Raw genomic sequence first — 72,089 nt, 5'->3', positions numbered from 1 at the left:
TACTCTACAATACATAATTTACATATGCATATATAATACTAAAATCCCATAAGTTACGGAGGAATCTACGGAAGCTGTCAGGTAAAGGTAACAATAACAAATACACTAAGATATGAATTTATCTATACACTGTCTATGCAATAGAGGCAGTAAGACGTGTTTAGACTTTAAGGATGATAAGCAAATAATTTTTCGACACTAAATGATAAGCAAAACTTTTGACATGCAGACACAATCGAAGTCCAGACTCACTAATGAATATAAACAACTATCAGTTAGACACACTAATGCAAGACCTGGTTCACTAACACCACCGTTCTGATACCAACTGTAGAGACCCGTCCTAATCCATCCGGACGAAGTCCATATCGATTATAAACGATTCATAACAGTTGATTACATCGCGAGGTAATTGACCTCTATATGATACATTTTACAAACATTGCATTCGTTTTTAAAAGACAAACTTTCTTTACATCGAAAGTTGACGGCAAACATACTATTTCATAATACCTCCAACTATAATGGACTTAATAATAATCTTGATGAACTCAACGACTCGAATGCAACGTCTTTTGAAATATGTCATGAATGACTCCAAGTAATATCTCTAATATGAGCAAATGCACAGCGAAAGATTTCTTTCATACCTGAGAATAAACATGCTTTCAAGTGTCAACCAAAAGGTTGGTGAGTTCATAGGTTTATCATAAAAAAAATTCATCATTTTGGTGGACCACAAGATTTAAATCCTGCATGGTACAAATGGGCCCGAATCCTATACCCACCTGTAATGTACATGCGATATCTTTTAAATATGGTACACATTTCTCGTGTACGAAATCATCTTTCATAAATCTTAGTAACCGTACACATATCTTGTGCACAAAAATAACATACACATAATCTGTGTATAAAATCATTCTCTCGATACATAACATTCAATTTTCATTGCTCTCATAGCTTGGCTTGGTAACCGACCTTAACATATAATGCGCATAATAATATCCCCAAAACAGAACATCTCGTCTGTATAATAATCATATAAACTTCTAACTAAACACCACGCCCACTAGCCCTTCCGTCTAGTGAACATTCTGGGTGGGGTTGTTATGTGAAGACCCGTCCTAATCCATCCGGACGAAGTCTATATCGATTATAAATGATTCACAACAGTTGATTACATTGCGAGGTACTTGACCTCTATATGATACATTTTACAAACATTGCATTAGTTTTTGAAAAGACAATCTTTCATTACATCGCAAGTTGACGGCATGCATACTATTTCATAATATATCTATCTATAACTGACTTAATAATAATCTTGATGAACTCAACAACTTGAATGCAACGTCTTTTGAAATATGTCACGAATGACTCCAAGTAATATCTCTAAAAATGAACAAATGCACAGTGGAAGATTTCTTTCGTACCTGAGAATAAACATGCTTTCAAGTGTCAACCAAAAGGTTGGTGAGTTCATTAGTTTATCATAAATAATCATTTCATAACTTTTAATAGACCACAAGATTTCATATTTCCATTTCTCATAAACATACGTCCCATACATAGAGACAAAAATATCATTCATATGGATTGAACACCTGGTAAGCGACATTCACAATTTGTATATAAGAATATCCCCATCATTCCGGGATCCTCCTTCGGACATGATATAAATTTCGAAGTACTAAAGCATCCGGTACTTTGGATGGGGCTTGTTGGGCCCGATATGTAGTGACCCGAACTTTTCCATGTTTATATATATTAACTGAGATTGATATTTACATAATTAAATGTTTCCAACATGTTAAGCAATCAAACTTGTTAAGACTTGATTAATTGAAATATGTTTCATATAGACAATTGACCACCCAAGTTGACCGGTGATTCACGAACGTTAAAACTTGTAAAAACTATATGATGACATATATATGGATATATATATAGTTAACATGATACTATGATAAGTAAACATATCATTAAGTATATTAACAATGAACTACATATGTAAAAACAAGACTACTAACTTAATGATTTTTAAACGAGACATATATGTAACGATTATCGTTGTAAAGACATTTAATGTATATATATCATATTAAGAGATATTCATACATGATAATATCATGATAATATAATAATTTAAAATCTCATTTGATATTATAAACATTGGGTTAACAACATTTAACAAGATCGTTAACCTAAAGGTTTCAAAACAACACTTACATGTAACGACTAACGATGACTTAACGACTCAGTTAAAATGTATATGCATGTAGTGTTTTAATATGTATTTATACACTTTTGAAAGACTTCAATACACTTATCAAAATACTTCTACTTAACAAAAATGCTTACAATTACATCCTCGTTCAGTTTCATCAACAATTCTACTCGTATGCAACCGTATTCGTACTCGTACAATACACAGCTTTTAGATGTATGTACTATTGGTATATACACTCCAATGATCAGCTCTTAGCAGCCCATGTGAGTCACCTAACACATGTGGGAACCATCATTTGGCAACTAGCATGAAATATCTCATAAAATTACAAAAATATGAGTAATCATTCATGACTTATTTACATGAAAACAAAATAACATATCCTTTATATCTAATCCATACACCAACGACCAAAAACACCTACAAAAACTTTCATTCTTCAATTTTCTTCATCTAATTGATCTCTCTCAAGTTCTATCTTCAAGTTCTAAGTGTTCTTCATAAATTCCAAAAGTTTTAGTTTCATAAAATCAAGAATACTTTCAAGTTTGCTAGCTCACTTCCAATCTTGTAAGGTGATCATCCAACCTCAAGAAATCTTTGTTTCTTACAGTAGGTTATCATTCTAATACAAGGTAATAATCATATTCAAACTTTGGTTCAATTTCTATAACTATAACAATCTTATTTCAAGTGATTATCTTACTTGAACTTGTTTTCGTGTCATGATTCTGCTTCAAGAACTTCGAGCCATCCAAGGATCCATTGAAGCTAGATCCATTTTTCTCTTTTACAGTAGGTTTATCCAAGGAACTTAAGGTAGTAATGATGTTCCTAACATCATTCAATTCATACATATAAAGCTATCTTATTCGAAGGTTTAAACTTGTAATCACTAGAACATAGTTTAGTTAATTCTAAACTTGTTCGCAAACAAAAATTAATCCTTCTAACTTGACTTTTAAAATCAACTAAACACATGTTCTATATCTATATGATATGCTAACTTAATGATTTAAAACCTGGAAACACGAAAAACACCGTAAATCTGGATTTACGCCGTCGTAGTAACACCGCGGGCTGTTTTGGGTTAGTTAATTAAAAACTATGATAAACTTTGATTTAAAAGTTGTTATTCTAAGAAAATGATTTTTATTATGAACATGAAACTATATCCAAAAATTATGGTTAAACTCAAAGTGGAAGTATGTTTTCTAAAATGGTCATCTAGACGTCGTTCTTTCGACTGAAATGACTACCTTTACAAAAACGACTTGTAACTTATTTTTCCGACTATAAACCTATACTTTTTCTGTTTAGATTCATAAAATATAGTTCAATATGAAATCATATCAATTTGATTCACTCAAAACGGATTTAAAATGAAGAAGTTATGGGTAAAACAAGATTGGATAATTTTTCTCATTTTAGCTACGTGAAAATTGGTAACAAATCTATTCCAACCATAACTTAATCAACTTGTATTGTATATTATGTAATCTTGAGATACCATAGACACGTATACAATGTTTCGACCTATCATGTCGACACATCTATATATATTTCGGAACAACCATAGACACTCTATATGTGAATGTTGGAGTTAGCTATACAGGGTTGAGGTTGATTCCAAAATATATATAGTTTGAGTTGTGATCAATACTGAGATACGTATACACTGGGTCGTGGATTGATTCAAGATAATATTTATCGATTTATTTCTGTACATCTAACTGTGGACAACTAGTTGTAGGTTACTAACGAGGACAACTGACTTAATAAACTTAAAACATTAAAATATATTAAAAGTGTTGTAAATATATTTTGAACATACTTTGATATATATGTATATATTGTTATAGGTTCGTGAATCAACCAGTGGCCAAGTCTTACTTCCCGACGAAGTAAAAATCTGTGAAAGTGAGTTATAGTCCCACTTTTAAAATCTAATATTTTTGGGATGAGAATACATGCAGGTTTTATAACTGATTTACAAAATAGACACAAGTACGTGAAATTACATTCTATGGTTGAATTATCAAAATCGAATATGCCCCTTTTTATTAAGTCTGGTAATCTAAGAATTAGGGAACAGACACCCTAATTGACGCGAATCCTAAAGATAGATCTATTGGGCCTAACAAACCCCATCCAAAGTACCGGATGCTTTAGTACTTCGAAATTTATATCATATCCGAAGGGTGTCCCGGAAATGATGGGGATATTCTTATATATGCATCTTGTTATTGTCGGTTACCAGGTATTCACCATATGAATGATTTTTATCTCTATGTATGGGATGTGTATTGAAATATGAAATCTTGTGGTCTATTATTATGATTTGATATATATAGGTTAAACCTATAACTCACCAACATTTTTGTTGACGTTTTAAGCATGTTTATTCTCAGGTGATTATTAAGAGCTTCCGCTGTCGCATACTTAAATAAGGACGAGATTTGGAGTCCATGCTTGTATGATATTGTGTAAAAACTGCATTCAAGAAACTTATTTTGTTGTAACATATTTGTATTGTAAACCATTATGTAATGGTCGTGTGTAAACAGGATATTTTAGATTATCATTATTTGATAATCTACGTAAAGCTTTTTAAACCTTTATTGATGAAATAAAGGTTATGGTTTGTTTTAAAATGAATGCAGTCTTTGAAAAACGTCTCATATAGAGGTCAAAACCTCGCAACGAAATCAATTAATATGGAACGTTTTTAATCAATAAGAACGGGACATTTCAGTTGTTATCCGTGCGTTGGTCTTAAAGAACCAGAATTTTTCATTAGTGTGTCTTATCGAGTTTGTTAGGATGCATTAGTGAGTCTGGACTTCGACCGTGTTTACTTGAAAAATGATTGCTTAACAAATTTTGTTGGAAACTATATATTTTTAACATGTGAATATTATGTGATATATTAATCTCTTAACGCGTTTGATATTATGTGATAGATGTCTACCTCTAGAACAAGTCCCATTGACTCACCTAATAATAATGAAGAGTCAAATGTAAATTGGAATGATTCGTGGACTGATTCACAAGTTCCCGAAGAGGAACCGGAAGAAGAGTCGGAACCGGAAGAAGAATCGGAACCGGAAGAAGAATCGGAACCGGATGAAGAAATAGAACCGGTGGGGGAAATAATAAAACGGTTAAGTAAAAGAAAATCCTCAACCAACCGACCAAGGTTAATTATGGTCAATGGTGTTTCCGCCAAGGAAGCAAAATATTGGGAGGATTACCAATTCTCCGATGAATCGGATTCCGACGAGAATTCCGATGATGTTATAGAAATTACCCCAACTGAATTTAAAAAGGCAAAAGAAAATAATAAGGGAAAGGGCATAAAAATAGAGAAATCTAATTCCAACCCCAATGAACTTTATATGTATCGTCAACCCCCGAAGTCCTTAAGTTGTAACAATGACCCGGGAACCTCTAAACCACCAGGTTTTTCTAAACCAATGTGGATAACGACGGCTCGTATTAGGGGAACATCATATATCCCTAGAAACTTGGCAAAATGAACCAAAACCGAAGAAGAAGAAACGAGCGAGTCGGAATAAGATAGTTGTATTCGTGTGGTGTAATATATGTAATATAGTGTTCTTATGCTTTATGATATATGTAAAAATTGCTTGTATTAATAAGTATTTTTTTATGAAACTAACTCTTGTCTATTTTACAGTTTAAAAACACAAAATGGATAGACAACCCAATATTTTAAGAGACCTACCCGGAGACATGATTGATGAAATCTTGTCTAGAGTCGGCCAGAATTCTTCGGCACAACTATTTAAGGCGAGATCAGTTTGTAAGACATTCGAAGAACGTTCCAAGAATGTCTTGGTTTATAAGAGACTTTCGTTTGAAATATGGGGGATATCACATTGGGAAACCCATAAGTTACGATGTGTTTACTTTGACGCATATATTGCGGGGAACCCAAATGCTATTTTACGCAACGGGTTAAGAAATTATTTTGACTCAATATATCCGAATATTGGACTTCGTGATTTAGAAAAAGCGGCTAACATGCAACATAAAGAAGCATGTTATGCTTACGGATTAGTAATGTTCGCTTCTCACCAAAGTGAGAACAAGAACATCGGGCTACAACTATTAAACAAAACGTTTCCACAAGTGACGGAGTCGGTAATACGGGTAAGAAATGAGGTTTTTAGATTATTACGGGACTGTTGGACATTAGGTAACCCTCGTCCCTTTGATGACGTTACAACACGCTGTCTTATCAACGGCCATAACGGTTATGTTGCACAAGACCAAGGATGGGAAGTAGTCCTAGTAAAACCAGAATGCATGACTTGTTTCTGGACGTATGAATTACGTGTCTTTATTGCCTTTGCCGAACGACTTGTGTACTAGCTAGAATTGTCTTCACAACTATCTTGTATCAAAGTTATTGTGTGCTATATTTCATGCTTTATGTAAAATAAGCGGTATTGTAAGTTTGTAAAATATTGTATAAAAGTTTGAACGCGAAATATTATTATAATCAGTTTTTCATATAGAATTGTAGTAGTTGAATTGTATATTAGCTACTAAGTATGAACTTAACGGGTAGGTACTACCCGAATTTAAACTTATAAAACGCTAATATGAAGAAAAAGCTTTTATAAATGAGTTCATATTATGCTACGAAATACTATTAACTACTCTTAATATTCTGTATGATTAACTTGTTCCATTTGACTATTTTGAAGGAAATGGCACCGACTACTCGACACACCGTGAATATGAATGAAGAGGAATTCCGTACTTTTCTAGCTTCAAACATAGCCGCAGTACAGGCTGCGCTACATACCAACAATAACCTTGGATCTAGCAGTACAGGAAATCGTGTAGGATGCACCTACAAAGAATTCACTGCCTGCAAACCTTTGGAATTTGATGGAACCGAAGGACCGATCGGATTGAAACGGTGGACAGAGAAGGTCGAATCGGTGTTTGCCATAAGTAAGTGTACTGAAGAGGACAAAGTAAAGTACGCTACGCATACCTTCACAGGTTCTGCGTTAACATGGTGGAATACCTATCTAGAGCAAGTGGGACAAGACGATGCGTACGCACTACCGTGGTCCGCATTCAAGCACTTGATGAACGAGAAGTACCGTCCCAGAACCGAGGTCAATAAGCTCAAGATAGAACTTAGAGGGTTACGAACCCAAGGATTTGATATTACCACGTACGAAAGACGATTCACAGAATTGTGCCTATTGTGTCCGGGAGCATTCGAAGATGAGGAAGAGAAGATCGACGCATTTGTGAAAGGATTGCCGGAAAGAATCCAAGAAGATATAAGTTCACACGAGCCCGCCTCTATACAACAGGCATGTAGAATGGCTCACAAACTCGTGAACCAAATTGAAGAAAGAATTAAAGAACAGACTGCTGAAGAGGCCAATGTGAAGCAAGTCAAAAGAAAGTGGGAGGAAAACGGTGATAAGAATCACCAATACAACAACAACAGCAATTACAACAATAATCGCAACAATTATCCCAACAATCGCAACATCAATCGCAACTACAACAAACGGCCCAACAACAATAACAACAACAACAGCAACAGCAACTACAACAATCATCCCAACAACAATAATAACCGCAACAACAACAACAATCAGAAGCAGCTATGCCAAAGGTGTGAAAAGTATCACTCGGGGTTCTGCACCAAATTTTGCAACAAGTGTAAAAGAAATGGTCATAGCGCGGCGAAGTGTGAGGTCTACGGACCAGGGGTTAATAGAACGAAAGGAACAAATGGTGTCGGAACGAGTAATGGCGGAGCAAGTAGTGTCGGAGCAAGTTATGCCAATGTAGTTTGTTATAAATGTGGAAAACCAGGCCACATTATTAGAAATTGCCCGAACTAGGAGAACACGAACGGACAAGGCCGTGGAAGAGTTTTCAATATTAATGCGATAGAGGCACAGGAAGACCCGGAGCTTGTTACGGGTACGTTTCTTATTGACAATAAATCTGCTTACGTTTTATTTGATTCGGGTGCGGATAGAAGCTATATGAGTAGAGATTTTTGTGCTAAATTAAGTTGTCCATTGACGCCTTTGGATAGTAAATTTTTACTCGAATTAGCAAATGGTAAATTAATTTCAGCAGATAATATATGTCGGAATCGAGAAATTAAACTGGTTAGCGAAACATTTAAGATTGATTTGATACCAGTAGAGTTAGGGAGTTTTGATGTGATAATCGGTATGGACTGGTTGAAAGAAGTGAAAGCGGAGATCGTTTGTTACAAAAATGCAATTCGCATTATACGAGAAAAAGGAAAACCCTTAATGGTGTACGGAGAAAAGGGCAACACGAAGCTACATCTTATTAGTAATTTGAAGGCACAAAAACTAATAAGAAAAGGTTGCTATGCTGTTCTAGCACACGTCGAGAAAGTACAAACTGAAGAAAAGAGCATCAATGATGTTCCCATTGCAAAAGAATTTCCAGATGTATTTCCGAAAGAATTACCGGGATTACCCCCACATCGATCCGTTGAATTTCAAATAGATCTTGTACCAGGAGCTGCACCAATAGCTCGTGCTCCTTACAGACTCGCACCCAGCGAGATGAAAGAACTGCAAAGCCAATTACAAGAACTTTTAGAGCGTGGTTTCATTCGACCAAGCACATCACCGTGGGGAGCTCCTGTTTTGTTTGTCAAGAAGAAAGATGGTACATTCAGGTTGTGTATCGACTACCGAGAGTTGAACAAACTTACCATCAAGAACCGCTACCCACTACCGAGAATCGATGACTTATTTGATCAACTACAAGGCTCGTCTGTTTATTCAAAGATTGACTTACGTTCCGGGTATCATCAAATGCGGGTGAAAGAAGATGATATTCCAAAGACTGCTTTCAGAACACGTTACGGTCATTACGAGTTTATGGTCATGCCGTTTGGTTTAACTAATGCACCAGCTGTGTTCATGGACCTTATGAACCGAGTGTGTGGACCATACCTTGACAAGTTTGTCATTGTTTTCATTGATGACATACTTATTTACTCAAAGAATGACCAAGAACACGGTGAACATTTGAGAAAGGTGTTAGAAGTATTGAGGAAGGAAGAATTGTACGCTAAGTTTTCAAAGTGTGCATTTTGGTTGGAAGAAGTTCAATTCCTCGGTCACATAGTGAACAAAGAAGGTATTAAGGTGGATCCGGCAAAGATAGAAACTGTTGAAAAGTGGGAAACCCCAAAAACTCCGAAACACATACGCCAGTTTTTAGGACTAGCTGGTTACTACAGAAGGTTCATCCAAGACTTTTCCAGAATAGCAAAACCCTTGACTGCATTAACGCATAAAGGGAAGAAATTTGAATGGAATGATGAACAAGAGAAAGCGTTTCAGTTATTGAAGAAAAAGCTAACTACGGCACCTATATTGTCATTGCCTGAAGGGAATGATGATTTTGTGATTTATTGTGATGCATCAAAGCAAGGTCTCGGTTGTGTATTAATGCAACGAACAAAGGTGATTGCTTATGCGTCTAGACAATTGAAGATTCACGAACAAAATTATACGACGCATGATTTGGAATTAGGCGCGGTTGTTTTTGCATTAAAGACTTGGAGGCACTACTTATATGGGGTCAAAAGTATTATATATACCGACCACAAAAGTCTTCAACACATATTTAATCAGAAACAACTGAATATGAGGCAGCGTAGGTGGATTGAATTATTGAATGATTACGACTTTGAGATTCGTTACCACCCGGGGAAGGCAAATGTGGTAGCCGATGCCTTGAGCAGGAAGGACAGAGAACCCATTCGAGTAAAATCTATGAATATAATGATTCATAATAACATTACTACTCAAATAAATGAGGCGCAACAAGGAGTTTTAAAAGAGGGAAATTTAAAGGATGAAATACCCAAAGGATCGGAGAAGCATCTTAATATTCGGGAAGACGGAACCCGGTATAGGGCTGAAAGGATTTGGGTACCAAAATTTGGAGATATGAGAGAAATGGTACTTAGAGAAGCTCATAAAACCAGATACTCAATACATCCTGGAACGGGGAAGATGTACAAGGATCTCAAGAAACATTTTTGGTGGCCGGGTATGAAAGCCGATGTTGCTAAATACGTAGGAGAATGTTTGACGTGTTCTAAGGTCAAAGCTGAGCATCAGAAACCATCAGGTCTACTTCAACAACCCGAAATCCCGGAATGGAAATGGGAAAATATTACCATGGATTTCATCACTAAATTGCCAAGGACTGCAAGTGGTTTTGATACTATTTGGGTAATAGTTGACCGTCTCAACAAATCAGCACACTTCTTGCCAATAAGAGAAGATGACAAGATGGAGAAGTTAGCACGACTGTATTTGAAGGAAGTCATCTCCAGACATGGAATACCAATCTCTATTATCTCTGATAGGGATGGCAGATTTATTTCAAGATTCTGGCAGACATTACAGCAAGCATTAGGAACTCGTCTAGACATGAGTACTGCCTATCATCCATAAACTGATGGGCAGAGCTAAAGGACGATACAAATGCTTGAAGACATGCTACGAGCATGTGTTATTGATTTCGGAAACAGTTGGGATCGACATCTACCGTTAGCAGAATTTTCCTACAACAACAGCTACCATTCAAGCATTGAGATGGCGCCGTTTGAAGCACTTTATGGTAGAAAGTGCAGGTCTCCGATTTGTTGGAGTGAAGTGGGGGATAGACAGATTACGGGTCCGGAGATTATACAAGAAACTACCGAGAAGATCATCCAAATTCAACAACGGTTGAAAACCGCCCAAAGTCGACAAAAGAGCTACGCTGACATTAAAAGAAAAGATATAGAATTTGAAATTGGAGAGATGGTCATGCTTAAAGTTGCACCTTGGAAAGGCGTTGTTCGATTTGGTAAACGAGGGAAATTAAATCCAAGGTATATTGGACCATTCAAGATTATTGATCGTGTCGGACCAGTAGCTTACCGACTTGAGTTACCTCAACAACTCGCGGCTGTACATAACACTTTCCACGTCTCGAATTTGAAGAAATGTTTTGCTAAAGAAGATCTCACTATTCCGTTAGATGAAATCTAAATCAACGAAAAACTTCAATTCATCGAAGAACCCGTCGAAATAATGGATCGTGAGGTTAAAAGACTTAAGCAAAACAAGATACCAATTGTTAAGGTTCGATGGAATGCTCGTAGAGGACCCGAGTTCACCTGGGAGCGTGAAGATCAGATGAAGAAGAAATACCCGCATCTATTTCCAGAAGATTCGTCAACACCTTCAACAGCTTAAAATTTCGGGACGAAATTTATTTAACGGGTAGGTACTGTAGTGACCCGAACTTTTCCATGTTTATATATATTAACTGAGATTGATATTTACATAATTAAATGTTTCCAACATATTAAGCAATCAAACTTGTTAAGACTTGATTAATTGAAATATGTTTCATATAGACAATTGACCACCCAAGTTGACCGGTGATTCACGAACGTTAAAACTTGTAAAAACTATATGATGACATATATATGGATATATATATAGTTAACATGATACTATGATAAGTAAACATATCATTAAGTATATTAACAATGAACTACATATGTAAAAACAAGACTACTAACTTAATGATTTTTAAACGAGACATGTATGTAACGATTATCGTTGTAAAGACATTTAATATATATATATCATATTAAGAGATATTCATACATGATAATATCATGATAATATAATAATTTAAAATCTCATTTGATATTATAAACATTGGGTTAACAACATTTAACAAGATCGTTAACGTAAAGGTTTCAAAACAACACTTACATGTAACGACTAACGATGACTTAACGACTCAGTTAAAATGTATATACATGTAGTGTTTTAATATGTATTTATACACTTTTGAAAGACTTCAATACACTTATCAAAATACTTCTACTTAACAAAAATGCTTACAATTACATCCTCGTTCAGTTTCATCAACAATTCTACTCGTATGCAACCGTATTCGTACTCGTACAATACACAGCTTTTAGATGTATGTACTATTGGTATATACACTCCAATGATCAGCTCTTAGCAGCCCATGTGAGTCACCTAACACATGTGGGAACCATCATTTGGCAACTAGCATGAAATATCTCATAAAATTACAAAAATATGAGTAATCATTCATGACTTATTTACATGAAAACAAAATAACATATCCTTTATATCTAATCCATACACCAACGACCAAAAACACCTACAAACACTTTCATTCTTCAATTTTCTTCATCTAATTGATCTCTCTCAAGTTCTATCTTCAAGTTCTAAGTGTTCTTCATAAATTCCAAAAGTTCTAGTTTCATAAAATCAAGAATACTTTCAAGTTTGCTAGCTCACTTCCAATCTTGTAAGGTGATCATCCAACCTCAAGAAATCTTTGTTTATTACAGTAGGTTATCATTCTAATACAAGGTAATAATCATATTCAAACTTTGGTTCAATTTCTATAACTATAACAATCTTATTTCAAGTGATGATCTTACTTGAACTTGTTTTCGTGTCATGATTCTGCTTCAAGAACTTCGAGCCATCCAAGGATCCATTGAAGCTAGATCCATTTTTCTCTTTTCCAGTAGGTTTATCCAAGGAACTTAAGGTAGTAATGATGTTCCTAACATCATTCAATTCATACATATAAAGCTATCTTATTCGAAGGTTTAAACTTGTAATCACTAGAACATAGTTTAGTTAATTCTAAACTTGTTCGCAAACAAAAATTAATCCTTCTAACTTGACTTTTAAAATCAACTAAACACATGTTCTATATCTATATGATATGCTAACTTAATGATTTAAAACCTGGAAACACGAAAAACACCGTAAAACCGGATTTACGCCGTCGTAGTAACACCGCGGGCTGTTTTGGGTTAGTTAATTAAAAACTATGATAAACTTTGATTTAAAAGTTGTTATTCTGAGAAAATGATTTTTATTATGAACATGAAACTATATGAAAAAATTATGGTTAAACTCAAAGTGGAAGTATGTTTTCTAAAATGGTCATCTAGACGTCGTTCTTTCGACTGAAATGACTACCTTTACAAAAACGACTTGTAACTTATTTTTCCGACTATAAACCTATACTTTTTCTGTTTAGATTCATAAAATAGAGTTCAATATGAAATCATATCAATTTGATTCACTCAAAACGGATTTAAAATGAAGAAGTTATGGGTAAAACAAGATTGGATAATTTTTCTCATTTTAGCTACGTGAAAATTGGTAACAAATCTATTCCAACCATAACTTAATCAACTTGTATTGTATATTATGTAATCTTGAGATACCATAGACACGTATACAATGTTTCGACCTATCATGTCGACACATCTATATATATTTCGGAACAACCATAGACACTCTATATGTGAATGTTGGAGTTAGCTATACAGGGTTGAGGTTGATTCCAAAATATATATAGTTTGAGTTGTGATCAATACTGAGATACGTATACACTGGGTCGTGGATTGATTCAAGATAATATTTATCGATTTATTTCTGTACATCTAACTGTGGACAACTAGTTGTAGGTTACTAACGAGGACAGCTGACTTAATAAACTTAAAACATCAAAATATATTAAAAGTGTTGTAAATATATTTTGAACATACTTTGATATATATGTATATATTGTTATAGGTTCGTGAATCAACCAGTGGCCAAGTCTTACTTCCCGACGAAGTAAATATCTGTGAAAGTGAGTTATTGTCCCACTTTTAAAATCTAATATTTTTGGGATGAGAATACATGCAGGTTTCATAACTGATTTACAAAATAGACACAAGTACGTGAAATTACATTCTATGGTTGAATTATCAAAATCGAATATGCCCCTTTTTATTAAGTCTGGTAATCTAAGAATTAGGGAACAGACACCCTAATTGACGCGAATCCTAAAGATAGATCTATTGGGCCTAACAAACCCCATCCAAAGTACCGGATGCTTTAGTACTTCGAAATTTATATCATATCCGAAGGGTGTCCCGGAAATGATGGGGATATTCTTATATATGCATCTTGTTATTGTCGGTTACCAGGTGTTCACCATATGAATGATTTTTATCTCTATGTATGGGATGTGTATTGAAATATGAAATCTTGTGGTCTATTATTATGATTTGATATATATAGGTTAAACCTATAACTCACCAACATTTTTGTTGACGTTTTAAGCATGTTTATTCTCAGGTGATTATTAAGAGCTTCCACTGTCGCATACTTAAATAAGGACGAGATTTGGAGTCCATGCTTGTATGATATTGTGTAAAAACTGCATTCAAGAAACTTATTTTGTTGTAACATATTTGTATTGTAAACCATTATGTAATGGTCGTGTGTAAACAGGATATTTTAGATTATCATTATTTGATAATCTACGTAAAGCTTTTTAAACCTTTATTGATGAAATAAAGGTTATGGTTTGTTTTAAAATGAATGCAGTCTTTGAAAAACGTCTCATATAGAGGTCAAAACCTCGCAACGAAATCAATTAATATGGAACGTTTTTAATCAATAAGAACGGGACATTTCACGATAGATCTATCTTTAGAGTTCGCGTCAATTAGGGTGTCTGTTCCCTAATTCTTAGATTACCAGACTTAATAAAAAGGGGCATATTTGATTTTGATAATTCAACCATATAATGTAGTTTCGATTACTTGTGTTTATTTAGTAAAACATTTATAAAAATTGCGCATGTATTCTCAGCCCAAAAATATAAAGGGTAAAAAGGCAAATAAAACTCACCTAATGTATTTTGTAGTAAAAATACATATGACGATATTGAACGAATGTAGGGTTGGCCTCGGATTCACGAACCTATATCAAGTATATATATTAACATATAATAACAACTAGCAAGTTTATATATTAATAATTTACATATCGTATTACTAAATAAGTTATATTTATCCTATATACTTTTAATAGTAAATTTTTATCTCTTAATACATTTATTAATAGTAATATAGTAAACTTATTAGAGTAGTTTAATAATATAATATTTATCATAATGTATTAGAAATAGAAATTTATTTCAAGGTTTATATGTGATAAGAATATATATGTTAATATATTTTATATATATAGCTTACTTAATGTCATTTTACTAATAACAATTTAGTAATATGTAATATTAATATAGTTGTAATGTACTTTTATAAAATGATATTTATTTGTAATAATAACAATAATAATAATAATAATAATAATAATAATAATAATAATAATAATAATAATAATAATAATAATAATAATACTAATAATAATAATAATAATAATAATAATAATAATAATAATAATAATAGTAATAATAAAGATAATAATAATGATAAGTATCTTCCTCAAAATAGGCTTAAAAAAAAATAAACTGCCCGCAACGAGACTCGAACCCGCAACCTCTCCTTTCCCAACGTAACCCCAAACCATCTGAGCTGTTGGTTACTTTCTAATTATTCTCGCGTTTTTATTTCTATATTATGTATCAAACTGTTACCCTCTTCCTCATTCATTATCATGAGCCCAATCAGTAATTTCGGCCCAACAGTTCTTTTCGGCCCAACAGTTCTTTTTATTAAAAAAATACTGTAGTGGCCTGGGTTCGAACCCAGGACCTTCTGTATACCCCTCACCACATGAAACCAGTTGGGCTGATGCCCGTTTTCTGAAATATTACTGAAAACATATGCATATAACTAGTACGTTCCTGTGTTCATTTATCTTCTTCTTTTTCTGTAATGATTCGACCAGCTGTAATTCCTCAAGGACTTTCGGTTTATCTTTTTTTTTTTTTATAACGTCCCCTCCATCATTCATTGCCCACCGAAAAAAAAATTATAATAAAATAAAGTATAACTCGTATGAGATATAGTGGAGTGGTTACTTTTACTTTTGCTTTTAAAAAAAACATACGATGATTACAAACAAAAAAAAATGGACGTCAAATTTTTATGGCCCATCTTGGTCGATCATGTATTGCCATTGTCCCACTGATGACATCGATATCCATTTGCTTTAGTGGGATAATAAAAAGAAATATATAGGGTGCCTTGGATACTCTTAAAGTATCATGGTGTGTTACACCTTTCTCTTATTGTTAAGTGTCGATCGAAAGAATATATATATATATATATATATATATATATATATATATATATATATATATATATATATATATATATATATATATATATATATATATATATATATATATATATATATATATTCGTTCCTATCCTTGCCCTCTTCCTTTTCGTTAGAAAACAGAATTATGCAGCAGTAATGATACAAATATATATATTAATGGGTTTCGATCATAAAGTTGGTGAAAATGGTTGTTGATTCAATATAAAGTAGTGGTCGATGATGTTTGGTTGGTTGGGTTGTAACCGACGTTGAATTCAAAAAAAAAAAATAAGATGGTTGATCAAGAGGTGATGGTGGTGGTGAGGATCACGGTGGTGATAACTCACTTAAGGTGGTGATGGCGGTTTAAGTTGTGGAACTGGATGGTGGTCCGTTATCTTTGTCGTGGGTTTGGTGTTGATAGTCGAACATAATAGTAGTAGTAACATCATGGTGCTCGGATTTGGGTCTAATCGATGATAATGGTTGTAGAGTTGGTCACATGGGGTTTGGTTTTGAGATGACAACCGATGAAGATAGTTTTCATGATAGTGAGGGTTCGAGGTGTTTGTTGATGGTTGAGTGGTGGTTGTAGTTCATCAGAGGTGGTGGAGACTTGTACTCAAGAAAACAGTAATTAAAATGGTTTAATTGATATTCATGTTGCAAGTTGAATGATCATAGATGGAAGTAGTGATGACTTGAGTTGATCGAGCAAGTGTTAATAATAAGGTGGATAAAATGGTGAAACTCAAATGGGTGTTAATCAATATAGGCCAGAGAAATCAATCAACAATAGAAGTTAGATAGCGATTTGGAAACAGAAAGGAATTCGAATATAATGGAGTGGTGGGGTTTCTTTGATTCTCACATAGAAGGACAAGGAGCAAGAAAATAAAAATACAAAAAGTTGAAATTAAAAGATAACAAATTCGTACCAACTTTTGACTTCTTAATTTATATTCAATTACTATTTAATTAATATTCATAATTAATAATAATTATTTAAATAATAATATTGATAATGATAGTGTAATAATCGAATGGGTTTTTATCTAACATCATATATTAATCGGTTATAATATATGAGGGAAGTGGTTGACTGAATTCTCACTCAGGAACATAAAACAATTAAAATGAAATATAAAGTAATCTGTGGAAATATTATACTCGTACCATTTGACAGAGATAGATAACAAATCTGAGACCAAAACAAAAAATAAATAAATAAAAATAAATAAATAAAGTTGATTGTTACGTGACACGGGTTTCCAATTATTTCACCTGTTCCCCTATCTGTAATTCGGTGTCCAGTATTATATAAAATAAGTAGCTTATTAATAATAATAATTATATACATCACATAATAAGATATCTTGTTTATCAATATTTATACATTTTAATTTAAAATGAAATAGTCAGTAATCATATACATGTATATATACATGTATATATATATATATATATATATATATATATATATATATATATATATATATATATATATATAACTAAACCAATATAGATTTATAATTATGTTTTAAATATCGAATAGTTTAAATATATTAATCATGTATTGATACAATTATTTCATAGTATATCAATTAATACTTTGTAATTGTTTTTGCAAATTGTTATACGTATATATGGTTATCTAATCGTAAACTAATGTTCGTGAATCGTCGGGATTAGTCAAAGCTCAAATACAGGAATCCATCTAAATAGTTCGAAATTTTTGTGACTCAACATTACAGAATTTGTTTATCGGGTCGAAATCATATAAAAATTAAGTTTAAATTTGGTTGAAAATTTCCGGGTCATCACAGTACCTACCCATTAAAGAAATTTCGTCCCGAAATTTGAGTGAGGTGTTCATGGCTAACAATAAAAATGTTTTCATGATAAATACAAGTTGATAAATAGAGTTTTATCATCATTGAAAATATGGATAAAATGATTTGATTAATCGAAGCGTATGAATGAAGCTATCACAAAAGATCGAGATGAAGAAATGGATTTTTCCATAACTTTTGACGTAGTCGCGATTGAATTCCGGAATTCAAGGGATTTAGAGAAAATCCACGAAATCTAAAAGATTTGATTTTTTGGCGAGTTAGGGAATTAAGATCTCTATAATTAAATACGATGATCTGCCTCGATTTCCCCGTCTGATATTTCCTTTATAAATTAAATTCTTTTCCGTTCCCTTATTTTCACCATTCCTATACTTTCTTTCTTAGTTCATACATCCAAAAGATTGTGAAAATGCTTAATCTAGTTCTGATCCTTGTCCTCATCCTTACTATAGCAACAATCATTCTCATTTTTCCAACTTCCACCAGAGGAATCTTCTTTATTTTACTTCGCCCTTGGGATTATAATGTTTTTAATTCTCCCGTGTCTTTATGTTGCGATAAACATTGATATACACGGTTTGTAATTTATGTGTTGTTATCGGGCTTTATATTCTCTCTTATATTTCAAAGCTCTATGCTTTTGTTTTCTCTTCCCGACTTCAAGTCAAGCGAATAATGGTCCAGAATTTGTAAATATAGAGTTTCGAATGATTATAATGTTCTAAGCAGGAAGGAACATGATTGCACGATTTGATTTTCAAATTTATCAATATCACTGAAGATAGAACCATCAAGAATACATATTTTTTTTTTTTTGTTCAGGAGTTAAGTAGAATGAGAGAATTATGTAACATGGCACATGATGACATTAGAGTCTGTGAATCATCACGTTTCATTAGAACTCAGCATGACTTACTGTAATATAATCACGTTGATCAAGTGTCATTATATTATACTAACTCATGCATCAGTTCCCAACATTACTTCAATAACATTCATATTTTAAGCTCAAAAGTTTACAGAATATAGAAACTAACAGTTTCTATATGATGTAATACTGATAGTACGAAGAGATTAATGATTTCAGATAAGAATAGTTATAAAAATATCTCCAGAAATATGGAGGATATTTATAATGAAAGATACTATAATATCACGAAATATCTAAGATCAGAGGATGATAGAAACTATTATCTGCAAGGGTTTAGAGTAAGGAGCAAGATATTCACTAAAGACTTTAGCAGACATTGAATCATTTGGATTCTTTGAAGTCAAACTTATTCTTTGTGATTTGTCCACTGCTTTCTTCCTAGTTTCGCATAATATGCTTTTCGGTACTAAATTTTCTATTGAATGTTTCCAATATAATGATACACAGGAAGCACGAGGAGGTATATAATTTCGGACGAGAATATTTATGAAAATATCCTCAGAAATATCGAAGATATTGATGATGATATTTTGGAATTTCTAAGTTCGATGGTTGATGGAGAAAGATTTTCCGCAAGATTTTAACATGACTTCGGAGCAAGATATTTTCTAAAGATTTCAACGGATCCAGAATTACCTGAATCCTTTGAATATATGGTTTGGTCCTTGTATTTGTCCTTGGTCTCCTTCATGGTTAGCTCAATCCGTTTTTCAGTTCTAACTTTTCTGAGCTTTTCCAACATACTATTCTTTATCATCAAACTTCCGATGATTAAAGTCGTTTACGGTTGCCTAAAGTTTCTACTGCTTCATTCAGCTTTTTCAACATTCAGAGTATTGATTTGTAGACTGAGTGCTGTTCAGAATTTCAGAATAAAAGACCATAATTCTAAAAGATGAATGTTATACATATAACTGTTGATGTAGATATGCTGTGCGTTTTCAAAGTACTGATTGCTGACTCCCGATAATTGGTATGGCAGTTCTCGTTACAAGATGCGGGTGATTATATGATGAGACTTCAATAGATAAATATACTGATTTGTCGGAGAGATTTAAGCCAAGGAGCAACGAGGTTGCTGGTACGTCTGGTAATATGATGGAATATAAAAGGTTCCCCGGTAATAATAAAAGAGCGCGCATATAAATCAAGATTATAATAAGGTTGTTTCGAATGAAAAGTCGAAGTTGTCTTGTTGGAGCTATGACAAAACTGGCTATCTCGAACAGCAGATGCAAAGTTATTTTCGGTAATAATAATGCTAAAGAAGCTAGCACAGATACGTGTTAAACGTTTATTCAGGTTTCGAGTATTTTCAGGTGCATGACTATATGCATCAATCATTTCTTCCGTAGATGAAATGCGGTTGGTTCATCCTCTCGATTGAGGTGTTTTCAAGATTCATGAAAGGTTTGATCGCAGATTGTAATCGTCAAGATAAAAATGAGATTTAGATGAAATCAAGTGGCAAACTTGAAGAATTGTTTAGTTTCATATATTATAATCAATATTTTAATTCATTTCAATTGTCCAATGTTATTAGTCCACAGTCGATAGTCCACAGTTAACAGTCTAATAATTTATATATAGTTTAATATATAATATTCGAATTAATTAATAAATATCGTGACCCGTGTACATGTCTCAGACTCGATCACAACTCAAAGTATATATATTATTTGAGAATCAACCTCAACCCTGTATAGAGAACTCGATCATTACTGCATATAGAGTGTCTGTGGTGATTCCAAATAATATATATAGATGCGTCGATATGATATGTCAAAACCTTGTGTCCCGATATTTAAAGTGCGTAAAATAAATAACAGAAATTAAATGACGATAAATAAAGTGCGTAAAGTAAATAACAGAAATTAAATGACGATAAATAAAATTGCGAGAATGTAAATTGCGATAAATAAACTGCGATAAATAAATTGCGATAATTAAATGGTAATACGAAATTAACAGTTAGCTAGGAACAGTTAGCTAGGATTTTGTTAGCGTGGATTCTTAATAGAATTTCATATTGTTAATTAATCTGTTTCTAATCAATTTTTATTGTGTCCATTATTTCCTCATTATGCCACTTGTTGGATTCTGATAGGTCAAAATCCAAATATGTAATTGGATGAAAATGGTTATTCTGTGGTGAACGGATTTGTATATCGATGGATGTAAGTAGGATAGTATATGACTGTTGAAATAGATTCGAAGAACGTACAATGTAACTTATTAATGTGAAATTTAAATAGTCCTCGGGTATTACCTACCCATTAAAATATTTTCACCATTAACAGTTTGTACAAGAGAATTTTTAATTACAATCTTTATGAAAACATATACATATATATTTTCTTCAGATGTATTCATGGATTTAATGAGTTAGTATGATATTAAACTCATTTGCTTTTCGGTTGGAACTAGAATAAATAATCTCTAAAACTTTAGAGATTACATATTCGACATGTCGAACGAAGATCATACTCAAAGTACAGATGATGATATTGAAGCATGGACTGTTGATGGTACTGGTGCTGTTATTGATTGTACTGTTGGTGCCGGTGATGTTGCTGAAGCTGGTACATTTTGCACCATATTCTCCGAACTGATTATTCGAGCGCGAAGTTCGTTGACTTATTACTCCGGGATGATTGTCGGTCGGAACGAGCAGATGAATAAGGTTCAGAATTGTGGATAGAATATAATCTTGTCGAGTTACCCTGGAAATGAGACTGAAAATGGTGTCTCGAACAGGTTCGCCGGTAAACGCTTCAGGTTCATTGTCAAGAGGTGAATTCGGTTGGTGGAAGGGATTGCCTTCTGCGCGTTTCCATTAATTAAGTTGACTACGAACCCATCAGATGAATTGATAATGGCTGATTGGTTGATTCATGTCGATGACGCTGTTTTCGGAGCTTAGGTGAACATCTATGTCAGAATAGCTATCGGAATAACTATCGGAATAGCTATCGGAATCTGAGGGACTCGAACTGGTTGCAGTATTCATCTCGTACGATCAGATGAAGGATTTTCGATAAGAAATAGATTATAGGATGTAGATTAGTACCCTGCAATACATAATTTACATATGCATATATAATACTAAAATCCCATAAGTTACGGAGGAATCTACGGAAGTTGTCAGGCAAAGTTACAGTAACAGATACGTTAAGATATGAAGCAGCAGATACGCTAAGATATGAATTTTGTCTATACACTATTCATGCAGTCAATGCAGTAAAACGTGTCTAGACTAAGAATGATAAGCAAGTGATTCTCTAAGAATGATAAGCAGGTAATTTTTGACACAAAATGATAAGCAAAACTTTTGACATGCAGACACGGTCAAAGTCCAGACTCGCTAATGCATCCTAACGACTTATCAGTTAGACACACTAATGCAGACATGGTTCGCTAAGACCACCGCTCTAATACCAACTGTGAAGAACCGTCCTAATCCATCCGGACGAAGTCCATATCGATTATAAACGATTCACAACAGTTGATTACATTGCGAGGTACTTGACCTCTATATGATAAATTTTACAAACATTGCATTCGTTTTTAAAAAGATAATCTTTCATTACATCGCAAGTTGACGGCATGCATACTATTTCATAATATATCTATCTATAACTGACTTAATAATAATCTTGATGAACTCAACGACTTGAATGCAACATCTTTTGAAATATGTCACGAATGACTCCAAGTAATATCTCTAAAAATGAACAAATGCACAGCGGAAGATTTCTTTCGTACCTGAGAATAAACATGCTTTCAAGTGTCAACCAAAAGGTTGGTGAGTTCATTAGTTTATCATAAATAATCATTTCATAACTTTTAATAGACCACAAGATTTCATATTTCCATTTCTCATAAACATACGTCCCATACATAGAGACAAAAATATCATTCATATGGATTGAACACCTGGTAACCGACATTCATAATTTGTATATAAGAATATCCCCATCATTCCGGGATCCTCCTTCGGACATGATATAAATTTTGAAGTACTAAAGCATCCGGTACTTTGGATGGGGCTTGTTGGGCCCGATAGATCTATCTTTAGAGTTCGCGTCAATTAGGGTGTCTGTTCCCTAATTCTTAGATTACCAGACTTAATAAAAAGGGGCATATTTGATTTCGATAATTCCACCATATAATGTAGTTTCGATTACTTGTGTCTATTTAGTAAAACATTTATAAAAATTGCGCATGTATTCTCAGCCCAAAAATATAAAGGGTAAAAAGGCAAATGAAACTCACCTAATGTATTTTGTAGTAAAAATACATATGACGATATTGAACGAATGCAGGGTTGGCCTCGGATTCACGAACCTATATCAAGTATATATATTAACATATAATAACAACTAGCAAGTTTATATATTAATAATTTACATATCGTATTACTAAATAAGTTATATTTATCCTATATACTTTTAATAGTTAATATTTATCTCTTAATACATTTATTAATAGTAATATAGTAAACTTATTAGAGTAGTTTAATAAAATAATATTTATCATAATGTATTAAAAATAGAAATTTATTTCAAGGTTTATATGTGATAAGAATATATATGTTAATATATTTTATATATATATCTTACTTAATGTCATTTTACTAATAACAATTTAGTAATATGTAATATTAATATAGTTGTAATGTACTTTTATAAAATGATATTTATTTGTAATAATAACAATAATAATAATAATAATAATAATAATAATAATAATAATAATAATAATAATAATAATAATAATAATAATAATAATAATAATAATAATAATAGTAATAATAAAGATAATAATAATGATAAGTATCTACCTCAAAATAGGCTTAAAAAAATAAAGTGCCCGCAACGAGACTCGAACCCGCAACCTCTCCTTTCCCAACGTAACCCCAAACCATCTGAGCTGTTGGTTACTTTCTAATTATTCTCGCATTTTTATTTCTATATTATGTATCAAACTGTTACCCTCTTCCTCATTCATTATCATGAGCCCAATCAGTAATTTCGGCCCAACAGTTCTTTTCGGCCCAACAGTTCTTTTTATTAAAAAAATACTGTAGTGGCCTGGGTTCAAACCCAGGACCTTCTGTATACCCCTCACCACATGAAACCAGTTGGGCTGATGCCCTTTTTCTGAAATATTACTGAAAACATATGCATATAACTCGTACGTTCCTGTGTTCATTTATCTTCTTCTTTTTCTGTAATGATTCGACCAGCTGCAATTCCTCAAGGACTTTCGGTTTCTCTTTTTTTTTCTTTTTCTTTTTTTTTTATAACGTCCCCTCCATCATTCATTGCCCACCGAAAAAAAAATTATAATAAAATAAAGTATAACTCGTATGAGATATAGTGGATTGGTTACTTTTACTTTTGCTTTTAAAAAAAAACATACGATGATTACAAACAAACAAAATGGACGTCAAATTTTTATGGCCCATCTTGGTCGATCATGTATTGCCATTGTCCCACTGATGACATCGATATCCATTTGCTTTAGTGGGATAATAAAAAGAAATATATAGGGTGCCTTGGATACTCTTAAAGTATCATGGTGTGTTACACCTTTCTCTTATTGTTAAGTGCCGATCAAAAGAAAATATATATATATATATATATATATATATATATATATATATATATATATATATATATATATATATATATATATATATTCGTTCCTATCCTTGCCCTCTTCCTTTTCGTTAGAAAACAGAATTATGCAGCAGTAATGATACAAATATATATATTAATGGGTTTCAATCATAAAGTTGGTGAAAATGGTTGTTGATTCAATATAAAGTAGTGGTCGATGATGTTTGGTTGGTTGGGTTGTAACCGACGTTGAATTCAAAAAAAAAATAAGATGGTTGATCAAGAGGTGATGGTGGTGGTGAGGATCACGGTGGTGATAACTCACTTAAGGTGGTGATGGCGGTTTAAGTTGTGGAACTGGATGGTGGTCCGGTATGGTTGTCGTGGGTTTGGTGTTGATAGTCGAACATAATAGTAGTAGTAACATCATGGTGCCCGGATTTGGGTCTAATCGATGATAATGGTTGTAGAGTTGGTCACATGGGGTTTAGTTTTGAGATGACAACCGATGAAGATAGTTTTCATGATAGTGAGGGTTCGAGGTGTTTGTTGATGGTTGAGTGGTGGTTGTAGTTCATCAGAGGTGGTGGAGACTTGTACTCAAGAAAACAGTAACTAAAATGGTTTAGTTGATATTCATGTTGCAAGTTGAATGATCATAGATGGAAGTAGTGATGACTTGAGTTGATCGAGCAAGTGTTAAGAATAAGGTGGATAAAATGATGAAACTCAAATGGGTGTTAATTAATTTAGGCTAGAGAAATCAATCAACAATAGAAGTTAGATAGCGAATTGGAAACAGAATGGAATTCGAATATAATGGAGTGGTGGGGTTTCTTTGATTCTCACATAGAAGGACAAGGAGCAAGAAAATAAAAATACAAAAAGTTGAAATTGAAAGATAACAAATTCGTACCAACTTTTGACTTCTTAATTTATATTCAATTACTATTTAATTAATATTCATAATTAATAATAATTATTTAAATAATAATATTGATAATGATAGTGTAATAATCGAATGGGTTTTTATCTAACATCATATATTAATCGGTTATAATATATGAGGGAAGTGGTTGACAGAATTCTCACTCAGGAACATAAAACAATTAAAATGAAATATAAAGTAATCTGTGGAAATATTATACTCGTACCATTTGACAGAGATAGATAACAAATCTGAGACCAAAACAAAAAATAAGAAAATAAAAATAAATAAATAAAGTTGATTGTTACGTGACACGGGTTTCCAATTATTTCACCTGTTCCCCTATCTGTAATTCGGTGTCCAGTATTATATAAAATAAGTAGCTTATTAATAATAATAATTATATACATCACATAATAAGATATCTTGTTTATCAATATTTATACATTTTAATTTAAAATGAAATAGTCAATAATCATATACATGTATATATATATATATATATATATATATATATATATATATATATATATATATATATATATATATATATATATAACTAAACCAATATAGATTTATAATTATGTTTTAAATATCGAATAGTTTAAATATATTAATCATGTATTGATACAATTATTTCATAGTATATCAATTAATACTTTGTAATTGTTTTTGCAAATTGTTATACGTATATATGGTTATCTAATCGTAAACTAATGTTCGTGAATCGTCGGGATTAGTCAAAGGTCAAATACAGGAATCCATCTAAATAGTTCGAAAATGGTTATTCTGTGGTGAACGGATTTGTATATCGATGGATGTAAGTAGGATAGTATATGACTGTTGAAATAGATTCGAAGAACGTACAATGTAACTTATTAATGTGAAATTTAAATAGTCCTCGGGTATTACCTACCCATTAAAATATTTTCACCATTAACAGTTTGTACAAGAGAATTTTTAATTACAATCTTTATGAAAACATATACATATATATTTTCTTCAGATGTATTCATGGATTTAATGAGTTAGTATGATATTAAACTCATTTGCTTTTCGGTTGGAACTAGAATAAATAATCTCTAAAACTTTAGAGATTACATATTCGACATGTCGAACGAAGATCATACTCAAAGTACAGATGATGATATTGAAGCATGGATTGTTGATGGTACTGGTGCTGTTATTGATTGTACTGTTGGTGCCGGTGATGTTGCTGAAGCTGGTACATTTTGCACCATATTCTCCGAATTGATTATTCGAGCGCAAAGTTCGTTGACTTATTACTCCGGGATGATTGTCGGTCGAAACGAGCAGATGAATAAGGTTCAGAATTGTGGATAGAATATAATCTTGTCGAGTTACCCTGGAAATGAGACTGAAAATGGTGTCTCGAACAGGTTCGCCGGTAAACGCTTCAGGTTCATTGTCAAGAGGTGAATTCGGTTGGTGGAAGGGATTGCCTTCTGCGCGTTTCCATTAATTAAGTCGACTACGAACCCATCAGATGAATTGATAATGGATGATTGGTTGATTCATGTCGATGACGCTGTTTTCGGAGCTTAGGTGAACATCTATGTCAGAATAGCTATCGGAATAACTATCGGAATAGCTATCGGAATCTGAGGGACTCGAACTGGTTGCAGTATTCATCTCGTACGATCAGATGAAGGATTTTCGATAAGAAATAGATTATAGGATGTAGATTAGTACCCTGCAATACATAATTTACATATGCATATATAATACTAAAATCCCATAAGTTACGGAGGAATCTATGGAAGTTGTCAGGCAAAGTTACAGTAACAGATACGTTAAGATATGAAGCAGCAGATACGCTAAGATATGAATTTTGTCTATACACTATTCATGCAGTCAATGCAGTAAAACGTGTCTAGACTAAGAATGATAAGCAAGTGATTCTCTAAGAATGATAAGCAGGTAATTTTTGACACAAAATGATAAGCAAAACTTTTGACATGCAGACACGGTCGAAGTCCAGACTCGCTAATGCATCCTAACGACTTATCAGTTAGACACACTAATGCAGACATGGTTCGCTAAGACCACCGCTCTGATACCAACTGTGAAGAACCATCCTAATCCATCCGGACGAAGTCCATATCGATTATAAACGATTCACAACAGTTGATTACATTGCGAGGTACTTGACCTCTATATGATACATTTTACAAACATTGCATTCGTTTTTGAAAAGATAATCTTTCATTACATCGCAAGTTGACGGCATGCATACTATTTCATAATATATCTATCTATAACTGACTTAATAATAATCTTGATGAACTCAACGACTTGAATGCAACATCTTTTGAAATATGTCACGAATGACTCCAAGTAATATCTCTAAAAATGAACAAATGCACAGCGGAAGATTTCTTTCGTACCTGAGAATAAACATGCTTTCAAGTGTCAACCAAAAGGTTGGTGAGTTCATTAGTTTATCATAAATAATCATTTCATAACTTTTAATAGACCACAAGATTTCATATTTCCATTTCTCATAAACATACGTCCCATACATAGAGACAAAAATATCATTCATATGGATTGAACACCTGGTAACCGACATTCATAATTTGTATATAAGAATATCCCCATCATTCCGGGATCCTCCTTCGGACATGATATAAATTTTGAAGTACTAAAGCATCCGGTACTTTGGATGGGGCTTGTTGGGCCCGATAGATCTATCTTTAGAGTTCGCGTCAATTAGGGTGTCTGTTCCCTAATTCTTAGATTACCAGACTTAATAAAAAGGGGCATATTTGATTTCGATAATTCCACCATATAATGTAGTTTCGATTACTTGTGTCTATTTAGTAAAACATTTATAAAAATTGCGCATGTATTCTCAGCCCAAAAATATAAAGGGTAAAAAGGCAAATGAAACTCACCTAATGTATTTTGTAGTAAAAATACATATGACGATATTGAACGAATGCAGGGTTGGCCTCGGATTCACGAACCTATATCAAGTATAGATATTAACATATAATAACAACTAGCAAGTTTATATATTAATAATTTACATATCGTATTACTAAATAAGTTATATTTATCCTATATACTTTTAATAGTTAATATTTATCTCTTAATACATTTATTAATAGTAATATAGTAAACTTATTAGAGTAGTTTAATAAAATAATATTTATCATAATGTATTAAAAATAGAAATTTATTTCAAGGTTTATATGTGATAAGAATATATATGTTAATATATTTTATATATATAGCTTACTTAATGTCATTTTACTAATAACAATTTAGTAATATGTAATATTAATATAGTTGTAATGTACTTTTATAAAATGATATTTATTTGTAATAATAACAATAATAATAATAATAATAATAATAATAATAATAATAATAATAATAATAATAATAATAATAATAATAATAATAATAATAATAATAATAATAATAATAATAGTAATAATAAAGATAATAATAATGATAAGTATCTACCTCAAAATAGGCTTAAAAAAAATAAAGTGCCCGCAACGAGACTCGAACCCGCAACCTCTCCTTTCCCAACGTAACCCCAAACCATCTGAGCTGTTGGTTACTTTCTAATTATTCTTGCATTTTTATTTCTATATTATGTATCAAACTGTTACCCTCTTCCTCATTCATTATCATGAGCCCAATCAGTAATTTTGGCCCAACAGTTCTTTTCGGCCCAACAGTTCTTTTTATTAAAAAAAATACTGTAGTGGCCTGGGTTCGAACCCAGGACCTTCTGTATACCCCTCACCACATGAAACCAGTTGGGCTGATGCCCTTTTTCTGAAATATTACTGAAAACATATGCATATAACTCGTACGTTCCTGTGTTCATTTATCTTCTTCTTTTTCTGTAATGATTCGACCAGCTGCAATTCCTCAAGGACTTTCGGTTTCTCTTTTTTTTTTTTTTTTTATAACGTCCCCTCCATCATTCATTGCCCACCGAAAAAAAAATTATAATAAAATAAAGTATAACTCGTATGAGATATAGTGGAGTGGTTACTTTTACTTTTGCTTTTAAAAAAAACATACGATGATTACAAACAAAAAAAATGGACGTCAAATTTTTATGGCCCATCTTGGTCGATCATGTATTGCCATTGTCCCACTGATGACATCGATATCCATTTGCTTTAGTGGGATAATAAAAAGAAATATATAGGGTGCCTTGGATACTCTTAAAGTATCATGGTGTGTTACACCTTTCTCTTATTGTTAAGTGTCGATCGAAAGAAAAAAAATATATATATATATATATATATATATATATATATATATATATATATATATATATATATATATATATATATATATATATATATATATTCGTTCCTATCCTTGCCCTCTTCCTTTTCGTTAGAAAACAGAATTATGCAGCAGTAATGATACAAATATATATATATTAATGGGTTACGATCATAAAGTTGGTGAAAATGGTTGTTGATTCAATATAAAGTAGTGGTCGATGATGTTTGGTTGGTTGGGTTGTAACCGACGTTGAATTCAAAAAAAAAAAAAAATAAGATGGTTGATCAAGAGGTGATGGTGGTGGTGAGGATCACGGTGGTGATAACTCACTTAAGGTGGTGATGGCGGTTTAAGTTGTGGAACTGGATGGTGGTCCGGTATGGTTGTCGTGGGTTTGGTGTTGATAGTCGAACATAATAGTAGTAGTAACATCATGGTGCTCGGATTTGGGTCTAATCGTTGATAATGGTTGTAGAGTTGGTCACATGGGGTTTGGTTTTGAGATGACAACCGATGAAGATAGTTTTCATGATAGTGAGGGTTCGAGGTGTTTGTTGATGGTTGAGTGGTGGTTGTAGTTCATCAGAGGTGGTGGAGACTTGTACTCAAGAAAACAGTAACTAAAATGGTTTAGTTGATATTCATGTTGCAAGTTGAATGATCATAGATGGAAGTAGTGATGACTTGAGTTGATCGAGCAAGTGTTAAGAATAAGGTGGATAAAATGGTGAAACTCAAATGGGTGTTAATCAATATAGGCTAGAGAAATCAATCAACAATAGAAGTTAGATAGCGAATTAGAAACAGAATGGAATTCGAATATAATGGAGTGGTGGGGTTTCTTTGATTCTCACATAGAAGGACAAGGAGCAAGAAAATAAAAATACAAAAAGTTGAAATTGAAAGATAACAAATTCGTACCAACTTTTGACTTCTTAATTTATATTCAATTACTATTTAATTAATATTCATAATTAATAATAATTATTTAAATAATAATATTGATAATGATAGTGTAATAATCGAATGGGTTTTTATCTAACATCATATATTAATCGGTTATAATATATGAGGGAAGTGGTTGACAGAATTCTCACTCAGGAACAAAAAACAATTAAAATGAAATATAAAGTAATCTGTGGAAATATTATACTCGTACCATTTGACAGAGATAGATAACAAATCTGAGACCAAAACAAAAAATAAAAAAATAAAAATAAATAAATAAAGTTGATTGTTACGTGACACGGGTTTCCAATTATTTCACCTGTTCCCCTATCTGTAATTCGGTGTCCAGTATTATATAAAATAAGTAGCTTATTAATAATAATAATTATATACATCACATAATAAGATATCTTGTTTATCAATATTTATACATTTTAATTTAAAATGAAATAGTCAGTAATCATATACATGTATATATATATATATATATATATATATATATATATATATATATAACTAAACCAATATAGATTTATAATTATGTTTTAAATATCGAATAGTTTAAATATATTAATCATGTATTGATACAATTATTTCATAGTATATCAATTAATACTTTGTAATTGTTTTTGCAAATTGTTATACGTATATATGGTTATCTAATCGTAAACTAATGTTCGTGAATCGTCGGGATTAGTCAAAGGTCAAATACAGGAATCCATCTAAATAGTTCGAAATTTTTTTGACTCAACATTACAGAATTTGTTTATCGGGTCGAAATCATATAAAAATTAAGTTTAAATTTGGTTGAAAATTTCCGGGTCATCACATGTTAAACCCGGTAGCTACCTTTAGGATTAGCGTGAATTAGGGCCATACCCGATTCTAATTCTTAGGTTACCAAGTAATAATAATCAGGGGAAAAATATTCACATCAATTGGTGGCAATTATCATGTCCACATAATTCAATAATAATCCGCAGAACTTCTGTCTGCATAATAATTTATTCAAGGAATGTTTTGCTTGTGTCTATCTCGTCAAACATTTATAAAAGCATTTCATGTATTCGCAGTTCAAAATATATTTCAAAAACATTTAATAAAGCAGTTATAAAAGCAGTACATGTATACTCAGTCCCAAAAATGTAAAGAGTAAAAGGGAATCAAATGAACTCACCTAATGTATTTTGTAGTAAAAATACATATGACTATATTGAACAATGCAGGGTTGGCCTCGGATTCACGAACCTATACCATTTGTATATTTATTAATATACATAGTTGTAATCAAACAAATATAAATTTATTAATTATATCCTTTTATATTGATAATATATATATATATATATATATATATATATATATATATATATATATATATATATATATATATATATATATATATATATATATATATATATATATATATATATATATATATATATATATATATGTTTCTTATATTCATTTTGTATATAAAAATATATTAAATTTTTGTTATGTCATGTGTATTAAATATATCATTTTTATATTAATAATAGTAGTTATAATAAGACCAAAATAATATTAATAGTGGTAAAATGATTATAATACTTAATGTTATTAATAAGATAGTAATGTTACTGATTCTATTAATGATAATAATGTTATTAATGATAGTAGTTATAATAAGACCATAACAGTCCATCAGTCATAAATATAAAGTGCGAGTGTCCTCGTCAAATTATCCTTATAGCCGAAGTTAAATATTCCAACTAATTGGGGACTTAAACTGTAACAAGATTTTAATACTTTGTTTAATAATTACACCAGGATGTCGACTGAGTGTAACCCAAGGTTTTAATATTTTGTTATCAATTATACCAAGTGTCCTTGTACATAATTTCACCCCTGTTTTAATTATTCTAGTGGCTATTAATCCATTCCCATGTCCGGTTAAATGAACGATTATTCGTACATATAAATACCCCGCCCATCGTGTCCGATCGAGTGTATATGGTAATTTATAGGGACGCCCAATTGTAAATCTTTATATTAACATTAACAAACTATCATTTAGTTAAACAAATATAAAGCCCATTAATAGCCCATAGTCTAATTTCCACAAGTGTCGTTCTTTTGTCCAAACCCCAATTATGGTACAAAGCCCAATTACCCAATTTTAGTAATTAGCCCAACATCATGATTACTTCGGATTAAATAAGCATAATAATAACTTAGCTACGAGACATTAAATTAAAAAGGTTGAACATAACTTACAATGATTAAAAATAGCGTAGCGTTACACGGACAGAATTTCGACTTACACCCTTACAACATTCGCTAACATACCCTTATTATTAGAATTATAATTAAAATTAAAATTAAAATATAAATTATAAATATAAATATTACGATATAGATAGAGAGATGGATGGATATATTGGATGATTTTTACGATCAGAATGCGTGAGCTTTATAGGCAGTTTCAAAATTAGGGGCTCCGCGACTCGCGTAGTTTTTGCACTGCAAACTCCGCAACTCGCGGAGTTTGCTTTTACAGCTCACACAAGTTTGGAGCCTTTCTTGCCGACGGTTTATAATATATTATATAATATATAAATAATTATAAGAATTATTTAAATATTATATTATATTTATGTGCATAGTTGACTTGTAGTTTTTAGTCTGTTGCGTCGAGCGTTGAGAGTTGACTCATGTCCCGGTTCCGGATTTTCAAACGTCCTTGCGTACAATTTAATATCTTGTACTTTGCGTTTTGAATCTTGTACTCTTGTAATTTCGAGACGTTTCTTATCAATAATTGGAACCTCTTTGATTGTATTTTGTACTTTTGAGCTTTTTGGTCGTTTGCGTCTTCAATTCGTCGAATCTGTCTTTTGTCTTCACCTTTTATTATTTAAACGAATATCACTTTTAAATAGAACAATTGCAACTAAAAGCTTGTCTTTCTTGAGGAATAATGCTATGAAATATATGTTCGTTTTTAGCATTATCAAATATTCCCACACTTAAGCGTTGCTTGTCCTCAAGCAATATCGTCTTGAAATACTAGAATCACTTCTTTATTCTTCACACTTTGTACATCAGTGATTTCTATACGGCGGTATAAACAATGGTAGTAACGATATGGTTTACAGTCCCACATGACTATAAAAATTTAGATCCATTAAGGAAATTGGATCTTTATGAAAACATTTGATCTTTTGAAAATTAAATCTAGTTTTTACCCTAGATAAGTTTTTCGGAATAACCCTTTACCGGTGTTTGCAAAATATTTTTGTGGGTTTGGTGGGTTTCAAATTTGAAAATTTTAGCTCAAAACTTATGGTTTTGTGTCACCCACTTGCTAACCTTGTATTTGGAAAGCAACACGTCCAGTTTACTTGTCCCGTATATTACCTTTCGGTAAACTACCGTACGGTTGTAAAGGAAAGCGTTGAACAAGCAACAGTTAAGGCAATGTCCCCTGACATGCTTTTAATTATGGTCTATAACGTGTCGAACGCAATTACTATCCTTGGTAGGAGCAATAGTAAAGCTCACCCTTATAATTTTTCGGTCTGGCACAAGGTCCTGTCCTTGACCATGCTATGCAACCACCGTTCTTACGGTTGACACCCGATTTAGTTCAGGTGACCTAATGAATTCCAGGTGAATTCCTAGGATTTTACGTTCAATGGTAATGAACGCATTGAAAATGGGTTTTCAGAAAACAAATCGGTTTATAATTTGATCAAAATATTTTCTCGTTCAAGCTCGAGTTTAGATATCATTGAATTCCATGAGTTTGAATTCTCAATCTTTAAGGTCAATCTCAAGGATTGAGTAATATCAGTCTTAAAAGCTGATTTTTAATCTTTAAAGGAGATTATCCTTTCTGGGGATCTGATTCATTAGTCTTATCCAGCTAATTTGCATGGTGCCCCCCATTTTACGAGATAAATCCTTCTCATGGTTAGGATAAATCTGACCACTTGGCGACCCTGTTTAATGCCGAGGTCCGTGGATTTCCTGCTGATTTTAGTGATGACTTTTCTAGATTTTTCGTCAACCTACAGCTGGTCTGGACGACAACTTCTTGACCTAAATCAAGAAGCGCGTGTCTTTTTCGGAAGACTTTACTTCCTTTTAATGATGGAATTGATTCATCGTGTAGATCCATCTTTCTTACAGTAAATCAGGTAAAAATTTTTAGTTTAGTCCAAAGCAAAAGTATTTTCAGTTATTTGTACAAAAATATGTGATATATGTTTTGAATAACTTGGAGAATTTTCCCACACTTGGCTTTTATTTTCCTTTTTATTGTCCTCTATTCCATTTTAAATGAATTTTAACATTTTGGTTTGTTTCTCAATTTATGTCCTTTCCGAGGTTACAATAATTTCGGTATTAAAACCTAGTTTTATCGTTCATAAATATGTATAAACATGATTTTGAGTTCATTTAATTGAAAATTTTGAAAAATTTTACTAGAATTGGGTAGTCAGTATATAAGACTAGGGTTGTTCTTTATTATCAGAGAGCACTAGATTCTAATACATCTACTGCTTTACTAGTATTTTTAATGGTAACCCAGTGTTTAAGATAAAAATTTTAAAATCCGAAAGAATTTAACCCCTTCCCACACTTAAGATCTTGCAATGCCCTCATTTGCAAGAAATCAGTAACAATTTAAATTATTGAGGGTGATTTGTGTGAAAATGATTAAATTTTACCAGAGTTTCCAAATATATTGGCGTTTGTTTGCTGAATGATAAATGGTGCACATCATTTGTTCATTCCGTCTTGTTGTTATTTCACATATATTTTGCATCTTGTCGTCAAAATTAGTTGCTTTTGCTGAACTTAATGCCAGTCTTTGAAAATGCGTTGTTTTACCCTGTTGTGTACATAAGATAAACTGCAAACATATATACATATTTTTGAAGTTTGGTATATTACCCCACATTCAAAAATTATTAAAATCTAAGAATAAAAGTTAGAAAATTATAAAAACTATTACAATATTAACATAAGTATTAAACGTATCAACATTACAAATTACAAAATAAATAAAACTAAGTAGACTAGGGATGATACTGATACCAATAGGGGTTCCATGCATAACCATAGGTGCTATAGAATGCTTCGGCTGGGTTATACGTAGGATACGGTGGTTGCATCTCTATAGACCAGGGAGGGAATATGGGTTTTGGAGTAGGAATATAGTTTCTACCTATATGTTGGCAATGAGCTATGATTTGGTTTTGATGAACTTGCCAATCTTCAAATGCTCTCTGTCTAGCATTTTCGTACTCCTGTGAAGCTATAAACCTTTGCATTTCTTGCATTTCATTTCCCCCTCCTACATTACCTTGCTGTTGGTTTCTCTCAACCTGTGGATGTCTACCATGGTATTGTACTGCGGCGTTATTTCGCCTCTTCAAAACTTTCGCACCATGGTATACATTTAAACCTATAGTATCGCGGGGTTCTGGTTCTTCGACTAATAATCCCCCCCGACTTATATCCACACCGAGATATTCAGCAATCAAAGTAATAAAAATACCACCTCCTATTATGCTATGCGGTCTCATCCCCCTAACCATAGCTGATAAATAATAACCCACACAATAAGGTATACTTACAGCGCTTTGTGGGTCTCGAATACACATATGGTAAAACAAATCCTGTTCATTTACCTTTTCCTTGTTCTTACCTCTTTGTGTAATCGAATTAGCTAAAAACCTATGAATCACTCTTAATTCAGCTCTATCTATATCCAAATAAGAGTAATTTCCCCCTTTGAATCGGTGATGGCTTGTCATTTGACTCCATACACCATGTGTATCAAAATTTTCATCTATCTTTCTACCATTTAGTATCAACCCTCTACAATCGGCAGATGCTAACTCCTCAGACGTATATATACGTAAAGCCTGAGCCATGTCTAGTAAAGACATGTGGCGCATCGAACCTCCTAACAAAAATCTAATAAAAGATCGATCGGTTAAACTAGCTACCCGATCATTTAATTCTATACTACACAACAATTCTTCACACCATACTTTATATACAGGTCTACGCATGGTGAATAAACGTACCCAGTCATTAAAAGTAGAATTACCATACCTCTGTGCAAGTAATTCCCTAATTGGCTCGGCCAATTCTACAGCTTCTAATGGTCCCCATTCTATGACCCTAGGTACCTCAACAACTTTAGAATGAAGAGTATGCAAACCCCTTTGGTATTTTGGATAATCTATCCAAAGTCTGTCAAATCTCAGGTTCGGGTGCAAATCTTCCAAGTGCATATCAGAAAATTTCATGACTGGATGAGGTATATCTTGCTTGTAGTAGTTATCCACCTCCTGTTGTTCCGCATTCTCAGCAGGAGCATTGCGAGCATGGGATGAAGATTCACCCCTTTTAGTCTGTAAAACACATCAAACACAATTTTTGTGCATCCAAATATGCATTAGTGTCAACAAAATCATCAATCAAAATAATTACAATGACATGATCAATTTATATCAAACTTAAGCTCATTTTCATATTTTCATCAAATCTACACTTTTTCAAATAAGCATATACGAAAATGTTCGCCAAGTTCATAAGCATTCAACTCAAATAACATGTCGAAATAATCATTACTAGCAATTAAACAAGTTTCAAATGGCATTATCTCTCAAAAATCAAGTTCATGAATTTTAGACTTGAAAAAGTCCACTTTAATTCTCAAAATCATGTTTAGGCTCAAAGTTTGGATCATTTAACTACCTAAACATGTTACACTACTTAATTTAGCAACAATTCGTGACAAAAATCGGCCATAACCTGTTTATATCAAAAAGCCCCAAATTTGCTCAAGAACACAAACCCTAGATTACTCTAAATTTGAAGTTTAAGGCTTCTAATCATGTTAAATAGCATCAATCTAGGTTATACAAGCATAATACATAAGCAATTTAAGCATAATTACACTAAAAAGCATCAAAATCAAATTTGGGAAAAAATTGCTCAAGAACACTAATTTTCAGATTAAATGGTGTTTAGGTGTAGAAATTTACCGTTTTTCTTGAGTAATTCCTTGATAGCATCCTTCTCAACATGATTTTAGTAAAAGATTTGATGATTAACGGTTAAAAATTGTGATTTTGGGGGTGTTTTTGCGGGTTTTTTCGTCAGTATTTTCGCAGTATTTGGTGTGTTTGTGGTGTGCAACTGATCAGTTCTGCGTTTTAATTTTTTTTCTGATTTTTGGTCCTCCCGCGAGTCGCGAGGTTTAAACCTTCAAACTCCGCGAGTCGCGGAGTTTGTAATTTTTTTTTTTTTAACATCTTATACAAATTAAAACAATTAAGTAATTAATTTTAAAATTTTGTTTCCCTTGTTATTTAGGACGAGGTCGTTTCGGATCGATGTCCTAGTCCGTCCTTCGACAAAATTTTAAAATTTGTCTTTTTGTAGCTATTGTTTTAAAAGCTAAGATTTTTGGTTTTTTTTAATGTTTTTGGCATACTTTAATTCAATAAGATTAAAAATAATGATAATAAAAGTTCTCGTCCCTCCCTCGGGTAAAGCAATTTCGGTTCAAAGACCTAGTCTTCAACTCACGACGAATTTTAAAAATCATATTTTTAACTTAATGAGATAAAGTAAATTTTTATTTTTAAATTCACACAATTTAAATATAAAATTCAAAATTAATATTAAAAATTCACACCAAACTTAAAATTTGAAATGCATAAAATTAAAAATTCATATTTTAAAAATTAAAAATTCGCACCAAACTTAATTTAAAAATTCATATTATAAATTCACACCAAACTTATATTAATTTTTTCAAATATTTACAATTTTAAATATACTGATTTTACAAAGTTTACAATATTAATTTAAGATTTAAATATTAATTTTAAAAACATGGTAAAAATAAAATTAAAAATCTTTTTGGCTTTTTATCCCACTTTAATCAATCAAATATTATCAAAAATATGCGCCCCTCTTTTCGGTAAAGTAATTTCGGTTCCATGACCTAATTTAACTCATGACGAATTTTTGAAATATTTTGGGTTGATTGTTTAAAGATATTTATACCTTAAGAATAAACGTTAAATTTCGCAGTGATGTAATAAATTTTTGAATGATATCAATAATTTCGGTCGCCAAACCTAATTTTATTCAATACCAATTTAATACTTTATAGCGAACAAATTAGCGTTTATTATCAAAAGGTTAAAAATAAAAAAAAATAAAATAAAAACTATACAAACATACCTGTGAAATAGATTTCTTAGTTATATGATCTATCCCATTCATAAGATAGTCGGTTTAATTGGTTTTCCATAGCTACATAGGCGTAACCTCGAGCATTCAGTGTCTTTTCTTCTAAACATATGAACGGTCCGTCTCTGCATAAAGTAACAAATTCGGTATTTGAATAGGTTTGATTATTTGAACATTTACCTCCATGTGACCATTTTCCGCATTTGTGACATCTTTCTAGGTGTCGTGCTCTTCTTTTCGCTACGGATTTTGATTTTCCTATACCAAATTGTAATTTATTATCTTAACATCTGGATTCTTTTCTAACTCCGTCCAATCTTTCTCTGATTACTGATACTATTTCACTCGGTAGTGTGTCATTATTACGTTTAGTGATCAAAGCGTGTAGCATTAGACCATGGTTTAGTTCACAGGCAGTCTTCATTTTGTAAAAACCTAAAAAAAATAAAAATTCAGAATGGGGGGAGAAGACTAGTTCTTTAGGGTCTGCTAGGGAAAGACCATTCGGGTTCCATTTTCGAGAACTACACGAAAACAGACAATCTAACTCTAACAGAAATAGATATTATCCTTTAAAGACTTGATTCTCCCCACACTTAGTTAGCTGTGGTGTCGAAATTGTGATTAACTTCGTTGTCGACTTCCATCGGACTATCTATGTAGTGTTTAACTCTGTGACCATTAACTTTAAATTCAATCCCATTTGAATTTATTAATTCTATCGTTCCGTATGGGAAAACTCTTTTGACTATGAATGGTCCAGACCATCTTGATTTCAATTTTGCAGGAAATAGCTTGAATCGTGAATTGAAAAGAAGAACTCTGTCTCCTTCTTTAAATTCTTTTGAACTTCTGATTCTTTTATCATGCCATTTCTTCGTTCTTTCTTTATGGATTAACGAATTTTCGTATGCTTCATGTCTTAATTCTTCTAATTCGTTTAGTTGACTTAATCGTAGACGTCCGGCTTCATGTAAATCAAGATTACATGTCTTCAAAGCCCAAAATGCTTTGTGTTCAATTTCTACTGGAAGATGACATGCTTTTCTATAAACAAGTCTAAAAGATGTGGTTCCAATTGGAGTTTTGTAGGCTGTTCTAAAAGCCCAGAGTGCATCCTCCAATTTAATGGACCATTCCTTCGGATTTGATCCTACGGTTTTCTCTAGAATACATTTTAAAGCTCGGTTGGTATTTTCAACTTGTCCACTTGTTTGTGGATGATATGCGGTGGAGATTTTATGAGTTACTCCATATCTTTTAAGAACTTTCTCAAGTTGATTATTACAGAAATGAGTACCCCGATCACTTATTAAAGCTTTCGGTGTTCCAAACCTTGCAAAAAGACGTTTTAAAAAGTTGACTACAACTCGTGCATCGTTAGTTGGGAGAGCTTGTGCTTCCGCCCATTTAGATACATAATCAATGGATACGAGTATATATAGATTATTATGAGATTTTGGAAATGGACCCATAAAGTCAATACCCCAAATGTCAAATACTTCACATACTTGTATGACATTTTGTGGCATTTCATCACGTTGACTTATTTTCCGGCCCTTTGACAAGCATCACATGATTTGCAAAGAAGGTGTGCGTCTTTGTAAATTGTAGGCCAATAGAATCCAGCATCATAAACTTTTCTTGCTGTTAGTTGAGGCCCATAATGCCCTCCTGTTGGTCCTGTGTGACAATGGTTTAATATTTTAATAGCTTCATCTCCAAATACACATCGGCGTATTATTCCATCGGGACAACTTTTAAACAGATGTGGATCTTCCCAAAAATAGTGTTTTATATCACTGAAGAATTTCTTTCGTTTTTGGTACGATAATCCTTTTTCAAGGAATCCACAAACTAAGTAGTTTGCATAGTCTGCAAACCATGGAATTTCTTTATAATCTATCTTCAATAGATATTCATCAGGAAAGTTGTCTTGTATGGCCGATTCATTTAGAACTTCTAATTCGGGATTTTCAAGACGAGAAAGATGATCAGCGGCGAGATTTTCTGCTCCTCTTTTATCTCGGATTTCAATATCAAACTCTTGTAAGAGTAAGATCCAACGGATTAATCTTGGTTTAGCATCTTGTTTTGAAAATAGGTATCTAAGAGCAGAATGGTCGGTATAGACCACCGTTTTTGCTAGAACGAGATATGATCGAAATTTGTCAAAAGCAAAGACAATAGAAAGGAGTTCTTTTTCAGTAGTTGTATAGTTCGTTTGTGCTCCTTGTAACGTCTTACTAGCATAATATATAGGTTGAAATCGTTTTTCAATCCTTTTGTCCTAAAACGGCTCCCACTGCAAAATTACTTGCATCGCAGATTAGTTCAAATGGTAGATTCCAATTTGGTGTTATCATGATCGGCGCATTAGTGAGTTTCTCTTTAAGAATATTAAAAGATTTAATACACTCATCTAAAAAAAATGGATGGAGCATCCTTTTCTAGGAGTTTATTCATAGGAGTGGCAATTTTAGAAAAATCTTTTATGAAACGTCGGTAAAAACCGGTATGCCCTAGAAAACTTCTAACTCCTCTAACATTGGTGGGATGTGGAAGTTTAGCAATTACATCTACTTTAGCTCTATCCACTTCAATTCCTTCTTTTGAAATTTTATGTCCAAGAACGATACCTTCTTTAACCATGAAATGGCATTTCTCCCAATTAAGTACTAGATTTGATTGTTCGCATCTAATAAGCATTCGTTCAAGATTAACTAGACATGATTCAAATGTATCACCGAAGACTGAAAAGTCATCCATGAAAACTTCCATGCATTCTTCTATCATGTCATGAAAAATCGCCATCATACACCTTTGAAAGGTTGTAGGGGCGTTGCAAAGTCCAAATGACATGCGTTTGTAAGCAAAAGTACCATAAGGGCACGTGAATGTGGTTTTCTCTTGATCTTCGGGTGCTATTGGAATTTGAAAATATCCGGAAAATCCATCTAGAAAACAATAGTAACTATTTTCGGCTAATCTTTCCAACATTTGATCTATGAAAGGTAAGGGAAAGTGATCTTTTATGGTGGCGTCATTTAATTTTCTATAATCAATACACACACGCCATCCTGTTACAGTCCTAGTAGGAATAAGCTCATTTTTTTCATTTGTAATGACAGTCATGCCACCCTTCTTAGGCACGCATTGAACTGGGCTTACCCATGGACTATCAGAAATTGGATAAATTAAACCTGCGTCTAGCAGTTTAATAATCTCTTTATTAACTACATCTTGCATAATAGGATTTAGTCTTCGTTGGCGTTGCACATACGTTTTATGACCTTCTTCCATAAGGATTTTATGTGTGCAATACGAAGGACTTATTCCTTTAATATCATGAATCTTCCATGCAGTGGCTGGTTTATGAGCTTTCAACACAGAAATGAGTTGTGATTTCTCATTTTCAGTAAGAGAAGACGATATTATTACAGGTAATTCAGATTCACCATGTAAATTAGCGTATTCCAAATGGTTTGGAAGTGGCTTTAACTCTAATTTCGGAGGTTCTTCTACCGATGATTTGTATCGATATCTGTCTTCTTCTTTTAGCATTTGAATTTCTTCTGTTGTTGGTTCATATCCATTAGCTATAAGTGTAGCTAACATTTCAGCTTCATCAATTGGTTCATTACCTTCTCCTAAAGAACATTCTCCTGTTCCTTGCAATTCTGGAAATTATTCTAATAATTCTGCATGTGCATCTATAGTTTGAATATAATAACATGTATCATCTGCAGATTGTGGTTGTTGCATTGCTCTATCAACTGAAAAGGTAACACTCTCATCCTCTATACTTAGGGTCAATTTCTTACCGAACACGTCTATCATTGCTTTAGCCGTGTTTAAGAATGGTCTTCCTAATATGAGAGGAACTTGAGAATCTTCTTCCATGTCCAGAACAACAAAATCTACTGGAAATACTAAAGTACCAACTTTAACTAGCATGTTTTCCATTATCCCTCTAGGATATTTTATTGATCTATCGGCTAGTTGTATGCTTATTCTGGTTGGTTTCAATTTTCCAAGGTCTAGTTTAGCGTATAGTGAATACGGCATTAGATTTATACTAGCATCTAAGTCTGCCAATGCTTCTATTGAACTAAGACTACCCAGAAAACATGGAATTGTGAAACTTCCTGGATCAGATAATTTTTCTGATATCTTATTCAACAGCACTGCTGAACAATTAGCATTCATAGTAACAGCCGAGAGTTCTTCCATTTTCTTTCTATTTGAGATTAGATCTTTCAAGAATTTAGCATATCTAGGCATTCCTGAAATCACATCAATGAAAGGAAGATTTACATTTATCTGTTTAAACATATCCAAGAATTTGGATTGCTCGGCTTCAAGTTTCTCTTTCTTCATTTTACTCGGGTAAGGAAGTGGTGGTTGGTATGGTTTAACATAAGGTTTAGCCTTAACTGTGTTATCATCATTAACCTTTTTAACTACCGGTTCTTTTTCCTTATCTTGATCATGTTGTGGTTCTTGTGGAGTAGGAATAGCTTCATCAGAAGTTACAGGTATTTTAGGTTGTTTAAGTGTTGTACCACTTCTTGTGGTAATGGCTTTAGCTGTTTCATTTCGGGGGTTAGCATTTGTATCACTAGGTAAACTTCCCGGTTTTCTTTCACCTATTAACCTTGCTAGGTTACTTACTTCTTGTTCCAGATTTTGAATAGAAGCTTGTTGATTTCTAAATGCTTGAGCATTTTGTTCATTATTTTGTTTCTGAGATGTGAAAAACTGCGTTTGAGTTTCAACTAGCTTTGTCATCATATCTTCTAAATTCGGCTTTTTATCATCGGTTTGTTGTGGTGGTTTGTTTTGAAAATTAGGTCTTCGCTGATTGTAATTATTGTTGGATACTTGTTGATTGCTAGGACCTTGTTGGTTGTTGTATGGAATATTTCGGTTATAATTCTGGTTTTGATTATAAATAGGTCTTGGCGGTTGATAATTATTCTGATAATTATTTCCAGGCCTTTGGTTTATGTATGAAATATTCTCTCTTTGTTCCATTGTTAATTCAATACTGAGACAATCTTTTGTCAAATGTGGTCCTCCACACTGCTCACAACTAATTCGTATTAAGTGAATATCTTTAGTCATCTTTTCCATTCGTCTCTCGACAGCATCTATCTTTGCGAAAATGGAATCTAAGTCATGGCTAGAATCGGCTCTAGCTACTTTAGATGATCTAACGATATCTTTTTCTTGGTGCCACTCATGTGAGTGGGAAGCAGTGTTATCAATAATTTTGTAAGCATCAGTTTCGGTTTTCTTCATAATAGAACCACCAGCTGCTATATCTATGTCTTTCCTTGTAGTGATGTCGCATCCTTGGTAGAATATTTGTACTATTTGACAGGTGTCTAAACCATGTTGTGGACATCCTCTTAACAACTTTCCAAATCTTGTCCACGCCTCATATAGAGTTTCATTTGGCTTCTGTGTGAACGTAACAATTTCTCCTTGAAGTCTTACGACTTTAGATGCAGGAAAGAATTGTTTAAGAAATTTTTCAACTAAAACATCTCATTTATCAATCGCCCCTTCAGGTAACGATTCCAACCAATCTTTGGCTTCTCCCTTTAAAGTCCAGGGAAATAACATGAGATATATCTGTTCATCCTCAACTTCTCGGATTTTAAATAGTGTGCAGATCCTATTAAAGGTACGTAAATGTTCATTTGGATCTTCCTTCGGTGCACCACTAAATTGGCATTGATTAGTCACCATGTGTAGAATTTGTCCTTTGATTTCATAATCTGGCGCATTAATGTCTGGATGAGTAATTGCGTGACCTTGGCCAGTGCGTTTAGCTCTCATTCGGTCTTCCATACTTAAAGGTTCCAGATTCTCTATAATTGAATTTGTTGAATCGGAATCACTAGAGGATTCTGATTTAATGGTTCGTTCCTCAACAATCTCTGTTTGAATGATTGGTGGTCCGGAGGAAAGTTTAGTGGTTCAGGATCTATGAATCGTCCCTGAATATTCTCCGGATTCTCAATTGTGAGGTCGGGTTTAAAAAATGGATTATCAGAAATTTAAACTGGAGTACTTGGTCGACTGGATGACGATTCTAAAGAAAAATCAATAGCGGTAATATTTGCTAAATGTCTTGATCTAGTTACAGGTGGTGAACGTACAAAAGGTGGTGAACGTCTTGCTCGGTGCATTCACTGAATATCCTATTAGTTTTTAAAAGGAAAGAAAAATTATAATAAGTTATCCAATCAATAGACTTTTCTGATTTTGCCCACGTTTCGAATAGCCAAAAGATGCAGCAGAGGGGCAGGATTCGTTTGGTCTCAATATAATTGAGGACTGTTTGGCTCCAATAACCCGGTCCACGTACAAATCCAACTATTACTACGAACCAGAAAATTTTGATGTCTATTAATTTAACCACTTAAAATAAATTTTCGTAATTTTAAGAAATTTAGATAAGAAGTAGAATAAAAATCTGTGTCCTAAAACTAGAATAGCGAGAAATAAGAAAGAAAAAGAGTTCGTCGAAAAAGGTCGAAAAAGAAAAATGGTTGAAAAATAAAAGGTGACGGAAAAATAAAAGAAACTTATAAAACTTAAAAACAATTGACTAACCTAACCTTATTACTACAACTAACTTAAAATTATAATCACAAATTGAGATTACTAATTGGAATGATAATTGATACATAAGAAAAAGTCGTCTAAAAATATTAAAGCTTACAGTAAAAACTAAATCCCAAATGGAAATAACTTAAAAAGAAACTAAAACTTAAAAAGGTGTCGCAAAATTCTAAAGTACCTAAATCTTAGTCTAAAGAAAAAGCACTTAAGGAATTCTACGGCAAAGCCTAAAAATCTAGAAGTAAAAATAACTATGGCAAAAAACTAAGTTTAAAACTAAATATGAGCTAAAAATACAAATATTACGCTAAAACGATTAAAAAGGGATAAAACATAAAAATAAACTAAAAGTTGTAAAAAGTACAATTTTTACAAAAATATTATTTTTATATTATTTATTTTATAAAACTATTAATTTTACAATTTAATTAAACTAATTTAACTAATTATATAAATTAAATAAAACTTAAGTTAAATACTAAATTAATTAAATATTTAACCCTAAATACAAATTAATTAATAATAATTAATAATACTCCGTATTTAATGCAGATTAGGGTTCTGTCAGGCGCGTGTCAGAGTGTCTCCGCGAATCGCGGTATTCCAAGCAGCAAACCCCGCGAGTCGCGGGGTTCCAAAATTCAACTCTGGAACAGTTCAAAATTTGACGCGTTTTTTTTTTCTTTTTTTTCTGTTTAAATAAAAATATTTATATAATAAAAACTTATATTTTAAAAACTAGAATAACAATAGAACTACTTTATAATTTTATAAATAAAAATCTTAAAACTAGATTTATATATATATATATTTTTTTCAGTTTTATATTTTATGTTTTAAATAAAAACAAAATACTTAAATAAAACTTATATAAAAATAAAGAAACTTTATAAAACTTAAATATTTAAAAAAATCTTAAAAATACTTATATTTTTGTTTTTCTTTTTATATTTTCGAATATTTAAAAACGTATTTTTATAAAAACGAATTTTAATAAAAGTAAACTAAAAATCTTTTTTTTTTATATATTAGCGTTGCGCTTCCGGCTTTTAAGCGATTCCCCGGCAGCGGCGCCAAAAATACTTGATGTTTATGCGAGGTGTATATAAAATAGCTATTAAATTTTAGCAAAAAATACTATTAAATACGATACAATTTTACACAAGATATTTATTTATTTATAGAATGGATATACTTAAACCTTGCTACAACACTTATAGGCAGTGTACCTAATCGTACAGTAGTGTAGTTTTTAGTAAGTCCGGTTCGTTCCACAGGGAAAATCTTTAAACAAAGCTTAACGCTATATTAGTTTACTTTTATAAAAATACAAATATATATATAAGTAATATTATTATTATAAAGGGGGGTTTTTACCGTTTAATGACCGGTTTGTCGATTTTAAAACTTTAGTCGCAGTTAAAACCAAATGTAATATAATAAATAAATACAAGACTTAATTTAAAGCATAAAGTAAATAACGATAATGAAATTGCGAATAATAAAAGTGCGATAAAATAAACTTGCGATAATTAAAAAGTACGATAATTAAAAGTGCAATTAAATACAATAACAATAAAAATGCGATAATTAGAAGTGCAATTAAATATAAAATAAAGGAAATTAAATATGAAATAAAAGAATTATGCTTATTTAAACTTCCGTAATCATGATGTTTGACGTGTTGATTTTAGTTTTATGCCCATGGGTTAATTGTCCTTTGTCCTGGATTATTTAATATGTCCGTCTGGTTTTTGTCCATAACAGTCCATCAGTCATAAATATAAAGTGCGAGTGTCCTCGTCAAATTATCCTTATACCCGAAGTTAAATATTCCAATTAATTGGGGACTTAAACTGTAACAAGATTTTAATACTTTGTTTAATAATTACACCAGGATGTCGACTGAGTGTAACCCAAGGTTTTAATATTTTGTTATCAATTATACCAAGTGTCCTTGTACATAATTTCACCCCTGTTTTAATTATTCTAGTGGCTATTAATCCATTCCCATGTCCGGTTAAATAAACGATTATTCGTACATATAAATACCCCGCCCATCGTGTCCGATCGAGTGTATAGGGTAATTTATAGGGACGCCCAATTGTAAATCTTTATATTAACATTAACAAACTATCATTTAGTTAAACAAATATAAAGCCCATTAATAGCCCATAGTCTAATTTCCACAAGTGTCGTTCTTTTGTCCAAACCCCATTTATGGTACAAAGCCCAATTACCCAATTTTAGTAATTAGCCCAACATCATGATTACTTCGGATTAAATAAGCATAATAATAACTTAGCTACGAGACATTAAATTAAAAAGGTTGAACATAACTTACAATGATTAAAAATAGCGTAGCGTTACACGGACAGAATTTCGACTTACACCCTTACAACATTCGCTAACATACCCTTATTATTAGAATTATAATTAAAATTAAAATTAAAATATAAATTATAAATATAAATATTACGATATAGATAGAGAGATGGATGGATATATTGGATGATTTTTACGATCAGAATGCGTAAGCTTTATAGGCAATTTCAAAATTAGGGGCTCCGCGACTCGCGTAGTTTTTGCACTGCAAACTCCGCAACTCGCGGAGTTTGCTTTTACAGCTCACACAAGTTTGGAGCCTTTCTTGCCGACGGTTTATAATATATTATATAATATATAAATAATTATAAGAATTATTTAAATATTATATTATATTTATGTGCATAGTTGACTTGTAATTTTTAGTCCGTTGGGTCGAGCGTTGAGAGTTGACTCATGTCCCGGTTCCGGATTTTTGAACGTCCTTGCGTACAATTTAATATCTTGTACTTTGCGTTTTGAATCTTGTACTCTTGTAATTTCGAGACGTTTCTTATCAATAATTGGAACCTCTTTGATTGTATTTTGTACTTTTGAGCTTTTTGGTCGTTTGCGTCTTCAATTCGTCGAATCTGTCTTTTGTCTTCACCTTTTATTATTTAAACGAATATCACTTTTAAATAGAACAATTGCAACTAAAAGCTTGTCTTTCTTGAGGAATAATGCTATGAAATATATGTTCGTTTTTAGCATTATCAAATATTCCCACACTTAAGCGTTCCTTGTCCTCAAGCAATATCGTCTTGAAATACTAGAATCACTTCTTTATTCTTCACACTTTGTACATCAGTGATTTTTATACGGCGGTATAAACAATGGTAGTAACGATATGGTTTACAGTCCCACATGACTATAAATATAACGACCCTCATTTTTCCATTCTATATTTTTTCAATATTAAATGCCCAAACAATATAATTAAAACTTAATGATCAAACTTTAATCAACAATTGTTAAGTATTAAGAGTTAGAAAACATATTAATTAACTTTGTGCAATAATTGACAAGTTAATAAAAGATGAAAATAATAAACTGTTAGTCGACACTCGCTACTAATTAAAATTTATGCATTTATGTAATATTATAACTAATAACCTGTAAGTAATAAATAAAAAGTGACATTTATATAAATAATAAAACAATTGGGAACTAAATATATACAAGTCATGAATTAGTAAAAAGAAAATAATACTTATCAATGTAGTAAATGTAAAAATAATAATAGTAATAATAATGAGACTAAAGAATCTTAAACCATTACATCCTTATGTTGACTAAAAATAAGGTATAAACTAGTACCACCTATTGTTGACTAAAAAAAAATAAATTATAAAACTCATTTTATCAACTTTATTTTCACTATAAATAGCACCCATTTGTTTCATTTCAACTCACACCTCAAAACACACTCTCAACTTGAAAGAAACTCTCCCAAGTCTCAGCAACTATTTTTTTGTAAGTCTCCTAATTAATTTATATAGTTTTTATTAAGTTTTTATATAGTTTTATGCTAGTTTTTATGTTAAAAACTAATTAAATACGAAATTAATTTTAATAAAAAATGTAAATACATGATAATTAGTGTTAAGTATCCTAATGTCTATAAAAATTAGTTTCATGAATTATAAAGTCGGAATAGTATTTATTAAAAATCAAAAACTGATTTTTTTTATAAACCGAAATACATAAATAATTTTTATTAAATAGTAAACGAATTTTTTTGTAAAATTTTATTTTAGTCTCTTGCTATATCATATGTAAGGGTAATTATAAATTTTTTTTATAATTAAATTCGCATGTTTAATATTTAATTTGAATTTTCTTCTGAAAACGCTACAGTACCCGATTAAACTGTTTTTTATAATAAAATGAAATTACATGTTACAGCAGGTTTTTAACTATGATAACTATTAAAAACTACTTAATAACTATTAATAAAGTTATAAAAATATTTGTAGAATTAATGGTTATGTATTTCTATTTAATTTTTTTTACTAAAACTAAAAACTACACAATAGTATGATTAAATAGTTAAACTATTTATATAAATGTATAAATAATTTTTCTGACTTTTTTGTAACATTATAAGCATAGAAAAAATATTGGTTGAATTAATTTGGTTCATTTAATAATTAATTCTTTATAAACTTTGTATTATTACAAACCGAAAGGAAAATGGAAAATAAATACTTAAACAACATAACAAAAATCTATAAATTTTTCTTAAGCTTATTTTGATCATTAGAACATAAGAAAAATATAAAATGTGATGTTTAATTTGTTTACCTATTTATTTACATTTTAGCTATTAAAACAATAATAAAAAGTGTTATTTAATACACAAAACTTAATATTAATGTGTATAAAAATTTTATTATGTTTTATACATATTACCTACTGATATTAAATCAATATTACACTTGTTAATATTATTAGATAATTAATTGATGCTATTATTGATCTAAAACAAAATTTAAAATAAATATATATATGTATCCTTACATATATATAATATTTATATATATTGAAACACTTATAAGTAAAATAACTAAAGTGTTGTATTCCTATACACACCTAAAAACATATTGGATCGGTATATTAGACTTGTATAGATCTTAAACTTTCTCGATGTGGATGGAAGCTCGAAAGTCTTAGGTGGAGGGTCTGGATTGTCCAATTTAACGGATCCTAGTGCTCAGAAACCTAATGACCTGAAAAGTCCATTTTAAATTGAAAGTGGGTAGATTGGAAGCTTGTCTAATATGCAAAAGCCTTTCCAAAACGATAAACAATCTTTAAACTTACTACACACGAAAATACTTAAACTTATCTTCATACGGGCAAAACATCTAAACTATTCTCAACTTATTCTTAGGTTGACTTATCTTGTGCTTCGATCATCCATACATTCTCTTTAAGGACTACCTTACTTCATCGAATTACTAAGGTGATTTTTATAGCCCCACTTTACTTGAGCTCAATTTACTTTTTATACTTATTGGGGTGAGACACATGCTGCTTTTACTATTTACAATTTAGACACAAGTACCAACTAAAACTATGCTATACCCGGCTATGTCCGACTAAGTCCCTACAGTGATATTTTTAGGTGCTGCGGCATGCTTAGTTATTGGGGGTAGGCCTATCGGGAGTAACGTCCCCGATACATTTGATGTTATCTTTGTATTGCTTGATAATAAAATTAAACCGACAAGTAGAACTAACTTGTCATGGGGCAAACTTGAACGTTTAGTCTAAATATCACGCACTGGCATAACTTTTTGATTCTGCGGGAGATCATCCTTACAAATTAAATCTTGTGGTCTAAAACAAACGGTCAAACTTATTTGTTAAACCTATGAACTTCACTCAACCTTTTGGTTGACACTTTAGCATGTTTTGTCTCAGGTGCTGTTTGATTCAAGCTCTTATACTTACTGCTTATGTGATGCTACTTGGACATAGGATCAAGAGATATCGCATTTATTACTTCTGCATGTGAACATTTCCATTATTGTTATTCCTATCATTGTAACTACGTTTCATTTTCCGCTGCGTGCTCAATAAAGTTTGTTTTATCATTTAGTATTGTTCTCGTATATTATAATATGTTGGTTGATTTGATATTAAGTCACATTTCACCCAGGCCCTAACTGGGGGTGTGACAGATTGGTATCAGAGCAAACCAGGCTGTTATAGAGAACCAGGATTGCATTTTTATGTGTGCCTTACTTGTTAGCTAGGGTGCCTTAGCAATCTAGGAAACTATAACCTTTCCTGCCTTAGACTTAAAGCACTTAGGATTGTCGTATAATCTTAACAATTATGCTTTAATAAACTTGACTCAAAGATTCTAATCAAGGTCTCTTTCCTAATGATAGGATGTCAAGCTCAAGAGTTAACAAGCCCAACAAAGCAACTCACAACCCTACCACCGAAGTAGGTGTTGGACACTCTTCAACTTCGAGACCAGTTCGAAGTCCTCTTTATAGTCCTGCTTCACCACCGCTGAATTATAGCCCGAATACTATTTTAGATTCACATGGGTCTCCTCAATACTACCCAACTCCGAGAACCCAAGATAAGGGAAAACGGCATGAAGAAGTTGGTCCATCAAGGAAGAGAGCCCGATCTCCTTTTTATGATGGTCCTAAGTATGAAATCATGAGATTACGAAACGATACCGAGAGAAACATTGGAGGTCTACTTCGCCACATGGAAAGAGTGGATCGTCGAATGAAGAAACTTATGAAAGAAAACGTCGAGCTAAGAAAGGAGTTGCTGATGCTAAAGTGCGAGGAAGAACGCAACACTCGCTGGGGAAAGCAATCACTTGCTTACCTCAAGGAGGATGTTGATGTCCGAATGAAAATGGAGAAAGGTCGAGTCGACGAACAACTTGCCATAAGAGAGTACAACACTAATGCCATAAACAGTCGTGTTACCAACCTTTATGACAACTTCGAGTATCTCTATGAGAAACAAAAGACGAAAAATGAGAAAGTTGAGGAGTTTATGAAGAAGGTTGGAGACGAAATATGAAGACTACTTCAATCTTAATATTTCCTAGTTATTTTTCCTATTTTCCATCTATGTAAAGGCTGTGCCTTAAACAATTTCTATTTCCGAATCGTGTAATAAAGGCTTATTTAATGCCTCGTTCTAATAATATAAAGTGTTTTATTAATATCATGCGATATCAATACTTTAGTTTATTCATACTTGTGATTACTCAAACTTATAACTTGTTAAACTTATCAAACATATGTTCACTTTTATGTAGTGACATCATGGTTCGTTCAGCTGCACCTACCGTTAACAACGTTGTGTTAACTACTGAGAAATTCCAACAGTTACTCGCTGCTGCCCAAGGCAACGCCCAAGCTAATCATGCTAATACTCAACCAAAACCTTGTTCCTACAAGGACTTTACAAACTGTCACCCTCCCGCTTTTAAGGGAAACGAAGAAGCTGTCGAACTAGTTCGTTGGTTCGAAAAGATGGAATCTATTTTCCGTATTTGCAACTGTGGTGATGATGATCGAGTAAAGTATGCCACTAGCTCGTTGGGTGGTAATGATTTAACTTGGTGGACTGCTTATGCCAAGTCCGTAGGAATTGATAATGCTAATGCAATTCCATGGGACGAACTCAAAAGTATGATGGTCAACAAATTCTGCCCAAGGAGTCAAGTTCAGAAGCTTGAAGCTGAGTTCTGGGAACTCAGGGTCAAGGGTACTGACATTGAGAATTATACCAATCGTTATCTGGAGCTTTCTACTCTATGTCCTGAAATGTTTCCTACTGAAGCTAGAAGAATTGAGCGGTATATTGAAGGTCTTCCCGAGGATGTTCAAGGGAATGTTATTGCTGCTGAGAAGGTTACTTTGGATGCTGTGATTCTCATGGCACAAAATCTCATGTTGGCCAAGAGAAGAAGGGCGTCGGCCAATAAGCAAGTTGAAACCAAGGGTAATGATGGTAAGAGGAAGTTTGAGCCGTCTCAAGGTTCAACTCAGAATGTTAGTAAAAAGCTTATGGATAGTACAAGGACGAATTATAAGGGCACTTATCCTTTTTTTGTTCGTTGTGAAAGGCATCACCCGGGGCAGTGCACTGCCACTTGTTCGTTGTGTAAGAAAGTGGGACACGTAGCTAAGACGTGTAGGACTCCTCCAAAGAATAAATCTATTGTTCCTGCCAAAGCTCCTCCTACTTGTTATACTTGTGGGGAAAAGGGACACATTAGTCCAAATTGCCCTAAGAAGAGAGATAATCCTGCTACTGGAGCCAATACTACTGCTGCAAAGGGTCGTGCATTTGTTATTACTGCTGCTGAAGCCCGAGATGAAGATGAGGTCATCACGGGTATGTATCTCGTCAATAATTGCTACGCAACTATTTTATTCGATACTGGTGCCGACCGAAGTTACGTATCTAATGAATTTTGTACCCTATTTACTGAAAAGCCTCAACCCTTAGAAACTAAACGATTAGTAGAAGTAGCCAATGGAAAGATCATGAAAGTTGATAAAATTTATAAAAACTGCAACCTAATCTTAGCCAGCAAAGAATTTAAGATAGACCTTTTGCCGGTCGAGCTAGGAAGTTTCGATGTCGTAGTTGGAATGTGTTGGTTACGTCCATTAAGAGCTGCGATCATGTGTTACGATAAAACCGTTCATGTTCCATTAGGAAATGGAGAGACTCTTATTATCCAAGGTGAAAAGAGTGGTTCCAATCTCAATATTATCTCCTATATTAAAACCCGCAAATACCTTATGAAAGGTTATCCAGCTATTCTAGCCCACGTTAATCTGATTGAATCGAAAGAGAAGCGAATTGAAGATGTACCAGTAGTTAAAGACTTTCCCGATGTGTTTCCCGAAGATCTTCCGGGTATTCCACCTCCTCGACAAGTTGAATTCCAAATTGATTTAACTCCTGGTGCTGCTCCTGTTGCTAAAGCACCATACCGTTTAGCACCTTCCGAAATGAAGGAATTATCCAACCAACTCCAAGAACTATTGGATAAAGGTTTCATTCGTCCAAGCTCGTCCCCTTGGGGAGCTCCTATTCTGTTTGTTAAAAAGAAGGATGGTACATTAAGGATGTGCATTGATTACCGCGAACTTAACAAGCTTACTATCAAGAACCGTTATCCGTTGCCACGTATTGATGATCTATTTGACCAACTTCAAGGGTCAAGTGTTTATTCAAAGATTGATTTAAGATCCGGTTATCACCAACTCAAGGTCAAGGAATCCGATATTCCTAAGACTGCTTTTCGCACTCGTTATGGGCACTATGAATTCTGTGTCATGCCTTTTGGTTTAACTAATGCTCCTGCCGTGTTCATGGACCTCATGAATCGTGTTTGTAAACCGTATCTTGACAAATTTGTCATCGTATTCATTGACGACATCTTGATCTATTCGAAGAATGAGAAAGAGCATGAGCAACATTTGCGCATGATTGTTGAACTCTTACGAAAGGAACAACTTTATGCTAAATTTTCTAAGTGCGAGTTTTGGCTCAAAACCGTACAATTTCTCGGACATGTTGTTGATAGAAACGGAATACATGTCGATCCAGCTAAGATTACTGCTATTCAGAACTGGGAGATACCAAAGACTGCAAAGCATATTCGTCAATTTTTGGGACTTGCCGGTTACTATCGAAGGTTTATAAAAGATTTTTCTCTCATTGCCAAACCTCTTACAAAGCTGACTCAAAAAGGGAAGAAATTTGAGTGGTCCGAAGAACAGGAATCTGCTTTTAAGATTCTGAAGGAGAAGTTGACCACAGCCCCGATTCTTTCTTTACCTGAAGGTACCGACGACTTTGTTGTTTACTGCGATGCCTCAAAGCATGGCTTTGGTTGTGTTTTAATGCAACGAGAGAAGGTTATCGCCTATGCATCTAGACAGTTGAAGAAACATGAAGTAAACTATACCACACATGACCTAGAGTTAGGTGCCGTGGTATTTGCATTAAAGATATGGAGACATTATCTCTATGGTAATCACTTTACGGTGTACACTGACCATAAAAGTCTTCGACACATCTTTGATCAAAAACAGCTGAATATGAGGCAAATTCGATGGCTCGAGACATTGAACGATTATTATTGTGAGCTGAAATATCATCCTGGCAAGGCGAATGTAGTTGCCGATGCCCTTAGTCAAAAAGACGATATTAAACGTGTTCGTGCTTTAAACCTAAAAATCAAATCGAATCTTATTTCACGAATCTGTGAAGCTCAATTGGAAGCTATTAGACCGACACTTATCGAAGGTGAAGGACCTATTGGTTTTGAGAACCAACTTCAAGTGAAAGCTAATGGTACACGGTACTTTGGCAATAGAATCTGGGTTCCTCGTTTTGGTAATCTTCGCGAACTAGTCTTGGATGAAGCACATAAGACTAGATATTCTATCCATCCCGGTTCCAGTAAGATGTATCACGATGTGAAGGAATTCTACTGGTGGCCTAACATGAAAGCCGATATTGCTACTTATGTTAGTAAGTGTCTCACTTGTTTGAAAGTCAAGGCCGAACATCAAAAGCCTTCTGGTCTGTTGACACAACCCGACATTCCGCAGTGGAAGTGGGAAGGTATCACTATGGACTTCGTTACTAAGTTACCTAAGACTTCGAACGGTAACGATACTATTTGGGTCGTAGTTGATCGTCTTACTAAATCTGCACATTTCATACCGATCAAGGAAACCGACAAGATGGAGAGATTAGCACAGCTTTATATTAAAGAAATCGTCTCACATCATGGTGTTCCTATCTCGATCATTTCTGATCGCGATAGTCGATTTGTTTCTAGATTTTGGAAAACTTTACAATCTGCTCTTGGAACTCAACTCGACATGAGTACAGCTTATCATCCGCAAACCGATGGTCAAAGTGAACGAACCATTCAAACTATGGAAGATATGCTACGTGCTTGTGCAATCGATTTCGGCAAAGGATGGGATAGACATCTACCTTTGGTTGAATTTTCTTATAATAACAGTTATCACTCCAGCATTAAGGCTGCACCTTTTGAAGCTTTATATGGACGGAAGTGTAGATCCCCTTTGTGTTGGGATGAACTTGAGGACAGACATTTAACTGGTCCTGAAATTATTCACGAAACTACCGAAAAGATCGTTCAAATCAAGCAACGTTTAGAAACTGCCCGTAGCCGACAGAAAAGCTATGCCAATAAGAAACGAAAAGACATCGAATACCAAGTTGGAGATAAAGTCATGTTGAAAGTATCCCCTTGGAAAGGTGTTGTCCGCTTCGGTAAGCGAAGTAAACTCAGTCCACGATATGTTGGACCATTCACAATCACTGAAAGAGTCGGTCCCGTGGCATACCGATTAGAACTGCCAACCGAACTTAGTCAAGTACATGATGTGTTTCATGTCTCAAATCTTAAACCGTGTCTTGCCGATGACACACTCGTTATTCCTCTGGATGATGTCCGCATTGATGAGCAAATGCACTTCGTTGAAGAACCTATAGAAATCATGGAAGGAGAGGTCAAACAAACGCGTAAAAGCAATATACCTATCGTTAAAGTCCGGTGGAATTCGCGTAGAGGCCCCGAATATACCTGGGAACGCAAAGACCATATGAAACGGAAATATCTCCATCTCTTCTCAACTGCTGATGCAAACGAGAAAACTACCTAAAAACTTCGGGACGAAGTTTTCAATAACGGGGAGGTACTATAACGACCCTCATTTTTCCATTCTATATTTTTTCAATATTAAATGCCCAAACAATATAATTAAAACTTAATGATCAAACTTTAATCAACAATTGTTAAGTGTTAAGAGTTAGAAAACATATTAATTAACTTTGTGCAATAATTGACAAGTTAATAAAAGATGAAAATAATAAACTGTTAGTCGACACTCGCTACTAATTAAAATTTATGCATTTATGTAATATTATAACTAATAACCTGTAAGTAATAAATAAAAAGTGACATTTATATAAATAATAAAACAATTGGGAACTAAATATATACAAGTCATGAATTAGTAAAAAGAAAATAATACTTATCAATGTAGTAAATGTAAAAATAATAATAGTAATAATAATGAGACTAAAGAATCTTAAACCATTACATCCTTATGTTGACTAAAAATAAGGTATAAACTAGTACCACCTATTGTTGACTAAAAAAAAAAATTATAAAACTCATTTTATCAACTTTATTTTCACTATAAATAGCACCCATTTGTTTCATTTCAACTCACACCTCAAAACACACTCTCAACTTGAAAGAAACTCTCCCAAGTCTCAGCAACTATTTTTTTGTAAGTCCCCTAATTAATTTATATTGTTTTTATTAAGTTTTTATATAGTTTTATGCTAGTTTTTATGTTAAAAACTAATTAAATACGAAATTAATTTTAATAAAAAATGCAAATACATGATAATTAGTGTTAAGTATCCTAATGTCTATAAAAATTAGTTTCATGAATTATAAAGTCGGAATAGTATTTATTAAAAATCAAAAACTGATTTTTTTTATAAACCGAAATATATAAATGATTTTTATTAAATAGTAAACGAATTTTTTTGTAAAATTTTATTTTAGTCGCTTGCTATATCATATGTAAGGGTAATTATAAATTTTTTTTATAATTAAATTCACATGTTTAGTATTTAATTTGAATTTTCTTCTGAAAACGCTACAGTACCCGATTAAACTGTTTTTTATAATAAAATGAAATTACATGTTACAGCAGGTTTTTAACCATGATAACTATTAAAAACTACTTAATAACTATTAATAAAGTTATAAAAATATTTGTAGAATTAATGGTTATGTATTTCTATTTAATTTTTTTTACTAAAACTAAAAACTACACAATAGTATGATTAAATAGTTAAACTATTTATATAAATGTATAAATAATTTTTCTGACTTTGTTGTAACATTATAAGCATAGAAAAAATATTGGTTGAATTAATTTGGTTCATTTAATAATTAATTCTTTATAAACTTTGTATTATTACAAACCGAAAGGAAAATGAAAAATAAATACTTAAACACCATAACAAAAATCTATAAATTTTTCTTTAGCTTATTTTGATCAGTAGAACATAAGAAAAATATAAAATGTGATGTTTAATTTGTTTACCTATTTATTTACATTTTAGCTATTAAAACAATAATAAAAAGTGTTATTTAATACACAAAACTTAATATTAATGTGTATAAAAATTTTATTATGTTTTATACATATTACCTACTGATATTAAATCAATATTACACTTGTTAATATTATTAGATAATTAATTGATGCTATTATTGATCTAAAACAAAATTTAAAATAAATATATATATGTATCCTTACATATATATAATATTTATATATATTGAAACACTTATAAGTAAAATAACTAAAGTGTTGTATTCCTATACACACCTAAAAACATATTGGATCGGTATATTAGACTTGTATAGATCTTAAACTTTCTCGATGTGGATGGAAGCTCGAAAGTCTTAGGTGGAGGGTCTGGATTGTCCAATTTAACGGATCCTAGTGCTCAGAAACCTAATGACCTGAAAAGTCCATTTTAAATTGAAAGTGGGTAGATTGGAAGCTTGTCTAATATGCAAAAGCCTTTCCAAAACGATAAACAATCTTTAAACTTACTACACACGAAAATACTTAAACTTATCTTCATACGGGCAAAACATCTAAACTATTCTCAACTTATTCTTAGGTTGACTTATCTTGTGCTTCGATCATCCATACATTCTCTTTAAGGACTACCTTACTTCATCGAATTACTAAGGTGATTTTTATAGCCCCACTTTACTTGAGCTCAATTTACTTTTTATACTTATTGGGGTGAGACACATGCTGCTTTTACTATTTACAATTTAGACACAAGTACCAACTAAAACTATGCTATACCCGGCTATGTCCGACTAAGTCCCTACAGTGATATTTTTAGGTGCTGCGGCATGCTTAGTTATTGGGGGTAGGCCTATCGGGAGTAACGTCCCCGATACATTTGATGTTATCTTTGTATTGCTTGATAATAAAATTAAACCGACAAGTAGAACTAACTTGTCATGGGGCAAACTTGAACGTTTAGTCTAAATATCACGCACTGGCATAACTTTTTGATCCTGCGGGAGATCAACCTTACAAATTAAATCTTGTGGTCTAAAACAAACGGTCAAACTTATTTGTTAAACCTATGAACTTCACTCAACCTTTTGGTTGACACTTTAGCATGTTTTGTCTCAGGTGTTGTTTGATTCAAGCTCTTATACTTACTGCTTATGTGATGCTACTTGGACATAGGATCAAGAGATATCGCATTTATTACTTCTGCATGTGAACATTTCCATTATTGTTATTCCTATCATTGTAACTACGTTTCATTTTCCGCTGCGTGCTCAATAAAGTTTGTTTTATCATTTAGTATTGTTCTCGTATATTATAATATGTTGGTTGATTTGATATTAAGTCACATTTCACCCAGGCCCTAACTGGGGGTGTGACAATAAAAGTTTAGATCCATTAAGGAAATTGGATCTTTATGAAAACATTTGATCTTTTGAAAATTAAATCTAGTTTTTACCCTAGATAAGTTTTTCGGAATAACCCTTTACCGGTGTTTGCAAAATATTTTTGTGGGTTTGGTGGGTTTCAGATTTGAAAATTTTAGCTCAAAACTTATGGTTTTGTGTCACCCACTTGCTAACCTTGTATTTGGAAAGCAACATGTCCAGTTTACTTGTCCCGTATATTACCTTTCGGTAAACTACCGTACGGTTGTAAAGGAAAGCGTTGAACAAGCAACAGTTAAGGCAATGTCCCCTGACATGCTTTTAATTATGGTCTATAACGTGTCGGACGCAATTACTATCCTTGGTAGGAGCAATAGTAAAGCTCACCCTTATAATTTTTCGGTCTAGCACAAGGTCCTGTCCTTGACCATGCTATGCAACCACCGTTCTTACGGTTGACACCCGATTTAGTTCAGGTGACCTAATGAATTCCAGGTGAATTCCTAGGATTTTACATTCAATGGTAATGAACGCATTGAAAATGGGTTTTCAGAAAACAAATCGGTTTATAATTTGATCAAAATATTTTCTCGTTCAAGCTCGAGTTTAGATATCATTGAATTCCATGAGTTTGAATTCTCAATCTTTAAGGTCAATCTCAAGGATTGAGTAATATCAGTCTTAAAAGCTGATTTTTAATCTTTAAAGGAGATTATCCTTTCTGGGGATCTGATTCATTAGTCTTATCCAGCTAATTTTCATGGTGCCCCCCATTTTACGAGATAAATCCTTCTCATGGTTAGGATAAATCTGACCACTTGGCGACCCTGTTTAATGCCGAGGTCCGTGGATTTCCTGCTGATTTTAGTGATGACTTTTCTAGATTTTTCGTCAACCTACAGCTGGTCTGGACGACAACTTGTTGACCTAAATCAAGAAGCGCGTGTCTTTTTCGGAAGACTTTACTTCCTTTTAATGATGAAATTGATTCATCGTGTAGATCCATCTTTCTTACGGTAAATCAGGTAAAACTTTTTAGTTTAGTCCAAAGCAAAAGTATTCTCAGTTATTTGTACAAAAATATGTGATATATGTTTTGAATAACTTGGAGAATTTTCCCACACTTGGCTTTTATTTTCCTTTTTATTGTCCTCTATTCCATTTTAAATGAATTTTAACATTTTGGTTTGTTTCTCAATTTATGTCCTTTCCGAGGTTACAATAATTTCGGTATTAAAACCTAGTTTTATCGTTCATAAATATGTATAAACATGATTTTGAGTTCATTTAATTGAAAATTTTGAAAATTTTTACTAGAATTGGGTAGTCAGTATATAAGACTAGGGTTGTTCTTTATTATCAGAGAGCACTAGATTCTAATACATCTACTGCTTTACTAGTATTTTTAATGGTAACCCAGTGTTTAAGATAAAAATTTTAAAATCCGAAAGAATTTAACCCCTTCCCACACTTAAGATCTTGCAATGCCCTCATTTGCAAGAAATCAGTAACAATTTAAATTATTGAGGGTGATTTGTGTGAAAATGATTAAATTTTACCAGAGTTTCCAAATATATTGGCGTTTGTTTGCTGAATGATAAATGGTGCACATCATTTGTTCATTCCGTCTTGTTGTTATTTCACATATATTTTGCATCTTGTCGTCAAAATTAGTTGCTTTTGCTGAACTTAATGCCAGTCTTTGAAAATGCGTTGTTTTACCCTGTTGTGTACATAAGATAAACTGCAAACATATATACATATTTTTGAAGTTTGGTATATTACCCCACATTCAAAAATTATTAAAATCTAAGAATAAAAGTTAGAAAATTATAAAAACTATTACAATATTAACATAAGTATTAAACGTATCAACATTAAAAATTACAAAATAAATAAAACTAAGTAGACTAGGGATGATACTGATACCAATAGGGGTTCCATGCATAACCATAGGTGCTATAGAATGCTTCGGCTGGGTTATACGTAGGATACGGTGGTTGCATCTCTATAGACCAGGGAGGGAATATGGGTTTTGGAGTAGGAATATAGTTTCTACCTATATGTTGGCAATGAGCTATGATTTGGTTTTGATGAACTTGCCAATCTTCAAATGCTCTCTGTCTAGCATTTTCGTACTCCTGTGAAGCTATAAACCTTTGCATTTCTTGCATTTCATTTCCCCCTCCTACATTACCTTGCTGTTGATTTCTCTCAACCTGTGGATGTCTACCATGGTATTGTACTGCGGCATTATTTCGCCTCTTCAAAACTTTCGCACCATGGTATACATTTAAACCTATAGTATCGCGGGGTTCTGGTTCTTCGACTAATAATCCCCCCCGACTTATATCCACACCGAGATATTCAGCAATCAAAGTAATAAAAATACCACCTCCTATTATGCTATGCGGTCTCATCCCCCTAACCATAGCTGATAAATAATAACCCACACAATAAGGTATACTTACAGCGCTTTGTGGGTCTCGAATACACATATGGTAAAACAAATCCTGTTCATTTACCTTTTCCTTGTTCTTACCTCTTTGTGTAATCGAATTAGCTAAAAACCTATGAATCACTCTTAATTCAGCTCTATCTATATCCAAATAAGAGTAATTTCCCCCTTTGAATCGGTGATGGCTTGTCATTTGACTCCATACACCATGTGCATCAAAATTTTCATCTATCTTTCTACCATTTAGTATCAACCCTCTACAATCGGCAGATGCTAACTCCTCAGGCGTATATATACGTAAAGCCTGAGCCATGTCTAGTAAAGACATGTGGCGCATCGAACCTCCTAACAAAAATCTAATAAAAGATCGATCGGTTAAACTAGCTACCCGATCATTTAATTCTATACTACATAACAATTCTTCACACCATACTTTATATACAGGTCTATGCATGGTGAATAAACGTACCCAGTCATTAAAAGTAGAATTACCATACCTCTGTACAAGTAATTCCCTAATTGGCTCGGCCAATTCTACAGCTTCTAATGGTCCCCATTCTATGACCCTAGGTACCTTAACAACTTTAGAATGAAGAGTATGCAAACCCCTTTGGTATTTTGGATAATCTATCCAAAGTCTGTCAAATCTCAGGTTCGGGTGCAAATCTTCCAAGTGCATATCAGAAAATGTCATGACTGGATGAGGTATATCTTGCGTGTAGTAGTTATCCACCTCCTGTTGTTCCGCATTCTCAGCAGGAGCATTGCGAGCTTGGGATGAAGATTCACCCCTTTCAGTCTGTAAAACACATCAAACACAATTTTTGTGCATCCAAATATGCATTAGTGTCAACAAAATCATCAATCAAAATAATTACAATGACATGATCAATTTATATCAAACTTAAGCTCATTTTCATATTTTCATCAAATCTACACTTTTTCAAATAAGCATATACGAAAATGTTCGCCAAGTTCATAAGCATTCAACTCAAATAACATGTCGAAATAATCATTACTAGCAATTAAACAAGTTTCAAATGGCATTATCTCTCAAAAATCAAGTTCATGAATTTTAGACTTGAAAAAGTCCACTTTAATTCTCAAAATCATGTTTAGGCTCAAAGTTTGGATCATTTAACTACCTAAACATGTTACACTACTTAATTTAGCAACAATTCGTGATAAAAATCGGCCATAACCTGTTTATATCAAAAAGCCCCAAATTTGCTCAAGAACACAAACCCTAGATTACTCTAAATTTGAAGTTTAAGGCTTCTAATCATGTTAAATAGCATCAATCTAGGTTATACAAGCATAATACATAAGCAATTTAAGCATAATTACACTAAAAAGCATCAAAATCAAATTTGGGAAAAAATTGCTCAAGAACACTAATTTTCAGATTAAATGGTGTTTAGGTGTAGAAATTTACCGTTTTTCTTGAGTAATTCCTTGATAGCATCCTTCTCAACATGATTTTAGTAAAAGATTTGATGATTAACGGTTAAAAATTGTGATTTTGGGGGTGTTTTTGCGGGTTTTTTCGGCAGTATTTTCGCAGTATTTGGTGTGTTTGTGGTGTGCAACTGATCAGTTCTGCGTTTTAATTTTTTTTCTGATTTTTGGTCCTCCCGCGAGTCGCGAGGTTTAAACCTTCAAACTCCGCGAGTCGTGGAGTTTGTTATTTTTTTTTTTTTTTTTTTTAACATCTTATACAAACTAAAACAATTAAGTAATTAATTTTAAAATTTTGTTTCCCTTGTTATTTAGGACGAGGTCGTTTCGGATCGATGTCCTAGTCCGTCCTTCGACAAAATTTTAAAATTTGTCTTTTTGTAGCTATTGTTTTAAAAGCTAAGATTTTTGGTTTTTTTTAATGTTTTTGGCATACTTTAATTCAATAAGATTAAAAATAATGATAATAAAAGTTCTCGTCCCTCCCTCGGGTAAAGCAATTTCGGTTCAAAGACCTAGTCTTCAACTCACGACGAATTTTAAAAATCATATTTTTAACTTAATGAGATAAAGTAAATTTTTATTTTTAAATTCACACAATTTAAATATAAAATTCAAAATTAATATTAAAAATTCACACCAAACTTAAAATTTGAAATGCATAAAATTAAAAATTCATATTTTAAAAATTAAAAATTCGCACCAAACTTAATTTAAAAATTCATATTATAAATTCACACCAAACTTATATTAATTTTTTCAAATATTTACAATTTTAAATATACTGATTTTATAAAGTTTACAATATTAATTTAAGATTTAAATATTAATTTTAAAAACATGGTAAAAATAAAATTAAAAATCTTTTTGGCTTTTTATCCCACTTTAATCAATCAAAAATTATCAAAAATATGCGCCCCTCTTTTCGGTAAAGTAATTTCGGTTCCATGACCTAATTTAACTCATGACGAATTTTTGAAATATTTTGGGTTGATTGTTTAAAGATATTTATACCTTAAGAATAAACGTTAAATTTCGCAGTGATGTAATAAATTTTTGAATGATATCAATAATTTCGGTCGCCAAACCTAATTTTATTCAATACCAATTTAATACTTTATAGCGAACAAATTAGCGTTTATTATCAAAAGGTTAAAAATAAAAAAAATAAAATAAAAACTATACAAACATACCTGTGAAATAGATTTCTTAGTTATATGATCTATCCATTCATAAGATAGTCGGTTTAATTGGTTTTCCATAGCTACATAGGCGTAACCTCGAGCATTCAGTGTCTTTTCTTCTAAACATATGAACGGTCCGTCTCTGCATAAAGTAACAAATTCGGTATTTGAATAGGTTTGATTATTTGAACATTTACCTCCATGTGACCATTTTCCGCATTTGTGACATCTTTCTAGGTGTCGTGCTCTTCTTTTCGCTACGAATTTTGATTTTCCTATACTAAATTATAATTTATTATCTTAACATCTGGATTCTTTTCTAACTCCGTCCAATCTTTCTCTGATTACTGATACTATTTCACTCGGTAGTGTGTCATTATTACGTTTAGTGATCAAAGCGTGTAGCATTAGACCATGGTTTAGTTCACAAGCAGTCTTCATTTTGTAAAAACCTAAAAAAAATAAAAATTCAGAATGGGGAGAGAAGACTAGTTCTTTAGGGTCTGCTAGGGAAAGACCATTCGGGTTCCATTTTCGAGAACTAAACGAAAACAGACAATCTAACTCTAACAGAAATAGATATTATCCTTTAAAGACTTGATTCTCCCCACACTTAGTTAGCTGTGGTGTCGAAATTGTGATTAACTTCGTTGTCGACTTCCATCGGACTATCTATGTAGTGTTTAACTCTGTGACCATTAACTTTAAATTCAATCCCATTTGAATTTATTAATTCTATCGTTCCGTATGGGAAAACTCTTTTGACTATGAATGGTCCAGACCATCTTGATTTCAATTTTGCAGGAAATAGCTTGAATCGTGAATTGAAAAGAAGAACTCTGTCTCCTTCTTTAAATTCTTTTGAACTTCTGATTCTTTTATCATGCCATTTCTTCGTTCTTTCTTTATGGATTAACGAATTTTCGTATGCTTCATGTCTTAATTCTTCTAATTCGTTTATTTGACTTAATCGTAGACGTCCGGCTTCATGTAATTCAAGATTACATGTCTTCAAAGCCCAAAATGCTTTGTGTTCAATTTCTACTGGAAGATGACATGCTTTTCCATAAACAAGTCTAAAAGGTGTGGTTCCAATTGGAGTTTTGTAGGCTGTTCTAAAAGCCCAGAGTGCATCCTCCAATTTAATGGACCATTCCTTCGGATTTGATCCTACGGTTTTCTCTAGAATACGTTTTAAAGCTTGGTTGGTATTTTCAACTTGTCCACTTGTTTGTGGATGATATGCGGTGAAGATTTTATGAGTTACTCCATATCTTTTAAGAACTTTCTCAAGTTGATTATTACAGAAATGAGTACCCCGATCACTTATTAAAGCTTTCGGTGTTTCAAACCTTGCAAAAAGACGTTTTAAAAAGTTGACTACAACTCGTGCATCGTTAGTTGGGAGAGCTTGTGCTTCCGCCCATTTAGATACATAATCAATGGATACGAGTATATATAGATTATTATGAGATTTTGGAAATGGACCCATAAAGTCAATACCCCAAATGTCAAATACTTCACATACTTGTATGACATTTTGTGGCATTTCATCACGTTGACTTATTTTTCCGGCCCTTTGACAAGCATCACATGATTTGCAAAGAAGGTGTGCGTCTTTGTAAATTGTAGGCCAATAGAATCCAGCATCATAAACTTTTCTTGCTGTTAGTTGAGGCCCATAATTCCCTCCTGTTGGTCCTGTGTGACAATGGTTTAATATTTTAATAGCTTCATCTCCAAATACACATCGGCGTATTATTCCATCGGGACAACTTTTAAACAGATGTGGATCTTCCCAAAAATAGTGTTTTATATCACTGAAGAATTTCTTTCGTCTTTGGTACGATAATCCTTTTTCAAGGAATCCACAAACTAAGTAGTTTGCATAGTCTGCAAACCATGGAATTTCTTTATAATCTATCTTCAATAGATATTCATCAGGAAAGTTGTCTTGTATGGCCGATTCATTTAGAACTTCTAATTCGGGATTTTCAAGACGAGAAAGATGATCAGCGGCGAGATTTTCTGCTCCTCTTTTATCTCGGATTTCAATATCAAACTCTTGTAAGAGTAAGATCCAACGGATTAATCTTGGTTTAGCATCTTGTTTTGAAAATAGGTATCTAAGAGCAGAATGGTCGGTATAGACCACCGTTTTTGCTAGAACGAGATATGATCGAAATTTGTCAAAAGCAAAGACAATAGAAAGGAGTTCTTTTTCAGTAGTTGTATAGTTCGTTTGTGCTCCTTGTAACGTCTTACTAGCATAATATATAGGTTGAAATCGTTTTTCAATCCTTTGTCCTAAAACGGCTCCCATTGCAAAATCACTTGCATCGCACATTAGTTCAAATGGTAGATTCCAATTTGGTGTTATCATGATCGGCGCATTAGTGAGTTTCTCTTTAAGAATATTAAAAGATTTGATACACTCATCTAAAAAAAATGGATGGAGCATCCTTTTCTAGGAGTTTATTCATAGGAGTGGCAATTTTAGAAAAATCTTTTATGAAACGTCGGTAAAAACCGGTATGCCCTAGAAAACTTCTAACTCCTCTAACATTGGTGGGATGTAGAAGTTTAGCAATTACATCTACTTTAGCTCTATCCACTTCAATTCCTTCTTTTGAAATTTTATGTCCAAGAACGATACCTTCTTTAACCATGAAATGGCATTTCTCCCAATTAAGTACTAGATTTGATTGTTCGCATCTAATAAGCATTCGTTCAAGATTAGCTAGACATGATTCAAATGTATCACCGAAGACTGAAAAGTCATCCATGAAAACTTCCATGCATTCTTCTATCATGTCATGAAAAATCGCCATCATACACCTTTGAAAGGTTGTAGGGGCGTTGCAAAGTCCAAATGACATGCGTTTGTAAGCAAAAGTACCATAAGGGCACGTGAATGTGGTTTTCTCTTGATCTTCGGGTGCTATTGGAATTTGAAAATATCCGAAAAATCCATCTAGAAAACAATAGTAACTATTTCCGGCTAATCTTTCCAACATTTGATCTATGAAAGGTAAGGGAAAGTGATCTTTTATGGTGGCGTCATTTAATTTTCTATAATCAATACACACACGCCATCCTGTTACAGTCCTAGTAGGAATAAGCTCATTTTTTTCATTTGTAATGACAGTCATGCCACCCTTCTTAGGCACGCATTGAACTGGGCTTACCCATAGACTATCATAAATTGGATAAATTAAACCTGCGTCTAGCAGTTTAATAATCTCTTTATTAACTACATCTTGCATATTAGGATTTAGTCTTCGTTGGCGTTGCACATACGTTTTATGACCTTCTTCCATAAGGATTTTATGTGTGCAATACGAAGGACTTATTCCTTTAATATCATGAATCTTCCATGCAGTGGCTGGTTTATGAGCTTTCAACACAGAAATGAGTTGTGATTTCTCATTTTCAGTAAGAGAAGACGATATTATTACAGGTAATTCAGATTCACCATGTAAATAAGCGTATTGCAAATGGTTTGGAAGTGGCTTTAACTCTAATTTCGGAGGTTCTTCTATCGATGATTTGTATCGATATCTGTCTTCTTCTTTTAGCATTTGAATTTCTTCTGTTGTTGGTTCATATCCATTAGCTATAAGTGTAGCTAACATTTCAGCTTCATCAATTGGTTCATTACCTTCTCCTAAAGAACATTCTCCTGTTCCTTGCAATTCTGGAAATTCTTCTAATAATTTTGCATGTGCATCTATAGTTTGAATATAATAACATGTATCATCTGCAGATTGTGGTTGTTTCTTGCTCTATCAACTGAAAAGGTAACACTCTCATCCTCTATACTTAGGGTCAATTTCTTACCGAACACGTCTATCATTGCTTTAGCCGTGTTTAAGAATGGTCTTCCTAATATGAGAGGAACTTGAGAATCTTCTTCCATGTCCAGAACAACAAAATCTACTGGAAATACTAAAGTACCAACTTTAACTAGCATGTTTTCCATTATCCCTCTAGGATATTTTATTGATCTATCGGCTAGTTGTATGCTTATTCTGGTTGGTTTCAATTTTCCAAGGTCTAGTTTAGCGTATAGTGAATACGGCATTAGATTTATACTAGCATCTAAGTCTGCCAATGCTTCTATTGAACTAAGACTACCCAGAAAACATGGAATTGTGAAACTTCCTGGATCAGATAATTTTTCTGATATCTTATTCAACAGCACTGCTGAACAATTAGCATTCATAGTAACAGCCGAGAGTTCTTCCATTTTCTTTCTATTTGAGATTAGATCTTTCAAGAATTTAGCATATCTAGGCATTCCTGAAATCACATCAATGAAAGGAAGATTTACATTTATCTGTTTAAACATATCCAAGAATTTGGATTGCTCGGCTTCAAGTTTCTCTTTCTTCATTTTACTCGGGTAAGGAAGTGGTGGTTGGTATGGTTTAACATAAGGTTTAGCCTTAACTGTGTTATCATCATTAACCTTTTCAACTACCGGTTCTTTTTCCTTATCTTGATCATGATGTGGTTCTTGTGGAGTAGGAATAGCTTCATCAGAAGTTACAGGTATTTCAGGTTGTTTAAGTGTTGTACCACTTCTTGTGGTAATGGCTTTAGCTGTTTCATTTCGGGGGTTAGCATTTGTATCACTAGGTAAACTTCCCGGTTTTCTTTCACCTATTAACCTTGCTAGGTTACTTACTTCTTGTTCCAGATTTTGAATAGAAGCTTGTTGATTTCTAAATGCTTGAGCATTTTGTTCATTATTTTGTTTCTGAGATGTGAAAAACTGCGTTTGAGTTTCAACTAGCTTTGTCATCATATCTTCTAAATTCGGCTTTTTATCATCGGTTTGTTGTGGTGGTTTGTTTTGAAAATTAGGTCTTCGCTGATTGTAATTATTGTTGGATACTTGTTGATTGCTAGGACCTTGTTGGTTGTTGTATGGAATATTTCGGTTATAATTCTGGTTTTGATTATAAATAGGTCTTGGCGGTTGATAATTATTCTGATAATTATTTCCAGGCCTTTGGTTTATGTATGAAATATTCTCTCTTTGTTCCATTGTTAATTCAATACTGAGACAATCTTTTGTCAAATGTGGTCCTCCACACTGCTCACAACTAATTCGTATTGAGTGAATATCTTTAGTCATCTTTTCCATTCGTCTCTCGACAGCATCTATCTTTGCGAAAATGGAATCTAAGTCATGGCTAGAATCGGCTCTAGCTGCTTTAGATGATCTAACGATATCTTTTTCTTGGTGCCACTCATGTGAGTGGGAAGCAGTGTTATCAATAATTTTGTAAGCATCAGTTTCGGTTTTCTTCATAATAGAACCACCAGCTGCTATATCTATGTCTTTCCTTGTAGTGATGTCGCATCCTTGGTAGAATATTTGTACTATTTGACAGGTGTCTAAACCATGTTGAGGACATCCTCTTAACAACTTTCAAAATCTTGTCCACGCCTCATATAGAGTTTCATTTGGCTTCTGTGTGAACGTAACAATTTCTCCTTGAAGTCTTACGACTTTAGATGCAGGAAAGAATTGTTTAAGAAAATTTTCAACTAAAACATCCCATGTATCAATCGCCCCTTCAGGTAACGATTCCAACCAATCTTTGGCTTCTCCCTTTAAAGTCCAGGGAAATAACATGAGATATATCTGTTCATCCTCAACTTCTCGGATTTTAAATAGTGTGCAGATCCTATTAAAGGTACGTAAATGTTCATTTGGATCTTCCTTCGGTGCACCACTAAATTGGCATTGATTAGTCACCATGTGTAGAATTTGTCCTTTGATTTCATAATCTGGCGCATTAATGTCTGGATGAGTAATTGCGTGACCTTGGCCAGTGCGTTTAGCTCTCATTCGGTCTTCCATACTTAAAGGTTCCAGATTCTCTATAATTGAATTTGTTGAATCGGAATCACTAGAGGATTCTGATTTAATGGTTCGTTCCTCAACAATCTCTGTTTGAATGATTGGTGGTTTCGGAGGAAAGTTTAGTGGTTCAGGATCTATGAATCGTCCCTGAATATTCTCCGGATTCTCAATTGTGAGGTCGGGTTCAAAAAATGGATTATCGAAAATTTAAACTGGAGTACTTGGTCGACTGGATGACGATTCTAAAGAAAAATCAACAGCGGTAATATTTGCTAAATGTCTTGATCTAGTTACAGGTGGTGAACGTACAAAAGGTGGTGAACGTCTTGCTCTGTGCATTCACTGAATATCCTATTAGTTTTTAAAAGGAAAGAAAAATTATAATAAGTTATCCAATCAATAGACTTTTCTGATTTTGCCCACGTTTCGAATAGCCAAAAGATGCAGCAGATGGGCAGGATTCGTTTGGTCTCAATATAATTGAGGACTGTTTGGCTCCAATAACCCGGTCCACGTACAAATCCAACTATTACTACGAACCAGAAAATTTTGATGTCTATTAATTTAACCACTTAAAATAAATTTTCGTAATTTTAAGAAATTTAGATAAGAAGTAGAATAAAAATCTGTGTCCTAAAACTAGAATAGCGAGAAATAAGAAAGAAAAAGAGTTCATCGAAAAAGGTCGAAAAAGAAAAATGGTTGAAAAATAAAAGGTGACGGAAAAATAAAAGAAACTTATAAAACTTAAAAACAATTGACTAACCTAACCTT

The 72,089-nt window shown here is 32.8% G+C and overlaps 1 non-coding gene across 1 annotated transcript; it reads left to right on the top strand.

Annotated features, from left to right (window-relative positions):
• Nucleotides 1-70,845: 70,845 nt before the first annotated feature.
• On the top strand, nucleotides 70,846-70,952 carry LOC139850861 (small nucleolar RNA R71). Its single transcript, XR_011760238.1, has one exon. It is a non-coding gene; the product is annotated as a small nucleolar RNA R71 (small nucleolar RNA).
• Nucleotides 70,953-72,089: the final 1,137 nt, after the last annotated feature.

This window comes from Rutidosis leptorrhynchoides, chromosome 5, assembly GCF_046630445.1.
Source record: "Rutidosis leptorrhynchoides isolate AG116_Rl617_1_P2 chromosome 5, CSIRO_AGI_Rlap_v1, whole genome shotgun sequence".
Classification (NCBI taxonomy): Eukaryota; Viridiplantae; Streptophyta; class Magnoliopsida; order Asterales; family Asteraceae; genus Rutidosis; species Rutidosis leptorrhynchoides.
Note: the sequence above shows the minus strand (reverse complement) of the source record. Positions and strands in the feature narration are given on the sequence as shown.